The sequence below is a fragment of the Schistocerca americana genome, chromosome 4, assembly GCF_021461395.2.
Source record: "Schistocerca americana isolate TAMUIC-IGC-003095 chromosome 4, iqSchAmer2.1, whole genome shotgun sequence".
NCBI classification, from domain to species: domain Eukaryota; kingdom Metazoa; phylum Arthropoda; class Insecta; order Orthoptera; family Acrididae; genus Schistocerca; species Schistocerca americana.
The window spans coordinates 200,806,308-200,878,396 of record NC_060122.1 but is presented as its reverse complement, the minus strand read 5'-3'; positions in this window follow the sequence as shown (position 1 = coordinate 200,878,396).

The following is a 72,089-nucleotide window of genomic DNA, read 5'->3' as shown; positions in this document are numbered from 1 at the left end:
ACTGCATGGGGGCTTAATTATATAAATATGAAAATAATTTTAATTTTTTGATTTAATAGCTGTATGTCCGATTACGTAGTCTCGTAAACGGCTGGCCCTGACTAGTTTTAGTACGCAATCTGACTGCATAGAACAACAACAAAGAATGAAATGAAAGTTTCCGTTAATACAATCAATTAATTAAGTCCCAAGCAACTATAAAATCTACGAACCCAACAAAGCACAACTGTTCTGTGTGTGGAAGTGTGATTCAACGTACACATCTGGCACGGTTCTTCTTCAATAAGACAAGAAATTTCAAATACCATTTATACTGAAGTGATAAAAAAAATTAGAAATACTATAATTGCGCAAGAAAACCAGAATTACACTCTAATACAAGAACACAAGCCAGATGCTTTGTTGACTGAACCTGTAATGACGCATTATTCAGGACATTGAAATAATGAGAAAAAAAAACGAGTTTTGTTACCTTCATATATATTGACGAAAAGCACTCTAATCATTACAACATCTCCATTAGAACAACATCTTCTGTCTAGCCCATCAAATAACTGCATAAAACATGGATCAAGCACTCACTACTACGACATCTCGACAAGAACTTTTCACTACCACATCTCAGCAAGCACTGCCTACTACGAGTCCTCGACAAGCACTGCACTCCGCTACCTCTCAATAATCACTGACTACTACGAGTTCTCAACAAGCACTGCCAGTGGAGGCGGCTGAATAATACTCTTTGGCGCAATCTCTGGCGCTGTGGCTCAGTGTAGCCACCTTTCATATGCCCCTCCTCCACGGGCCAGAATTTGACGGTATTTTTGCCAGCATTGGTGGTGAAAATACCACCAAATTCGTCCACAAAAATACAGACAAAAATAAAAGATAATATTAATACGTAAATATCACATAATTAGATAAAATTTCGGCTTTGCACTGACCTTTCAATAACCTAATATATGAAATACAGTAAGCAATACAAATTCTTTCATACATGTGACTTTACATAATAGTTTACACAATACACGAAAAATCAGTTTATACAAATGTTCACATAACATGCTTTCCATGATTAAAAAAAAACAAGTAGTTGATAGTTCCAGCAGTGGCACCCAGCAATGGTCAACAGGTGCAAATACTAACAAGTGACATTATTTTAGTAGAAGCAGTCCATCAGTGGCACCCAGCAATGTTGAACAGGTGCAGACACCAACAAGTGACATTATTTCAATAGATGCAGTCCATCAGTGGCACCCAGCAATGTTGAGCAGGTGCAGACACCAACAAGTGACATTATTTCAATAGATGCAGTCCATCAGTGGCACCCAGTAATGTTGAACAGGTGCAGACACCAACAAGTGACAATATTTCAGTAGAAGCAGTTCATCAGTGGCACCCAGCAATGTTGACAGGTGCAGACACCAACAAGTGACATTATTTCAGTAGAAGCAGTTCATCAGTGGCACCCAGTAATGTTGAGCAGGTGCAGACACCAACAAGTGACATTATCTCAGAAGAAGCAGTTCCATTAGTGACACCCAGCAATGTTGAACAGGTGCAGACACCAACAAGTGACATTATTTCAATAGATGCAGTCCATCAGTGGCACCCAGCAATGTTGAACAGTTGCAGACACCTACAAGTGACATTATGTCAGTAGAAGCAGTCCATCAGTGGCACACAGCAATGTTGAGCAGGTGCAGACAGCAACAAGAGACATTATTTCAGTAGAAGCAGTTCCATCTGTGGCACCCAGCAATGTTGAACAGGTACACACAGCAACAAGTCACATTTCTCAGCAGAAGCAGTTCCATTAGTGACACCCAGCATTGTTGAACAGGTGCAGACACCAACAAGTGACATCATTTCAATAGAAGCAGTTCCATCAGTGGCACCCAGTAATGTTAAGTAGGTGCAGACACCAATAAGTGACATTATGTCAGTAGAAGCAGTTCATCAGTGGCACCCAGTAATGTTGAGCAGGTGCAGACACCAACAAGTGACATTTCTCAGTAGCAGCAGTCCATCAGTGGCACCCAGCAATGTTGACAGGTGCAGACACCAACAAGTGACTTCATTTCAGTAGAAGCAGTTCCATCTGTGGCACCCAGCAATGTTGAACAGGTGCAGACACCAAAAGGTGACATCATTCAGCAGAAACAGTTCCATTAGTGGCACCCAGCAATGTTGAACAGGTGCAGACAGCAGTCCATAATATTCACTATCACTAATCACGCTCTTCATCAGAGTTTATAAGCAGAAATTAAACATGTCCTAGTGGCACCAATCATGTAGAAAAAGTACAAGTTACAGTCCATAATATTCACTATCACTGATCACACAGTTCATCAGCAGAAATTAAACATTTCTAAGTGGCACGCATTATGTTGAACAAGTGCAGGTAACAGACCATAATATTCACTATCACTAATCACACAGTTCATCAGCAGAAATTAAACATTTCTAAGTGTCACACATCAATTCTGAACAGGTGCAGATGTGAACAACAGTTTGAATGCACACACAATTGCTTTTACAAAATTATTATCAATGCTCTTACACTAAACATACAAATTGTAATAAACACACAAACGATATCAGATAATTGTCATATTAACTATTACAAATACACAAATATCAGTAAACCTATAATATTTATGGGTGTCAGTGCAAGCCACAAAAAACAAGTAAAATAATATTTAGGAGATAGGTTGGTACCAATTTGGGATTGGGAAAGGAAAACACACAAAACACACTCACTCATCTTTCGTCCACATTAGTTCTACTGTGTAATTGAATAGTGTTAACTGTGTAAATGCAATTCTGTCAAAATTTGATGTTCGACTTGTGTATCAAGTAGTAGTGGCAGCAATGTATAACAGTCAATAATAGTTAAGTCAAAGTCATAGTCATCATGTCAAGACCAATGTTTGCCAATCCAGATCAAAATGTACAGTTGCTGAACAACTGTCAGTGTGCCAAGATATGCAATTACTTCCTCTCTCCAAAAAAAAATTATGTACTGCTTATTGATTTAACAAAGTGTGTGTAGACAATCTTCCTTCCACTTTAGTGTTCCAGTCTGCCATCTTCATCCTCCTTGTTCCATATAAACCAACAAAAAAAAAAAAAATGCTCCTCACTTACTTTACCTCTTATCCACCAAAACTCCAATAATCATCAGCATCACATAATCTCAATAATACCTCAATAATACCTCTTCAATACGTCGATACATATAAAGCTTATTACCAATATCATTTCACTTCCATAACAACTCTTTCCTCTAGTCAGTCTCCTCGAACAAGTACAGATAAAATCCTAATGCAAACCTCATCATCCCATACAATCCGAAGACACCATGTCCACACACAACCTCTGTGTAGTCCACCTGAGCCAAATCTTCTACTCATTATGAATGATAAAATACATTTTGGTTACCTTGTCCATCATTAAACAAAAGAAATGCATACATGACCTCTAACAGTCTTTAGTTCGAATAACTCTCAGTAATTAAGTACGATTACGGAGTGTGAATGATCATAATATTTCACAGTGTGTACACCACTTCAAGAATCATGGCAGAAGCAAACATGTGGAGTATTTTTTGTGTCAAGTGTCACTTGCTATTTCAATTGCTCACGAAGAATGCAGTGTAATGACTGTCAATGGTCTAAACCTAGTGTTGGTATGTCATGTCGTTAGCTTCCTTTCTATTAGCACTAATTTATACAGCTTCCATAAAACCTCAGCTCATGTGACGTCTATGAAGTTTCTTGTACTAATGTCGTTCGTCGAATTATAGCAGTTCATTTTCTTATCTTAAAAATATAAGGCACTGAGCGTAAGCAAAACATGCTATAGCGAGTAAATATACCAGTGGAGAACAGAATAGCAACAAGTGGATGCAGCACAATTCTTACAAGGAGGCTCTGCCAAGCGAACAATCTATAATTAATACAATAGTGTGACCTACACTCTATGTTCGTACACAGTATATCAGCATTTCTATATACCAAATTAAAGAGTAGCTTTGACAACAAAACAGAAATATGTAAATATGCAATCCATAAGCAAAACAGCAAATATATATTTTACATAATAAACAAGTCATTAGCATCATATCAGCATAAGCAAATAAATGTGCATATGTCATCTTAATAAGTAAACATGAAGACGCAAGCAGATAAATCACAAAGTATAACTTACATACATAACCACAGTCAGCACAATGAATCAGGTGACAATTATAACTTAAATAAATAAGCACAGCAGGCACATAATAAAAAAAAATATGACATCAGTGAAAAAGCAGTGCAGCCAAGCGATGCATAATATACACAAGTAACACCCCTGTTCAATCATCAATCATTGTCAAAATCAGTTAATGTACGCAAGCACGTCGCTTCACACGTAAATTCATAGAACATGAAATTAGCACAAAGTATGAATCACGTAATCGCGAGCAGCAAATTACGTCTAAAGTACGTACCTAAGTGGAAATATGTTACCTGAAAAATGAACTCAATTAATAGTTACCTTTTTAGTTTATTACTTCCTTCTTCGAAATGACATTCTTCCTGAAATTTTCTCGATAGCAAGTCCTCTTAACGTCGGACACACACAGAATTTACCTGAAGTTCTTAAATATTTTACACAACCGTATCCTGAAAAATACTGAACGTTAATAACATAATTTATCAAGTCACTATAGCTTTATACTAGATTTATTCGAAGAATTTAGACTGTGTATTTGTTTACGTCTGTCAGTGCATTCGCACTGAGCGCTCGATCAGCTGTAGGCGCGTGTCGTAGGAAGTAATTGTTAGCGGTCAACGACTGCCTTGTGCGGCGTGCAGACTTGCCTGTTGCTTTGAGTATGTGCCGCAGCCAAAACACAGCGCGGTATCCTTGTACTCTCCGCATGTTTATATGTAGCTGTTAGTTTCTCTGAAGTATGTCATTCCACGAAAATTTTAACGTTTGATATATGATGTATTCCCTTAGAGCGCCGAGATTTAAGAGTTTCTACTTCAACAGTGTTATCATGAATAATTTTGCGAATTCTATATGGACCGTTATAAAGCAGAAAAAATTTGCGACACAAGCCTATTCCTATGTGGGACAAACGATGAGACTTAATTAACACCTTCTGACCAACTGCCAAGGTTTTTTTAAACGACCAGGACGCTTAGCTGATCTCTCTCTTCTAGCAGCCGCAGATGCAATATTTTGTAGAGCCAGATTGACAACTTCAGAATTCCGCAGTTTCCGTGTAGGCGGAAAGGGAACAATTTCAGAAATGCGATTTGTCGCTGCTTTGTTTTATAATATCAGTAAATGCGGTAAAGAAGTTGAGTCATTAGGAAGTTCATTCAGGATGTTTTGAAAAATATGAATGTACTGATCCCACGTTCTGTGATTCTGATGACAATAAAGACGACACAATTTACTGATTTCCTTCATCCATCTCTCTGAAGCGTTAGATTGAGGGTGAAAAAGTGAAATGAAGATTGGTTTAATCTTACGACGCCGTAGAGTACGAAGCCAAATTTTAGAACGAAACTGTGATCCATTATCTGATATAACCTTATCAACATGACCAACTTCTTTAAGAAAATGTTTAATGAAAGCATTAGATACTGAACGAGCTGTTGCTTTGCGTAAAGGTGTAAAACACACATATTTTGATGTCAATTCCACTGCTACCAAAATGTACGCAAAACCATTAGTAGAACGAACCACTGGACCGAACAAATCGACTGCAGCCATGTCCTTTAATTTCGCTGGAATGATAGGAAACAACGGTGCTCTATGAGAAATAGTTGGCGGCTTAGCCTTTTGACATAATTTGCATTTGGCAGAATAGATCGAATACGTTTTTCCATATTACTGGAGTAGCAATTTTCTCGTAATTTATGGAAGCATTTTCTGGGACCAAAGTGTGCATAACTTAAACGTGTGTAACAAATCAATTTATTGACCCACTCATCAGGAATACAAACTAACCAAACGGAGTTGTCGACCGATTTTCGTTAAAAAAAAGAACTTTCCAGATAGATCGCAAAGACGAGGTGTGGCCAAATCATCCAATCTAACAAAGTGTCTAAGAAAATTACAGACACCAAGGAAACTACGAACATCACGTTTTGTGGTAGGAACAGCATAATTACGAATAGCGTCTAATTTCTCTGGATCAGGAAGAATACCTTCTGTAGAAATAATGTGACCGAGAAATTTCACCTGAGAACGACCAAATTCAGATTTTTCTAAGTTCACTGTAATGCCAACTCTTGCAAAAATACGTAATAATGAATCGAAAATTTAGTTGTGCTCACTCCAAGAATGTTTAGCAATAAGAATATCGTCAACATATGAAGTAATATTGTCACGAAGATAAACAGGTAAGATTTCGTTTAAACTACGAATGAATGCTGCTGAAGATACAGTAAGTCCAAATGGTAATTTCCGAAATCACTTTTGGGTAAAATAGTCATATCCGGTGATTGTTTACTTACTCTCTAGATAGATTGATAGTCGAAGAGGAGTTTTGACAGATGCAAAGAATAGTAAAAGAGTAGGCAGCGGTGCAGAAAACTAAAAGGGAAATAGCACCACTACAGCTCGGGGCCCTATGCACGCTACGGCACATATTCACTTAGTGTAGTGAATCCCCTGAGGACTTTAATAGCCGCACATAATTTCCAGTTTGTGACTTAGTGGCAAATTTGGCGGAAGTGCGTACGCAAATTGACCTGACCATGAACATGGATGTATGTCCTTCTTAGAATTGCAAAAGATCTTAAATTTCCGAACAGTTAAGAAGTGTTTATAGTCAAAGTTTTCTCCTCGTGGCGACCAAGACCTACCGCGACTGTTCCAGTCCGAATGTTGATTATTGTCAAGTTCACGCGCCTGGCGCTCTCTTGTTGCTTCTCGTAAATGAGATAGATCATTTTCTTCAAACCCCTCTGCTATTTGTGATTCTAAATTTCTTCTACTGTCTTTTCCTACAATTTCGCCTTCGATTTGTTTGACTTGCTTTCGTAATGTCTCAACTTCCCTTTTAACGCGTTCATTAAATTTTCCTTGATTTTCAACATGTTTATTTATGTTCTGATACTCTTCGGTTTCTGCAAATGGCAATGGTGCTGTATCATCTAAATCTCTGTCCCCATTTAAACTAAGGCTTGTCAATTTGTCTGAAATCTCCTCAACTCTTTCCGATAAGTCACCTATTTTTTCTTTCTGTTTATTTACGTCTTCCATAAGTGTCGCGACTCGGGTTTCAGTATTGACACATTTGGTAGTTAACTGTTCATATTGTTGTGTTAGGTTATTTAATCTGTCATTTGGTACGGATTTCTCGATTCTCTCAAATATTTCCTCCTTATCGTGTGCACGTTGTAAATTTAACTCTGAAAATTTTTGTACTATCACGCGATCTCTTTCTTCCTGTTCTCTATCCTGTTCCTTTTGTCTAATCTCTACTGCAATTAATCTATTATTGTGAGCATTCAAAATCGGTTGTACTTCTTCTCTGATTTCTTTCTTTAATTCATCTTTCATATTTTTGAAACATGTCCCTATTCGTGAGTCTAACCGTGTTTCCATTGTTTCCATCTCTATTTCTAAACGTGTTGCCACTGTTTTTAATTCAGATCCTAACCGTGTTTCCATTGTCCCCATCTGTGTTTTTAATTCAGATCTAAACTGTGTTTCCATTGTTCCCATATCAGTTTTTAATTCAGATCCCAAAGTTCCCATCTCGGTTTTAATTGTTCCTATCTCTGTTTCAATTGTTCCTATTTGTGATCCCAGTGAGTCTAACCGTGTTTCCATTGTTCCCCTATCTGTTTTTAATTCAGATCGTAAATTTAATATTGCACTCATCAACTGCTCCATATTAACTTGTTCGAAATTCTTTTCGCCCCTAGCATTCCCGCAAAACCAGTTTCCTTCGTCATAGCTGTAAAGCTATCTGTGTTCGATACTATTCCAGAATCTTCTATCGTTAATCTCGTATTCTGTGAATTTTCTGATTGAGAAAAATTTTGAAATGGTTCCGGACTATCTTCCCGACTTATTAAATTGTTTTCCACTTCATTATTCATGATACTGTTTTCCTCTGTTGGCGAGTTCGCCGTGTTAAGAATTTCGTCATTCTCACTATCCATCATTTTTGCCTTTTTCATCGATCGCGTAATCATTTACAAAACATACAAAACTCGTCACTATATGAAAATTACACACAATGACACTATATCTCCAACAATATCATTCACACGAAATGCTTCCCTCAACCACGATTAACGAACAATTGAAATCTTCCTAATTGCACAAAATTGTCAAACCCGTATACAAGATAACAAAATTAAATTCTGCAAAAAAAAAAAAACCATTAGAAGAATGACAATTACCAAATCTACACATGCAAAATATACTACAATTACTAAACTACAAATTACAACAATACTACTGTCTACTATTTTTACAATCAGAAGAATTCCAAGGGACGATCCGAAGCAGCGGTCGCCACGTGCATGGGGGCTTAATTATATAAATATGAAAATAATTTTAATTTTTTGATTTAATAGCTGTATGTCCGATTACGTAGTCTCGTAAACGGTTGGCCCTGATTAGTTTTAGTACGCAATCTGACTGCATAGAACAACAACAGAGAATGAAATGAAAGTTTCCGTTAATACAATCAATTAATTAAGTCCCCAGCAACTATAAAACCTACGAACCCATCAAAGCACAACTGTTCTGTGTGTGGAAGTGTGATTCAACGTACACATCTGGCACGGTTCTTCTTCAATAAGACAAGAAATTTCAAATACCATTTATACTGAAGTGATAAAAAAATTAGAAATACTATAATTGCGCAAGAAAACCAGAATTACACTCTAATACAAGAACACAAGCCAGATGCTTTGTTGACTGAACCTGTAATGACGCATTATTCAGGACATTGAAATAATGAGAAAAAAAACGAGTTTTGTTACCTTCATATATATTGACGAAAAGCACTCTAATCATTACAACATCTCCATTAGAACAACATCTGCTGTCTAGCCCATCAAATAACTGCATAAAACATGGAACAAGCACTCACTACTACGACATCTCGACAAGAACTTTTCACTTCCACATCTCAGCAAGCACTGCCTACTACGAGTCCTCGACAAGCACTACACTCCGCTACCTCTCAATAACCACTGACTACTACGAGTTCTCAACAAGCACTGCCAGTGGAGGCGGCTGAATAATACTCTTTGGCGCAATCTCTGGCGCTGTGGCTCAGTGTAGCCACCTTTCAACACTTTAGCTATTGCGGGAAATTGTATAAAAAAAACTGAAAATAGTGAAGTGGCCTATGGGCTTATGTTTAAAATGGTGGGCGAATCTGAAAACATTCGAGTTACAATGGTGCGGATTTTATCTTTTCAGACGTAGGAAGGATGGGAAACAGCTCTAGATAGATTAAATAGTTACCTATAAAGCTTATTTGACACTTAACAACAATTCAGCTATTTCATATCCAAATTTTAGCTATTTCAATAATTTTTAGTTACTTTGCTCTGTTATGGACGTAGCATAATACAAATGAACCAATTTCTGGAATTGTCTGCGAACAACTGAAATACACAATATTACGCCTGGTTTTTTGCAACAGTTACTTTTTTTTGTAGGATTGATTTCACTGCCTAGACTGCTGTTCCTGCTTTTTCTAGAATTTTTTTCGCATACTTCATGCTAATCACGCTCTTTCCCCCACACAGAACGATGTTCCTAATTCAACAAATTATAAAACTTGTCCATTACTCCTGTAATTTTGCAAGCACGAGTTGATTTGCTCTGATTTAGGTCCTCACTGTGTGCTGTACTCGGAAGTAATAATTCCGTTTCAAAAAAAATTCAGTTAATTTCGTATAACATTCTTCACATTTCCTTTCTTACTAAAGTTATTGTATTATATTCGTATGAAGATTTTTGTCTAAACAGCTGTGCTAAAGGAGACTATCCCCTGCTGGTGAGCAGACGTGTTTGGTATAGTATGTGCAGTCTATAAAAAATCTAAAATTTGTTTTCTCGTCTGCTGTTCAGACTACTTAGAACCTTTCGTTTATCTCATTCGTTTGGTCGGGTCCTTTAACCCATTACAGACGCAGTTTTTGTTCTGAAGAAAGACAAAAATTGCACCATGGAAGTGCTACTATGAAAATACTATCAGTAAAGAATTGCACTGGTGTTCCGTCTTCTGCGATAAAATATTCCTGTTACCAGTGTACTTATCATTTATGTTGTTTCTATAAGGAGAGCCTCAAAGAGCAGTGTAAGTGTTCCATATTTTTATGCCACTGAGAGTTACTTAATGCTATTTTTGTTATGAACAGCAAAATTTCTAAAAAGGGTAATTAGAGAGACATTGATTTCTTACACAACGTAACAGATGTGATGCAACTCTCGTGGTTTTTTCGCAGTTTTATTTTACTACTGGTCGATGTATATGTCAGTCTCGACGTATGCTGCTTAGTCAGTACAAGCTAGGAATACAAGGAAACTTTACGAAACGGAATCTTTGTTTTACGTCTGACGTTTGCTTTAAGTATCGTGAAGAGAGAATAAACAGTAACTGAATCCAGATGTAGTTTCGATATCGAGATCAAGACATTTGGTTGAAAATACTTAATACCTTAAGTTCGAAGTATCTTGGGATCGTTAGAAAGATGTGTTTTGTTCAGATTAAATATAAGGATTGTTATTTCTTGGTTTCAGGTCATTCCTGATTCTCTGAAAATTTGATCTGCTGCGGATCTCAAATGACAAGCCGCAATCAAAAATTATATAAGAGACGCCTGTTCTACTCGAAATGGAAGAGACATATTTTGAGTGTGTTATACAGCTTCGCGCCGTAGGAACATCGTCAGACAAACTACACAACACTCTGATATACTAACCCAGACAACTGCAGTGTACGACATCATACGAAACGGAAATAGGCGTTTATCAAGGCATAAATAACATAAACAGAAGAAAGCTTGTAGGATCTTATGTATGGTATGCCGAGACTTCAAGTCTGCTATATGTTTCTCGATATGAGTAACTTTTACGTGTTCTTTATTGAAACTATCTACATTTTTGGCGAGAATGCGTCAGCAAAGAAAAATTCGAATGGTAATCAACAGTTAGTCCATATACGTGAACGAGAGATCATTGCTTCTTCAGAAATCCACACTATGGTGACCCAAAATGTGCAATCATTTCATCAGACATTGTTCTCTCTTTACCCTGGAATTTTACGTGTACAGTTAACTTTGGAAGCTTTTGAGAGGTCACAGATAAACTTCGAAGGAATTACAAGCTGGCCCAAATAGAAAGATTCCTATGGTCGTGAGAGAGTTTTCTCTTGGCCTTAAGTTGGTAAATATTATAGGAGTCTCTGGCAAAATGTACCTTCAGACAGAGAAATGCAGTTGATGGTACCATGGATGAAGAAATGAGAATGCTAAATAATATCAACTAATCTGCACCAAATTGCTGACTGGTAAAAATCGCTATATATGGAGTTACTTTGAACCTGTAAAAACGTTTGGTGAACCATCCCACAGGACAAAAAACGTAGTTTTAGCGTCCAGCAGGAAACGGACGGTAGCAATCATTTACGTAAACTTTTGAACTTCTTGAATTGGTAATAGCGGTTCACAGGGATTGACAAAAATAAACATTCTAGTGTGGAGAGTAATAGTGGAAATGGTTGTTTCGCCGAAGGAGAATTTGTTGTAATCTGTCCACTGTTGAAGTTAATATTTGTGGACAGTGTTGTTAAATACTATAGGTAAATAAGCATAGTGTCAAAGAAATGGAAACGGCGAAGTTTATTACAGTGAAAATAAACTGTGTTGCACTCAGCTCTGTGTGAGTGTTTGACTTACCTGCTTTTGAACATTTATACCTGAACTTTTGTCTTCTGGAATTACACCTACATTGCAAGCAACATGTTTTGAGGTTATATGAAGACTTTTCGTGGTGTGCTGCTTCAGATTCAGTACTCAGTGCTTTTAACATAGGACTCTGGCTGCACTCCTTTAATCAAAAACAATATAGTTCAAAGACGATGCAATTTTTAGAAGCTACAAAACTCCCCACCAAGGGCTAAAAATGACATTTCTGGTACGCAACTACTGCTCTGTTCCCTAAAAGCTAAACGATTACTGTTTCTGAGTAGTAAAATATTCCGAAAGTAAAGCTCTGTTTTCTTCGGAAACCAACATTCTGCTTCCACCAGACCACTCTTCGCCACCTCCTGATCGTGTGATGAATAAAGAGGGTAATACCTTCAGGTCAAGTGCGTTTTTGCCTTATATGGGTGCTCTTTCCTCGAAGACAAGCCATATTCTCGAGAAACACCGTTTTAAGATGACCTTCCGGCCTCCTATGAATATTGCGGCCTTACTCGGTTCTATGAAGGATGATTTATTGCTACGTAAATTGCGTGTATGTGTATCATATTTCCTGCGAAAATTGTGGTAAATCATTTACAGGCCAGACAACGCGCACCGTTCATGAGAAGTGCGTGGAACACCGAAGAGACACAGGCTTCCTACAGCCAGACAAGTTAGCTGTGGCAGAACATTGTGTTGAAACGGATCGTTCGATGGAACTACAGTGACGTGAAGATGTTGACATCCACCTCTTCCTTCTGGGATTCTATTTTCAAGGAAGTATTAGAAATTAGATTAACCAATAATTTAATAAATAGAGATAATGGTTTTAATTTGGATAAGCCATGGAATAAAATTGCAGAGTTGCACAGTTGTCAAGGTGTCTCCGCCGCCGAATATACATCGACAAGCGAATCGAATGTCTGAACGCTTTCACCACTGGTGGTGCTTGTGTAATTGTATCTCTTTGCCGCCGAACAGCATCTGTGACCCGCATGTGCAGGACCGTCGCTATAGAGCATATGAGGTCACGCTTGGAACTTTATCGTCAGTATTATGACTCATTCTGAGGACGCCCGAACGATACGCGACCGAAATATCAGTTGAAGTAGTATTTTCGTGGTTACATGCCCATAAAATGAGGGATTATCCATTACTCCGCGAGACGTTATAGATGCACATGACTTTTGTGTGTGTGTTTACACATTTCCAACAACCTGCATTGTTCTTAAAATAACACTGATTGCTTTTCTCATTTTCTAAAATACCCAACATTTCAAAGCAATGGAATTTTTATCCATATACTTGACATAATAAAAATGTTTTCTTTAAAAATCAAAAAAATTGGCACCGCTGACATGGCATAAACCAGTTATTAGTAGAAATTAACCTGTTATAGACGAGCCGAAACAAATACTGAAATACATCGTTTATTCACAAGTAATATATGGGTGTTGGTTTTAACCAGTCGGTTTTCCCTTGGTGACACCAAAAGGAATTGATGGTTATAGACTCAGTATTTCTTATAGGTGGATTTCGTAACGAATGAAAACATAGTACTCAATGTTCAAAGTGGGTGTAGAGGGTCGAAGTGCCTCCCTCCTTTGCAGATGCTAGTGCACTACGAAATATTTATTAATGAATGGCACTTCTCCATTTACCGTTCACTTATTAGTGTGTAGAAACCCTTGTTACTGAATCTGTACTCCGATCGGCAATAAAGAAAACGAAGGAGAAATTCGGAAAATATATTACTGTTTAGGCATTTGTCGAAAATGTGGTAATTCCGTCACAGACGGCAACGGAGTTGAAAGAGCAGTTGAAAAATAGATACTGAAGGTAATAAAGTCTTCTATCTTGTTAGGCTGCGTCACGTTCCTCTTCAATTGGAACCTTCTAAGGGATCTTCTAGTGTTCACGATCAGCTGACCACGCGACCTCCAGACTGACGCAAGACAGATGAAAGACGTTATGAGGTGAAGACAACAAAATAAAATAACGGTAATAAAGGTGAGTTAAATTACATCAGATATTAAGTTAGGAAATGAGAGGAGAGGTATAGAGGACATAAAACGAACAGTGGCAACAGTAAATAAAGAAAAATTTGTTAATGTTCAATAAAAATTGGAGTGTTTGGCAGTATTTTTCTTAAAGTATTTCTTCTTGTGTGTAGCGTATACAAGGAATATAAAACCTGTGGCAGAATCTTTAGGGATTTATTGTTGACGTCATAACATTAAGAAAAGTTCGTATGAGCATAGGTCCGAAAATTGTTCGTGAGGATGTATAGGGATTTTTTATTCCTGACAAAACGTCTTTTGCCGCACGTTGCCGAAACCTCTTGCTCTGTTCCGAATTTGATGATATCGACTTTTGATATGCTCCCTCAGAATATCGATTTTACGTAAGGGAATTCAGTAGACTATGGACTTCAAATCCCCTCCCAACCCTCCCCCAAATTAAAATAAAATAAAATCCTATTTGACTGAAATCTGGTGACTGGGCAGTGCATACAGTGCACCCCATCCCATCGACCAGTCCACCTGCTCGGAAATTGATTATCGTGATACTGGAGAAGTATTCGTGAAAAGCGGACGACGACTGAAGGTACATCATCAAGTAAATGAAGCAACTCATGCCTGAGAAACTCTGCATTGTTGTGGTGTGTTGTGCTGCTAGCTATTTTGAAAGAGAAGAAACAAGAATGAGACAAAACAAAATAAATGCCACGACCAGCTGTAAATAACGACATGAACAAATTTACGTTTTAGGAAAATTATAGAACCAAGATCCCCTAAAGGGAGTTCCCTTCATATGTCTCCAATTTATTTTCGGACCTTGTTCATACGAACTTTTGTTAATGTTTCGATGTCAAGAATATATCCTCAAAGTTTGTGACACGTTTTTGTACATCTTGTATGGGATTGAACCGCATAATATAAAAATGCTTCAAATGGCTCTGAGCACTATGGGACTCAACATCTGAGGTCATCAGTCCCCTAGAACTTAGAACTACTTAAACCTAACTAACCTAAGGACATCACATACATCCATGCCCGAGGCAGGATGCGAACCTGCGCGGGTTTCCGGACTGAAGCGCCTATAAACGCTCGGCCACAGCGGCCGGCCGCAAACTATAAACAGCACCGATGAGAAGAGAATTCTTTTGAAATGTGGTGTTACAGAAGGATGTTGGAAATTAGATGTATAAATTGGACAGCTAATGAGGAGTTTCTGAGTTATTTGCGGCGGAAATATCCTTATTGTTCAACTTGGATACAGGCCGTGCGGGATTAGCCGAGCGGTCTTGGGCGCTGCAGTCATTGACTGTGCGGCTGGTCCCGGCGGAGGTTCGAGTCCTCCCTCGGGCATGTGTGTGTGTGTTTGTCCTTAGGATAATTTAGGTTAAGTAGTGTGTAAGCTTAGGGACTGATGACCATAGCAGTAAAGTCCCATAAGATTTCACACACATTTGAACATTTTTTGAACTTGAGTACAAAATCGGATAGGTTCATAGTGTATATTACGGACTAGTCAGTGGAAGGAACTGTGGGGCAGTGGGAGGTTTTGCGGCAACAAGCATGCGGAAGCCCCCATGTCGCCGTAGTTATGCAGAGATGAAGAACTGGCAAGGGCTAGGAGTTCCATCAAAACAGTCTTCAGAGTGATGCCCACCAGAATAACATTAGAGCCATCCGTCTGTAGTAATTTTTCACGTACACATTACTAGCACGACAGAGATCACTCTCCACCGCGGCCACCTACCCTCCTTGCCCCTCACAGCGCCTCACCAGAAGAGTGTTTTGCGGCTCACACAGCGGCCGTAGGATCCCAGGTGCGATGCGGCGCCCCTGCTGATGCGTGCTTATGTTTAATCCCGCGAGGCGGCACTATCCATCACGGGCGCATCAAATTTATGTGACCGTGAGCGAGGCTTTTTAAGAACCATTAATTTAATTGGCACTTTTTGTGCCTCCGGAAGCGAGCCGCGTGCACAAACAACCACCGCAGGGCGGGCGAGCGGGCCTTGTCACAATAACTCGGCGCGCTTTATTTCCGGCCAAAGCTGCCGGCATTAGGGTGGCTGCTGCTGCGTCATAAAAATGTTCATCCTTCACGGCTACCGGCCGTCCCAGCCCGGCCTGGCATGGCGCGTAACTCTTCCACGAGCACACATCACTGACCAAAGGCGTCGTCTTCTAACGCATGGACACCTCGTCGGCCATTAATACCAACTACCCCCTATCCAGTCCACCGCAGTGTTTAGTTACTTCCCCATGATTGATCAGAACAGTACTCAGAAAAAAATATGAGGTGGAATCCAAAATTTTCGGAACTGATGCTGCCATCTGGAAAGTACACATTATAAGCAAGACGCAGATCACTCTCCACCGCGGCCCCCTACCTTCCTGGCCCCTCGCAGCGTCTCACCAGAACCGTTAGGTGGCGAGAGCTGCATATCTGATGAGTCAGTGTGCGGAGTGGCATTCGGCTTTGTGCGTGTCCACAGTGATTTTCATAATATTCTTGAAACGTCCCCTTAGAGAAATTATACAAGACTGTGCTTAAACTGACACACAATATTTTTAGCGCAACGCAATCTGACCTTCAGAAATCCCTACAAAAGAATGGCCATTACCAACATTAACCTGTACCTTTCACAAATCACTTACCTCACAAAAATCGTGGTTACTCAAGCTACTGCAATACAGCGAGCGCCACTACTGCCAGATAAATGAAAGATTCAAACTACGGAAGGCACTAACTACTGATAGGCATAGTTAGCAAATGAAAGATTTTAATAGAGAACAAACAATGTATTTACCTTAATAGTCATAATATATATATCAGTTCATGACAAATTACAAAACTCCGCCATCTCTCTCCCCACATCCACCACTGCTGGGCGCTCATCTCCAACTGCGCAACGCTACGCGCTGTTCACATCCAGCTGCCGCTGCCCAACACTACAATGGCAGACAACAATGCAAACCAGCCACAGACTGCACACAGCACAGCCAGTGATTCTCACACAGAGCGCTACGTGGCGTTACCAATAAGAAAACATAAACAGACTACTTACATTCTGTGTTTGGCGTGTGGCAATTTTACGATGGATCTGCGAACAGAACAGCGCATGTGTATCAAATTCTGTGCGAATCTCGGGGAAAGTGCTACAGAGGCCCTTGCAATGATTCAACAAATGTTTGGGGGCAGAGCATGAGCCGTACGCGTGTATTTGAGTGGCTCTCCAAGACCCAAAAAAGCGAGACAGGTGAAGCGCAAAGTGAAGATGAAACGTCACACGTTTACGCTTCATTTAACTAGCTGATTAATTTCTACATGTTTAATAATTCATTTTACGCCGAGAGCGTCCTTTCAATGTTTCATCTAGTTCATTAACCTCAGGATTCAAGAATGCTTCTGTGTATATTTTTTCTTCTGTTGGTATCACACCTCCTCTCTCATCCTTTGATCCTGTGATGTATGTGGATGGATAAACGTAATTATGCATGGAATACATAATAACCTGGGTTAGTCAAAGATGGTAGCAGTAGGGTAGTTTAGCACGAACATAACAACGTCAGCAGATTCAGCAGAGAGTTCGTGATTCCAAAGATAGTGGGGATGAGCAGGGCCGAGTTTGTGAGGTTGGTTCTCTCTGAGGTCCTACCCCCACCACCAGTTTTTTTGAACGGTTGGCGGTTGGTCCTGGAACGCGCCATGTTAGGAAACTCTGGGGCCGCCGATTGAACGAGACGGACGCAGGGGTGCGGCGCTCGTCATGGATGGTGAGTAAAGCTATTCATAATGTAGGTCTATTGGGGTAACATTGATTACGAAACATGTTCAGGTGTGAATTAATACCGGGGAACGTTCAGCGATAATTTGTAGAAATTTTTCAGATTAATCTGTTTCAACTAGCGGACTTGGGCGCGAGGTGATTGAGGGCATGAACCAACGGTTCTTGTTCTTAGGTCAATAGCAGATAGGTTCATTAATGTTTCATTTGTTGCATAGTTTAGTTCCAGATACAAGCAATATAAATTTTCCATGATTCAACGATTTATTTTACTCGTTTCTTTGTTGTCGAACTTGGCCACGTGTTGCCAGCATTCATAACGGTAGTCACTAGATTTGCCTTTCGTTAATCACAGCATGAATAATGTGGAGTCATGAAGCCTCGGCTGGTTTGCTCACGTTGCATTGCGGTTGCATAATACGCGGTTTCAACATGAACTTATCCGCATGGTACTGCATGTGAAGTAACACAAGTAATGTTTGAGAGAGTGAAAGGTGGTATCCTTCCCTTCTCCGCGCGTTAAATAGGTGTGACAATAACTAAATGTTGTTAAGAGGCCACCATTCACTAACATTCATTTTTACCCATTTTAATCATTAGTGGATGTAATTGACAACGAAGTGTTGTCTATGTTTCCGGTATGACGAGATGCAAGAGATAGTGAGTGCTTCATGAAGGTTTTGTCACCGAGAGTGGTAGTTTTCTTAAATATATAAGACTTCATGTATGTTCTGTCACAGAGAGTAATAGTTTTATTAAATATTATCGAAATAAATCAGAATGATAATTGAAATTTTCTCTTAGCGTTATTTAGTATCCTTCATCCATACCACTGAGATATTGACTATATTCTATGAATTTTCAATCCAGGCATATCCATTGTATGCATTATGCACTTCATGCAACTAACTAAATTCATAGTATAAAAAGAAAAGAAAGTCTTACAGTTCCTAATGTGCACGTATTGTTCCATGGCAATTCACCTACGTTGCGTTATCCGTTGCTTCATTTTTAAATTAGAATACTATCTTTTCTAAGGGGTTTGATTACCCACTTCTCAATTTATCGGGCCTAATTGAAAGAATTAGATACATAGCGGTAGAAATGGGAACCATGGAGCACTGCGTCCGCTTGTATTAAAGGGAGATACTTCTCACATGAAAATTAATCAGCTTAACAAGCGAGGGGTAAACTTTCAAAGAGCATGATCATCATTTTCTTTGATACCGAGGGAATTGTACACAAAGAATTCGTCCCACCTAAACAAATAGCGAATTCCGCGTACTACTGTGACGTTTTGCGACGGCTCCATGAAAACGTGCGTCGTCGACGGCCCGAACTTTGACGTCAAGGCAACTGGCTGCTTCTCCACGACAACGCTCCCTGTCACACATCCTTGCTCACCATGACGTTTTTGGCAAAAAACAACCATGCGGTTGTACCCCACTCACCGTACTCGCCAGATATGGCACCTTGCGACTTTGCGCTAGTCCCAAAACTAAAACTCAAGTTAAAAGTCCGTCAGTTCGACACTGTAGAGAGGATTCAAGAAGCATCGCTGGTTGTGATAAAAACCCTCAAAGAACAGGACTTCCAGAAAACGCATGACCAGTGTCAGAAGTTCTGGCACCGGTGCGTAAGTGCGTATGGGAACTACTTAGGGTGATGACCATTAGTCGAAAGGTAAGGTTTTCAACAGATAGTAGCACCAGTCCCGAAAATTTTGGATAGCACTCGTAAATACAGTATGGCGCTGTTGGTTAGTCTTGTGTCCCGGTACAGGTCCTGTCAATAGGTTGGGTCAAATTGTGACCAGCGCAGCGAAATCCGGACGTTGAGGACAATGTTTTTATCGTGAGATGAGATCCAAGTAACGTGTAATGAAGTGGGACGGACAGAGTCTTCTAGGTTGCTTAACGAAAGCCATTCTGGAACGGATGGGAGTGATCCTAATTCGTGCATTCACTTGAGAACTGAATGAAAAACAATTCTTTAGTTCAACATCATTCAGAGACATGTTATAAAGTGGCTTTACATCCTTTCGAATTACTGAGTACACTCTAGCTCTGTACTGTAGGCTATCCAAACAACTCTTTGTTCACGCGTCCTATCTTTCACTATCAGAGACTCGAGCCCTGCTGCAACTCAGTCCAACAATACACAATCACTTGTTATCCACAAGCGGAGTCAAATCCAAGACAGCGCTTGTTCCTCCCTACACAGGCTGAAAATAACTTGTCATTGCGACTAGAAAAACTCACTGGTGTTAGTCCGTCTCTAAAAGTTAGACACTCGAGACAATAACGATTGTCCATTATAATTATCCGGACTGTTATGGCGTGGTCGGTTGAAGAATTCTGTGTCAATTCCCAACGTTTCGTCCCCGTCTACGGAGGACATCTTCAAGGGGGTCTGTAGCTCGATGGAAGGTCCAACACACCCACTGGGTCGCTACCGACTGCCGCTAAATTCCGTGTCCGCGGGCTCCCGCGCCGAGGCGTGAGGTCACGTGGTTTGAAAACGTCATTGCAATTGGGCGCTCTCCGCTGTCGTCGATCGCCGTTGCCATCACCCAGTAGTGGACGGGTGGTACACATCTTCTTTAACACCGGCAACCCTATGCCGCTTAATTTCACGCCCTCCTCCTTTCGATTGAAATTATTAGGGTGTTTAGCGGCAGTCAGTTGCGAGCCGGTGGGTGTGTTGGACCTTCCATCGAGCTACAGACACCCTTGTACATGTCCTCCGCAGACGGGGACGAAACGTTGGGAATTGACACAGAATTCATCAAACGACCACGACATAACAGCCGGGAAAATTATAATGGACATGACATTTTCGGCCGTGAAAGTCTATATTTTAGTATAATAACGATTGCTGGATATTTATAGAAAATTCATGGCCCTTGCTCGACTGTGTACAGACTTAGCGGAGTGTTACTGCCGCTGCATTGACGTGTTACTCCAGAGTGACTTCGAAGCCGTGGCACTCCTTCGGACGTCTCGGCAACGAGCACTCGTACTGCAGCGACTGACTCCTCTGTTCGCTAGCTGCTCGAATGGTGATTTTTCAGGGACTCTTGGGTGAATTTCTCCCATAGCATCGCTTTCCTCTCTCTCTCTCTCTCTCTCTCTCTCTCTCTCTCTCTCTCTCTTTCTCTCTCTGTCTTCCGAAGCCCTTCATAAGGACTAAAAGTTTACCAGACCCGCTGTGGCTAATCTGGATGTATTTGATGTTGCTGCTTACGATCATCCAGAGACGCCTGCAAGCTCCGCGTCGTTATCTGACTTCATTTCAGCAGGTGTGGCGAGGCCACTTCCTCTGCCGGCCGTCAATATCTCTTACCTCATACATAGCTCTAGCAACACGTTTCCGTAAGACCTCTTGAAAGGTATCTAAATAAACAAAAATAGTGAAACTTCTCTAAATAGATAAAAATATAGACTAAAACACTGTGTTTCTGGGTGTAAGCTCTGAACTGTAATAATAAATGAACTATCATATTGTGAAAGCAAAGCTGCACTCTAATAATAATTAATTATAGTAATAAAAAGGGCAGTCTTTCATACTGTAAAAGTTATCATCCTGATTGCAAGAATTTTGAACAGTATAATCCGCCTGAATAATGAACTTTGACATGAAACCTAGAGTAATTGGTGATGTAAAATTTATCACAAAAACTGTCTCTGAAGAATACAAATTGACCCTGCTTGAACAAATAAAAAAATCAAAGTATTTTCTTCTTACCTGTACTTTGCGCAAATCTGGATAACTCGTTGGAGTACTGCTCTCTCTTGCGCGCCGCTATGCCTAAGCTGCAAATTACTGTATCTACACAGAGACACTCGAGAGGTGCAATGAGTTCTCTGTTAATTACAGATCGACATGTTTTTCGAACGCATTTGGATACACGATCCATTAAAGTTTTAAGAGAAGAATTGGTAAAAAAAATATATGTGCGCATGAATGACAACACTAAGTATTTTATATACAGTGAAAAAATGCTCACGACAGATTTTAAATTTAATGAACTTTTTAACACCCAAACAACACACTTTCCTATCTCTCAAATCTAGCAACTTTCAGTAGAATAACCAAGTTAGTCCGATGGCACAGCAATAGTGAAAAAAAAGGTAACATCATTACAACTATTACCTGATATTCCATTAGACTTCCTCCTTCATAAAAAATCATTGATAAATTGAGAATTTAAATTTGAAATATAATATTGTCATTGCTTCCTCACTCTAACACAACTTAACATTGTCAGCTACCTCACACTAACACAGCTAAACATTATCTGCATTACTCCAATACAGCTAAACTTTGACTGCACTCCCTACCAAAGCTAAACGTTGTCTGCTCCATTGCGCCTTCGCGCAGCTCGGAGACGTTAGCTTAACTTCTGCGAGACAGCTTACAACATGGCTGCTCGCTCACAATCCATATAGATACCAAAATTATACATGATACCTATCACTCTGGTACTACGCCTGTGCGTTCTCTATCACTACTATTTAAGAAAGTTTCTAGTAGCAGAAGTGACATGGAATACCCCACAGGATTCAGTCACATATCAGGAAGGGTGTTATTCATCTGCGCCCATTGAATCCTTTCTCTACGATACATGAGAGTTGTCATATCATAACAGTATACTTCAGCGGAACAAATACTCCTGCTAACGTAAAAGCCACGTATAACATTGTTATACAAGGAATTCGGCATATACTTTAATATAATGTTACCTCTTTTACAGGATTTGATCATGCTGAATGACTAAAGGATATGGAAACCAGACTGTTAGTTCCTTTTTCCTAAGAGTTTTCTAGCAGTTAGAAGGAAACGCAAAAAAATGGAATGATACCGAATCTAGTACCTTTCTGTACCAAGTTCATTAAGTGGTTTTCTAATTAACTTACAGTCGCCTTCCTATATACGTTGAGAAATTTTTAAGTTCCTGGAAAGCAGAAGAAGTAAATTTGGCCTATTTCCCTGCTGCACCCTAAATAACTCCACAAGTAAATATAACTTTTGAGGATAAATTACTGAGAGATTCATAGCAGTCTTTTAGCTACTACACCCTCACACATATATAATTTTCATCTAGAAAGACCACGAATTTTTAATCAGTGCTATGTGCTGAAGAAATCTGGCCGGGGGGGGGGGGGGGGGGGGGGGGGGGGGGAATGGGGGGACTTCTATGTTTGCATTTTGTGTAACCGACAAATTAAATACTTAAATAGAAAAAAACACACATTTAAATTTATTTAGATACTTTGTTTATATCTTTCACTTAACAAATTATCTGTCAAATGCCAAAGGTAGGGAGAGTGTCGTCACTCTACATTGTCATTCGGTATTTACATAAAAACACTATTTCAGTGTCAGTGAGCCACTTAAGCAATTTTCTTTTCATAACTCTTTGTGCTTTACTGAACTTCGTGTATAATTGAAAGAATTTTATCTGCACTTTACTCAAAACTTATTTACTCATTTTTACTTTAAAAATTAGTTCACAAAAGTTATTTCCAGCCGATTACCTGCAGATGAAATTTAGTGCTTCTAGACACTAAATAAAGCACTCCAAATGTTTGTTATAACAGGTTTACTCGGAATAATCAAACCCCAGGAAAGGACCCTGAGTAAGAGAATGATTAGGAATAAATAACAGGATGTCCGCCCTCGGTAGCTGAGTGGTCAGTGCGACAGAATGTTAATCTTAAGGTCACGTGATCGATTCCCGGCTGGGCCGGAGATTTTCTCCGCTCAGGGACTGGGTGTTGTGTTGTCCTAGTCATCGTCATCATCTCATTCCCATCGACGCACAAGTCGCCGAAGTGGCGTCAAATGGAAAGATTTACACCCGGCAAACGGTCTACCCGACGGGAGGCCCTGGTCACACGACATTTTCATTTACAGGATGAACCGCATTTCATGTTTTCACACAATATAATTATTAAAGAAAAGTTAATTTTTGAACTAATGATTCACTCTTCTGCGATTCGTATTACAAAGTTCGAAACCTGTTGGCGTTGTGAGTGTCGAATAGTAATGGCGGCTACACTGCCCATGGTACGACGTACAAGCTTCTTGATGTATGGGATAATTAATTCTTCTTCGCGTCGTTTAAACGCCTATTACATATCCCAAGAACTTGCACCAAGGCCGTTATAATTCAGCAATCGCCATCCGAAGCTATTCTGCAAAAAGTTTCAGGCAAGGCATCGCCTGTCTCTATCCATGCTGGCTCTTCTCGTTCCCGGTCGCTCTACTGGTATCGCGCCAAAAACCCAAACCACCATTTACGCTTCCCACAGTAACTTCTGTACAGTACAAAAGCACCCCAGCCTTTATATAACGCATATCGTACACATTGTCACCAAGCGTGTACCATTTTATACAAATAACAACTTGCACAAATATATAAAATTACACACGCAAACATTTTCATTTTATTAATCCATGACAAAACATTGTCTAGTAAATTATTCATTTCACACAATTTTTCATACTTACAATGTACATCAGCAAAGCACTCCAACATCACATATGTCATACTTTTCAAATAGGTTTTACGAATCATAGTTACATTACGAGAAATTTTAGAGACAATTTTTTTTTATCAATTTAGATGAATGATTGAGTGATGTTATAATATGATGGGTATTCGTAGATTGTAGGTAAGTGTACTGAATGTCAGTATAATGCAGTGTTATGTTTCTGTTGTATGATGACGATGATGAAACCCGGTGCCAGCACGTAACCTACTCCTTCCGAAAATCACCAAAGGGACCACAGAGCTCGGTGTCCATGCGACAGACGAATCACCATTAACAAAGTCACATGACGTCAATTCATGAGACACCACGGAGGATCAGGAAAGTCTTCTCTCCCCTCGACGGCCAAATACTGACAGCGAAAATTTTGTCCAGGATTCGGACCTGCTTACCTTAGAGTTCAGCGCCGTGGCACAGTCATGCTTTAGCAACCTGATTTTTTTTTCACTCTACGTTCCGCGACGCGTACCTCTGTTTGGTGAAGGAAGCAGCACAACTGTCTTCAGTGAGTGGGGGGGGGGGGGGGGGGGGGGGGGCAAGTGGACAGCGGTCGCAACCTGAGACCTGGTCACAGCGTCCCCGTCATCCGTGCCGACCACTGTGTCAACTTCGGAACTTAGGAAACGTATAGATGTGGTCTAGAATGGAAACCACGAATTTTTTATTATTATTTAATTCTTTATTTTATTTAACTATTGAATTTGTTGTTAGTTAATTTTTATGTGTTTATTTGTTCCGGATATTGAATTACCCCCTCTGTTTTTTGATTGGATAGCCACTGAATTGCTATTTATTTATTTAATGGGATAATAATAATTATTAAAAGGTGGCAATTTTATTTAAGCAACGCTTTCTTTTACTCTTTCGATTGTTGCGAGTCAGTGATAGTGCAACGCTGCTCGCTTTGGAGAATACACATTTTATAAGAATTATTTGGTCCAGGAAACACTTTTGCGATCACGGTTCCGATTTAGACGGTATTCGCATAGTTGTACTGATTAAAAGTTATCGTTTCCGAAAGACGAAGGTTCGATTCAAGCTGTGTGCACTTTTGCGCGGAAAATGAAAATATTCATAAGACGTCGCGTAACAAAAAGAAACATGCGAATCACAACCGTGATCAAACGAAGAAATTATATGATAACATAAATGTTCTTCGCTGTTATTCAGGACAGGCTCAGATTAGACCTTGCAATTTTTAGTTATAGGAAATCACAAAGCGTTACCTTCGAGATATTTGTTTTGAATAAAATGTATTTACCTTCTCTCTCTTTCCTTTTTTACAGCCTTTATACCCTCACATCGATTAAGGAACTTTTCCTTCTCTACCGAACAGTACGAGAACAAAATTCGGACTCCACAAAATGTCTTACATCGAATTATTACATGCTTAACCCTTAATAATCAATATAGTTTCGTAGTACAAACAATGCTAATTTATTCCGTGCACTAGAAAGTCTTTGATACACTGAGCGCAAAAATGAAAATAATAAAATTATAATTACATTTTTAATATCATGAATACTTCTTTAAATCATGAAAATAAGGTTTGACATCGTCGTAATATTCATTTTCATCGTTGTAGCACTACATTGCCCCCTTTGGATGTACAGTCACATTTGTTTGACTGGACATCCAAGCAGGCTTATTTTCCTTGTCTGGTCTGTTTAAAGTTCACTGTGTTCTTTCACTTGGAAGCATGTGCTTTGTTTACTTTTAAGTCTCAGGGATTTTGAGTTACGCTCCCCCATTCGGGCAAAGGCCCATGGGAAAAACCCCGGAAAAAAACCACGGCGGAGCGAGCACATCTTCCATACCCTCTTTTTTAATTTTCAACATTTGAATATTCACTTCGTATGACATTTAATAATGGTACAATTTCGTGATAGTGCTGCTGGTGACGACGGCTGGCGACTTGGTGTACTGCAACACCGATGTCTCGCCCCATCAGGTAAGTCTGCGATGGACTGCGATGACGTGGCAGGGTGCGGCAAGGGATGACGGATGATGTCGCTGCAGTATGCTGCCCTCACCCACACGTGTGCTCAGCAACCCAGCATACAGTCACATGAAATTTAAACAGCAGTATCAGTTCCTTAAATTAACATCTAAATTACATCATATATCATGCACTCTTTCACTCAACACGAAGAACGTGTGGTTTTTTTTTTGTGAGGTGTTCGACTGTTTGTGAGTTTCTTTATCATGATGCAACTCCATTCGTCCTTCCGACGTACCTGGCTATCTGCGATTAAAGGTTCATGTAATTACGTTCCAACATTGATACAGTTCTGCAACGGGTTTAATGATATAGTCAGTAGCAGTTCCCAACACTGTTACGACTCACCACTGTTGCTGACTGATCGATAAAAACACTTGCTCTTGAGTTTTAGTTTGCCTGGAATGTTACGTCCACACATGTGGTCCCAATAACACTCTGAATACTTGGCATAACTAAACACTCGTAGCACAAAATTTGAAAACGAAAGCATGGTAACACAACGCACTCATTGAGCGTCCACTCTTGTGTTAAATTCCACTCTTTCGCCAGGGAAATAAAGTTCGTACGCGTAGAGGATAATGTTCACAGGAAGTCTTTGTTCATAGGTCATCTGTGACATGTTCACCACGTAGTCACATGATCACAGTTATCAAGTCTGAGAAGGTAAAGTCCTTGTGCTACCCAGAAGAATATCTTTACACAGTCTAGTTATATAATGATGAATAACTGAATGACTGTACATATCAATGAAGTACATAATTGTAGTCATTTACAGTATAAAAGCAAATCCTAAGTCATATATTTTCTCGAAAAGGTGCTCCTGGACTTACAAAGAATTGTGCAGTGATAAACACAAGTCTGTATATGTTTGTCAGTGTAATGATCTGTTCAGTCATGGACAACATCTTGTTCGACCTGGTTTATAGCTCATGCAAGTTCGAGCTCTAACTTACGACGGAAAATTTGTTAAACCTATAAGTAACTCGCGTAAACTTTGCATGTTTTAAGTGTATCCTGTACACAGTCTGAAAGAAAAAAAAAAGGACATAACCTGCTCACCCTAGTGAGTTCAAAATAGTTAACAATCAACAAAATGAAACGTTTATTTCCTAAAGTCACTATATCCTACTGTTGTGTGAAATATGCAGTTCTGTTCACTGTTCGTAGTTTCACACGCATAAGTTCCTGAAAGTTTACTAAATCTCAACAAGTTTGTATTATGTTTGATTAAGTGTCTTAGGGTGGAATCATCTTGAAGCAATTCTTCTTCTCCTTGCTGCAGCTCGGCATCCTCTTCTCCGTCGAACTGGAGCTGAAATTTTCTTACAACTAATTGGTATTCTGAGAGTCTCTTCCTCCAAGCAGTACTGATGCTTCCAATGTTGTATGTTCCTATTCTCCCACACGCCACATCGCAGTCTAATTTCTCTTGTTACAGCTTCCCTTTTCGCGCTGGGTATTGAGTACGTTTGATGACAGTAAATTTAATGGGGAAATACTTGCATGTCGTACACGTAACCTTTAATTAGTCCAGGTTTTTTCAAAAATACTTTACGATAATTAGTAAGTGAGTCTAATAATTGCTTTTGTTGCAGACTGTCAAGACCAGAGGATTGTTGTACTTTCTCTACTATTTCAGAGAGGTCCTTCACATCTTCCATTACCGGGAATGTACTGCAATTGAAACTATCTTGAAGCCGCCATAAATGTGCACGAATCAGTTCTATCTTTAAAATTTGACATTATTTGCCATGCAATTCTTTGGTCTTTACCAAGTCTGACCTGACTCTCGTGTCACCGAAAGACATGCTGCATTCAGTCCAACGGGTATCTTGGAGGAGTTACCCCAACTTATTGCGGAAGGTGCGTAGCAGAAACAACTTGCAGAAGTCTTTCACTCGCGGTACGTACGTTGTCGGAAGGGCATTACGTACATAACTGAGTTTGACAGAATAGGTCGAAATGAATGTTAGTGTTCCGGCACTGTAGGCCAATGACTGGTGTAGTTTTACACATACAAACAGTTTGTTCAACCTGCTTCTCGTACGAGTGTGGTGTACAGCGTCGCGCAGATTTGTTGTTGCTTTTAGCACCAATATTATTTTTCATGTTGCTTTGTGCATATCAATGCATGATGATTATTATTGGTACTTCCAGTTTGTTTTCAACAAGTATTTAATATATACACAATTAGAGGATGGTTGTTACAACCAAAACCAGCTAGTCAACATATCTGTATTGTCTTATGCAAATTAAAAGATTTTTGTAAAGACATTGTTTCTAAATTTTACGAAATCCTCTCATGTCTCAACCACTTCAACTCAGTAGCTTTTTATATATTCCAACTTCTGTCTTCCTCTGGAAGTATGGTCCCCTGTGGCTCCACGTAGTACCGTGGAAGTTATTTCCTCGTGTCTCAACATATCTGTCATCTAGTCAGTATTTTCAACATACTCCTTTCATCACCGATTCTATAGGCAGTCACCTCATTTCTAGAAGCTACTTAATTTTCGTCGTTATTCTGTAACACTACGTCCCAGGCGCATCTATTGTATACCGATTATGCCACAAACTACAACTCACTTCCATAGAACGCTGTTCTCCAAACGTATATCCTCAGAAATTTCTTTCTACAATTACGTCCGATGTCTGACACCAGTTGACTTCTTTTAGCCAGGAGTGCCCTCTGTTCCTTTGCTACTTGTTATATCCTCCTTGCTTCGTCCGTAAAGCGTTAGATTTGCTTCCGAGTTAGCAGAATTCCTTCACTTCGTCTAGTACTCGGTCCCGTAATTTTTTCATCGGTAATCTCATTTCTGCTATGGTCTCATTACATTCCTGTTTGTTGGGTTTACACTCAATCCATAATTTGTGCTGAGCAGAGTGTTCATTTCATTCAACACGACCTGTAGCTTTTTCTCAGTTTTATTGGGTGCAGCAGTGCCATGTCTTGCCTTGAATTAAATTAAATTGAGGTGATAAAAGTAATGTGGTGTCAAGCCTCCTTTTGCCGGCGTAGTGCAGCAACTTGACGTATCATGGACTCAACAAGTCTTTAGAAGTACCCTACGGACATATTGAACCCTGCTGCCCCTAAAGCCGCACGTAATTGGGGAAAGGGTTGCAGGTTCAGGATTCCGTGCACGCATTGATTATGTCCCATTAATGTTCGATGGGATTTATACCGGGCGAAATGGGTGGCCAAGTCATTTGCTCGAGCTGTCCAGAATGTTCTTCAAATCAGTCACGAACCATTCTGCCTCGGCGACATGGCACGTTGTCATCCATAAAAATTCCAACGTCGCTTGGGAACACCAAGTCCACGAATGGCAGCAAATTTTCTCCAAGTAGCCGAAAATAACAATTCCAATGATCGGTTCAGTTGGACCAGAAGACCTATTCCACTGCATGTAAACACAGTCCACACCATTTTGGAGCCACCACCAGCTTGGACAGTACCTTGTTGACAACTGGGGTCTATAGCTTCGTGGGACCTGCACCACACTAGAAACCTACCGTCAGCTCTCATCAACTAAAATCGGGACTCATCTGACTAGGACGCTTAGCCGAGCGGTTCAGGCGCTGCAGTCATAGACTGTGCGGTTTTTGACCAGGACGCGGTTTTCCAGCACTCTTGGTTCCAACTGATAGGGTGACGAGCCTAGAAGAGGCGCTGGAGGCGGTGACGTGCTGTTAGCAAAGCGACTCGCGTCGGTCATCTGTTGCCATAGCCCATTAACGCCAAATTCTGGCCCACTGTCCTTACGGGTCTGTTCGTTGTACGTCCCATATTGATTTCTGCGGTTATTGTCTGTTAGCAACGGCAGTTCTAGATAAACGCAGCTACTCTCGGCCGTTAAGTGAAAGCTATAGCCCACTGCGTCGTCCGGTGTGAGAGGTAATGCCTGAAATTTGGTATTCTTGCCACATTCTTGACACCGTGGATCTCAGAATGTTGAGTCCCTGACTATTTTTCAAATGGAATGCTCCATGCGTCTAGCTCCAGCTATCATTCCGCGTTGAAAGTCTGTTACTTCCCATCGTGCGGCCGTAATCCGGTCGGAAATATGGACAACACACACAGACCCATGCCCGAGTGAGGACTCGAACCTCCGACGTGGGGAGCCACACGGAACGTGACAAGACGCCCCAGACCGTGCGGCTACCCCGCGCGTCTGAGTACAAATGAAAGCTCCACAAATGCACCGCCCATTTATACTTCGTGTACGCAGTACTACCGCCATCTGTATGTGTGCATATCGCTATCCTTAGACTATTGGCACCTGTGTATAATCCCACAACTGAATCTTTGTTATTTTCGTCATTGCTTCTTCGATATGCAAGTTGGACATGGAGGGAAGACAGATTTGACTTCATCCCCATCTTGGGTCATTTTTACTCGAAGACACCTTTGTCTTCCATTCATACTGCTCCATCTTGTCTCTCCTGTAAATCGTATACTCGTCTTTGTCTTTCCAAGAATTTTTAACAATTTGAGCCGTTTAACACCGTTGACCACTTTTTCCAGGTCGACAAATCCTATACAGGTTTCTTGATTTTTGTAATTTTTGGTTTCATTATCAGGTGCCACATCAGAACAACGTCATGAGCAGTGTATCTGATTTTCCATTTAACTGGCGTTGATATCTTTGGGGTTGTATGTATGATATTTTCCAGAAAATATTTGTATCATCTGAGAGAAAATTCTACATATGCCAAGAGATTGTTTATGTTAAGATATTATTAATGACAAAATTTTGTATATCAGAGCCATAGTCCAAAATTGTGGCCGTTCTTTGTCTATTTCCACATCCAAATAAGGCAGAGCAGAAAAGAGACAATTTTGTTACAAAGACTAGAGTACAGCTACAACGTGCAGTTGCTTATTTAATCAGGTGACGTTATCCCTCTGTCTAAATCGAAGTAAATTTTAAGAAAGTGGTAAATTCAACGAGAAATTTGATTAACTTCAGAATTTTCGTTCTTTAACAACTGGAAAAATATTGTAGCAGCGCAGGGCTTGACACAATTATGTCTACTCCAGCTTGGATAGAAGATAAGGGAAAAAAGATGTAACATTGAGCTTCAGTAAGCGAACAATACTTTCTTTACACTGTATCGTTTCTCTATACTCAAGATACGTACCTTTTACTTTTATCAATGCGTATTGATTTCCATAATCGTCTGTTCATCCATAGTATCCCGTTTTTATTTTTTGTAGAAAGACTTCGGTAACAATCTTGACTCTTCATTTTCAGTTCCATCCTAATATTTTTGTATCTGATTTTCTTTCTTCACCCACATCCATTACCTATTCAAGAACTCATTTTCTGGTGCATGATTGTTCGTTAGTACCACCAGTCCTCTTTTACACATAGTACCATAAGGTCAGTCTATGGCATAAAATTTGACCGTGTTTCTTAAGCTCCTCAACTGTCGTTCCTCCGACTTTATCTATGACTTTATCATATTCATAGCTATGCCACAACTAAATCAAGTGATTGATTTGTTCTGTTTATTATAGTGTTCACAATTAACGGGTGCTTCCGAAAGTTTTAGATGTGCCCCACTCTCTGCTGGTCCCGGCGGAGGTTCGAGCCCTCCCTCGGGCAGGGGTGTCTGTGTTTGTCCTTAGGACAATTTAGGTTAAGTAGTGTGTAAGCTTGGGGACTGATGACCTCAGCAGTTAAGTCCCATAAGATTTCACACACATCTCCATCTCGTATGAGGAATAGTACCACTCTCTAGGAGGATACCATGCATACTGTAACTGTGGCAGCATGGTACAACGCGTACTAGGCTTCAATCTCTGTAACAATGTATGATTGAATAAATGGTCTCTAGGATGGAAACCATGTATTTCCGGACATACGTTCATTAGACCTTTTTTTCCCATATCAACTCATCGATCAGTCCGTAGCGTTTGTACACGGTTGAAAAAATCACTTTGCATTAACTCAAAACTGCGTTAGGAACTGTGCCATGACCGGAAAGCATGGAAAGCCGATGAACGGCTTCGCATTGTGTTAAGTGCTGATCACAGTTCTGCACTACCTCAGATGATCACTGTAAGCGAGTATGCTGGCGATCTGGGGAGAGGATCCATTCTGCTTTGAGATCAGGTCGAGACTGGTAATGATAACTCTGACCACACAACACTACGTCACAGATATCTTGCGTCTTCTCGTGTTACCGGGCATGCGACAGTGCCACGGCACCATTTTTAAATAAGCCAATGCAAGTGTTTCTGAGAAACGTCTGCATGATACTGATTTACTCCCGTGGCAGCTCTGTCCCTGATTGAACGTGTTTGCGACCAGCCCGGAAGCTACTGGACCCATTGTCAGTTTCCAGCATACCAACAACCGGTTACAATAGTTTTGTGTCGGCTTGTCTCAGGAGAGATCAAACGAGTTGATGATTCCTTTCCCAGCTGAGTCGATACTTGAATTCAGGCCATAAGGGTGGGGTGGGGCGTGGGAGACCTGATAAGTGGGCTCATACATTCAAGTTCTTTGTAAATTTAAATCCAATTTGTAATCACTAAAATAATATCACATACTCTCCCAATCCGTGGAGTTCCTTATATAATCTATTTTCACCTTGATGAGCAGTCTCAGGTTCAAAATATAAATACCATCATTTTTTTAACACTACGATCCACAATTAGACAGGCATCAAATTTATTTACAAAAGAACAGTGCTTCAATTTCGGGCCAGAAAAACTCCTTAAGTCCGAAGCTGTGAACACAGTGACGATTTTCAGAACCCGTACGTCAGCTCGTCAAGGATAAAATAAGTTATGTATATGTTTTATGAACTAAAGTATATCTGACGTCAGAAGATTCTCTTAGGAGAGGGCGAGAAAAATGGTACGCCATTCGCTCTATTTTTTTCATATTTCAAAGATAGTTGAAATGTAGAAAGAAAATCCTTTGATAGGTTTCAGTCATTATTAATAATGCACTGGGTTGCAGGATTCCTCAAGTTGCGAACAAGTATTGTCGATTTAATTTCATGTGAAGTGTTAAACTTTTTCCTTCAGACGAGCTTTGAGTAATGCATATAGTTATCTATTTCCCATATTTTTAAGAGAAATTGAAGTATCTTAATAATGGCAGCTAAAGCAAAGGTAGAAAGCTCATTGTCAAGCTAAATTGTGAGTATACGAATTTTTTTAATGAGTAGTTTCTTCAAAGTCACAAAGGTTGAGCAGTAGCACGTATTCTCAGAACTTGTATTCCCACAATAATCAAATCGTGCGTTTCCGGCAACGCCGGAGTTCTCCAACTGCAATATTTGAGAGTTTGTGCAAGTGTTTTGATAGCCATATGTGTTTTCGCAGATTATATTATAAAATGGTTGATACTGGAATTTTAATTGCATTTGTTTTTGAGGAACCAGCAATATGGGATTAAGAGGGAGAGGAGTGACTCCATTGTTGAAAAACATTGGGCTGAAATAAGAAGCGTGATGAAAGTTGAAGGTTAATATAAATCTCTTATGTTTTGTTCTGTGTGAATATTTGGAACAGAGAGTTCAAAATATTTAGCTGATGTATCGTTCAACCGGTCATTCACTTCTTCACGATCGAACTTAATTGTGAAGTGTAAAGTTATCGTTCCAGTCTCTCAACATCGATTTCCTTATCATGTCCTCTGGCGTCTTGTCGTAAGCATCAGCGTCAGACTGAAGGGCTATGCTAAAGAACTTCTTGTATTGGGAAAGCATGAATCCTTCATTATTAGGGTGTCGATATGTTTTCTATCTGTAACGCCAATATTACTAAGAAAGTTTTATGTCTTATAAAACGAATCTGCATTCTCTCTGAAAGACTCCTTTGTTAGGACATGCACAACGAAACAACCTTTTTCATCTACACTATAACCAACTTTGATGGACCTAATCTAAAATTATTTGTAAGAATGTTGTAAGGTAACCCAGTGGTAAGAGTCCTAAAATGAGACCATGAAAGAGATACAGGTTTTAGACGTAACTTACTTTAATCACCTGCAATATTTTCTACGATGTTGGGTTATCGGAATATGGAAAACAATTCATTTTCAGAGAGCATGTTGTGATACAAGTATCTGACAGTTTCAAACTGAGGAGATGCTGCAGATGGCACCATAGTTACGAAATCGCCTTATTTCAATTTTAGGGTATTTTTTAAGAACGTTGTGAAAGTTAGAACGTTATCAGGAAATTTATGCCAAGTGCTAGTAGCAGAAGCCAACGAAGCTTTTGAATCCAATTCTGAGGTGCTACCACTGGATGATTGCCAAATGTGTGGCACATGTACACGACCATGTGAGCCCAGTGCGTTGGCTGCAGTATTGCAAAGAACACATCACATTTCGCAATAGGATGAACAAACATGCTCACATAATAATCTAATCACACTCACCGAAGTAGTTGTCCAATCGAGGCAAGAACGAAAAGAGGAGGAACCGCGAAAAACAGGCTATAGTGAAAGTATGTTGGAGTTAAAGTGGCAAAAAATTCATTATTTATTGGAAAAATGTAATAGGAAACGATATGCAGATGACCTTGATGAGCACGAATTGTTTCTCAAAAGATTAATTTCCAAGTAAAAAATCCAGACTGTAAGAAAAACTGTCTTTTGGGAATTTCATTGAGGAAGTAGTGCAGGAGTTAGATAATCAGGGATTAAAATTCAGCGTAATTGGCTCGTATACCTCATCTTACGTCCCACAATTTGAGAAGTGATGCATAATTACACTTTTTTGTCGCCTTTACAGTTTTTCTGATGACTTTGAACTTCCTGAAAAATTTTAAATAACTATTTTAACAACTATTGGACTTAAATTCGATATATCGGTTATTGTGTTATACCAGAAACAACATGTTAAATAAGGAACAACTATAGAATTATTTCGGTAATGATTTCACTTGCGTTATAGTTAAATATTACTAACCCTTCTTCTGGTAAAATAGGCTGACTGTTCGAATTAGATCACGTTTTCATCAGCGTACGTTCTACCAACAGTGAAGTGGAATTTAATGTTTCTAACATCATCCTCATAATTGAGAAACAGCCTCGTATATCTCTTTATCTGATTGAAAGGTAGTGATATCCGCCATAATCTTGTCATCAACGGACAGTTTCATGTATTCCTTTCCTCTTTCTTTCAAGTTTAGGATACTCACTGTCTAGCAAGTAAAATTCGTCTTCGGTAGGCTACGTGGATCACTTTAAACGGGAAATTGTTCTCGTACTGGCAGCGTTACACTGGTCAGTTAAGAGGATATATTGCTCTTCGATCCGCCACGAACACGGCTTGCTCGACTGATATCTGACGATAAAACGATTCGAACTAAGAGAAATACCAGACACATTATTCATGCATGGAAACAGACAGCAGTTCTAAATTCCCACGAAGGCGTCCATGCGTAGAAGGGCGACATTGGGTCTACTTTCTGCATGTTAATGTTTATGGTGAGGAGTTAGTGAACTTCAGGTTTTTAAAATGGAATTTTTGTGCTCATTTTTCAGGGTGAAATTTTAGTACATTCAGTAATTGAACCAAAGTAATACTTTTTCCGGCGGGTCCCCTTTTACATAAGTCGCCGATGGAAAGTATGCTTTGTACTGACAATGTGGTATTCTAGGAAATTAAACAAATGAGCACTGAGCGTCGTAATCCAGGCACTTCTGTTTATATTTTACTCACGACTCGCTGCATTCTAATAAGGTACGTCAGTAGTCTATTATTTCTGAGTGATTTTGCATGTAACTTTACAAGTGCAATTTTCTATTTGTGTATATAGCACCTTAATTGACGAAAGTTAATGTTTGATTTGACTCCATCTTTTGCTTAGCTTTATTTCAGCATGCCAGGAAGTTTTCGTCCCCAAAGATGTTGCAAAGTTAGTGCAAGCATCCACAGACCCGAAATGGTGTTCTGTGATATACTACGGCTAAAAGCTAGACTCAAGTTTCCAGTTGCCAGAGAACGCGATGTGATAACTGGTCCGCAGTGTAACAGGAGATGTCTGGGGTAATACAGCGCCGGGCGGGATTAGCCGAGCGGTCTTGGGCGCTGCAGTCATTGACTGTGCGCCGGGTTCCGGCGGAGGTTCTAGTCTTCCCTCGGGCATGGGTGTGTTTGTCTTTAGGATAATTTAGGTTAAGAAGTGAGTAAGTTTAGGGACTGATGACCTTAGCATTTAAGTCCCATAAGATTTCACACATATTTGAACATTTTTTGGTAGTGCAGCTACAAAACGTAGGCTACTAACAAATGGTTTAAATCCTACTTTCGAAGAAGTGAAATTTCTCTCTTTAGCGTGCCACTTGAGCGAATGTCATCCTCGAAGACAGCAGGTTGTCAGAACAAGCAACGTCGATTCTCATAAAGTTAAAAACTCCTGCTGCTCTTTGAGCCTCAACTTCCTTTTTAATACGCGATATGTGATCCTGCCTTCAGCCGCTCTTCCAGGCATGTTCGATTCAAACAACGCCCACCTTTTGCCGTCCTTGTCAATCTACCCAAATCTCATGGTCTACAGGCGCTGTCAGGGCAATAGCTCCAAAAACTACTACATCATCCATTTGCAAAATCCTGTATAAACATATATTTAAATAAACAGCTGCTTGTGCATACAAGTCTCACAATATAAAAGGAAGAGCTAAGTCTATAATTCAGGAGGAGAGAGGAAGAGATTAGCGTTTAACCTCCCGTCGACAACGAGGTCATTAGTGATGGAGCACAAGCTCGGATTAGGGACGGACGGAGAAGGAAATCGGCCATACCCTTTCAAAGGAATCTTAAACGATTTTGGAAAATCACGGAAAACGTACACTGATAAGCGAAAACATCATGACTACCTGCTTAACAGCGTTTTTGGTTCGTCTTTGGAATTAAATACATCACTGACTGATTTTGCGTATAAAGGATCCGATAGTTTGTTGGTAGGTTTGTGGAGGTACGTATGTGGCGGTAGATATTTACGCACAAGTCATGTAAATAACGGGCCGCTAATTTGCAAACGCGGTGATGGCGCCCGATAGCGATCCAGATGATTTCCATAAGATTTACATCACGTGAACCTGATCGCCGAAACATCAATAGACATTTATACTGGTGAAAGATGTCGTCGCAGTCGGGAAAGACATAAAGCATGAACGGATTAATGTGGTTCGCAGCTGTTGATGCGTCGTCAAAAAAAATGGCTCTGAGCACTATGCGACTCAACTTCTGAGGTCATCAGTCGCCTAGAACTTAGAACTAATTAAACCTAACTAAGGACATCACACACATCCATGCCCGAGGCAGGATTCGAACCTGCGACCGTAGCGGTCACGCGATTCTAGACTGAAGCGCCTTTAACCGCACGGCCACACTGAAAGGCGATGCGTCTTCGATTACTACCACAGGTCCCAGGCAAGCGCAGGAGAATGTCTCCCATAACATAATACTGCTCCCATCAGTCTGCGTCCGTAGCGCCATGCACGTTTCGAGTCGCCGTTCACCTCGATGACGGCGTTTTTGGAGACGGCCAAAATGTGATTCACCCAAAGAGCCGACATGTTTCCCGTTGATCGACGGTCGAATCCAGATGGTTCTGGGCCCACTGCAATCTTCGTTAAGTCACATGTGAACACGTAGGGGTGGTATGCTGCGGAGCTCCATGTTCAACAATGTACGACGAACGGGGACCATTGAAACACTTGTGCGTGCACAAGCATTGTGTTCTTTCGGCAGAGATGCCACAGATCATCATCTTCCCTACTTTGGTGAGCAGATAAGCCTCCGAACCCCACTTTCTGTGAAGCGTTGCGGACGTCCACTGTTTAGCACCTGGTGGTAGTGTTGTCCTACCTATTTCCGTAGATGCTCACGACAGTAGCACACGCTCATTCGACCAACTTTGCCGTTTTCGAGATACTCGTTCACAGCCTCTGCCATTTGTCAAACTCGCTCATTTTTCAATGGATTTCCCCATTTTCAGCCCATTTCTTCGTTAGGGTGATTCCCTGTCCGTGTCTGCTCCGTATACATACCTTTATTATCGCATCACTTCCCCGCAAAGCCATCAGGCGCCATCAGTGGCTCATCAGTGTAAGTCTGGATGGCCAGATAGCCCCGGATCTACGATATTTCCGAACCGAGGCAGAAAGTTGATAGTGGCGCCAAGCCTCCGCCCCCACTCTCAAGCGTTTGAGATAGGACTTAAAATCAGCGATTTTTCAAAAACATTTTCATTTTGTAGCGCACATCTTTCGGGAGAGATTGGTATATGAAACATATATGTTCGAGGAAGTGTAAGATATGCCATTTGATCGTAAGTGTGCCAAAGTGCAGAGCCACGCGTCTTCACACAGCACTCGTCTCCCGCACGTAACTGTACTTCGTTCTGTTGAATTCGAATGTGTATATTTTGTAATGGAAGCCATCAAACCTGTATTCAGGTCAGCGGAAATTAAGATGTCCTGTCGTGCCTCTCCTGCTTCCAGTCGGCCGGTTTCACATCCTAACCTCCCCCCTTAAAAAAACTCACAGTTATTGCTGTGTAGGATTGTTTCTGAGCGGAAGAATAAGAACTCTACAGAAAATTTGCACTCTTTATTGCCTATTAGCTAATAACTTTTTCTTTTCTGTAACACAAAATTAAATGTAGGATACATAAAACCAGCAAAGACGAGAGGCAAGCAGGACGGTACACATTTCTTCAGTCCTTCGGTCCCAGCATTTTTTTTCTCTCTCTAATCTTGCTACAGCTTTACACGACGTCTTTTCCTTTCTGCGAAAGAATCTATTACCTCATCAAAGTTTGTAAGGTAGCAGTATTTTGCACCTTTCTGTAATATAATAATTGTGGCAAAGACGAGTTATATATCTGTTATTATGTTACTTATCAGGCAATCAGCCTACTGAAATTAATATAGGGAGTATCAGACGACATAAAATGCGTATTAACTTTAAGAAATTCGCATGTTGCATGAAGTCGGGGTTCAGGTGATATTTTCACGAAGTTTGGCTGGGGCGGACGAGCGGCACAGCTCAAAGGTAGGGCAGAGGGGTGCGGAAGTTTACAACCGACCACTACGAGTCGGCATGCGAAAGCGTCCCACTGGGGGAGACGCGCCGCCGGAGCAGGTAGGCACCCATTGCGCGGGGCCTTTGAGGGACGGCTCCTCGTTGGCGCTGGACGTTACGCCGACACCACAATATCGAGATGTGCTGGCGCCTAAGGGAGTCTTCCCACGAATCTTAACGTTTTCTGGGGCGTCCTAAGAAACGCTGTTAAGGGGCTCCGGAAAGGCTCAAAATCATGAAAAGTTCAATTTTTACTTTTTTGCGTTTTCTGAATCTGCAGACTATTACCTTTTAATAGATATATAATTTATTCAATTCCGAAGACTACAACTATTTTTAAATTTTTTTTGAAATGTGTTCTACATGGGCGTGACCCACTGTGGCGCTGTTAAACTGCTGTCAAATGGTGTTATTATTAACGTCCGTGTTCATCAGGTACATTTTAGTGATGTGAGATAAAGTATGTGTTGTGGCTAACCTGTGATGGTTCAATATATATCGCTGGTGTGTTGTCGATTGTTTCATGTTTATTTACTCTGTCGTTATCTCGAAAATATTCGTAATTAATTCTGTTTCTTGAGTCTCTGTTTTGTTGTAGTATAATAACGAGTAAAAGTAAAGTTATTAGAAATCCTCTGAAGGCATTTAAGAAAAGGAGAAATGTTGGAAAGCCAAAGGTATGTGTTATTACTGTAAACAATAAAGACGACAACCAAGTGAGTGAACCTAACCTCTAACTGCCCATAGCAGTCAAAGTGGGAAAGAAAATACTTCACAGAAGAAGCTTGGTTCAATGAGTGAAAACTATGAATGTTTTATGGGCGAATCGGATGTGAATGAAATATTTGATATGTCGGTTCTCAAAGGAATTTTTTCAAACTGTGTGAGATGTATTCATTGTAGTGAAGTTGGTCTGGAACTCTCCATAATAAAGCACGTAGGACTTGCTAGTGAAATACAACTGAAATGTGATAAGTGTTCATACACGACCACCTTTTGGAACAGTGTTGCAGTAACTGCAACTGAAGAAAATGGTAGCAAAATCTACGAACACAACAACGAGCGATGCTTGCTTTAGACAAGGAACGCCTTCGGGCTGCAGACAGGGCTGTAAAGAGTCTAGAAATACAAGCAAGAGTAAACAGGAGGAGGAACAAGAGGAAACTGGAGGAGAAGTTTGCAGAGGATGAAGATAATCCATCCTATGGACCTGGAATGCACTAAAAAGTTAATCCAATCTTTGTCGCTCGATTCCCAAAACTTTTATTTTTCATACTAATTACATGTTTTCTAAGGATCTTCCAAACATATTTGTTTCAAACTTTCAGTAAATGTTACACAGTACCTTCTGCATAATTTAACACAGCCTTTTTCCAAAAAACTGTATATTTTTGAATATATAAATAAAAAATTGCAAGAAAATGTTGTGAATTTTCATTACAATTGAAAAAAAAATCATCTTTAATAACTGAACTAAAATTTTGTAAAATCCCTGTGTTAAGTTGTAGCCCATATTCCAATAAATAATCTGTAAAAAGTTCAACTTCCTACCTCAAATACTTTGTGAGGAAAGATGTAATTTATAAGCGTTATTTTAACATTGCAAGTATAGGGCGTTCCGGAGCCCCTTAAGCTAGTGCAATGATCTTTTCCCGCGCGAGGGTGAACAGAGAGACACGATTGGTGGGATCAATTTTGAATGGCGTTTCAGTTTGTTCCAGAACATTCTAGGCGCAGTAAGGGGCAGAATGTTTTAATTGGCTGGAAGAAGCCAGGAAATAATGGTGGGAGCGAACTGCGCTGGTCTAGAGCCACGGGATTGGCCAGTTCGAAACATAGCGTGGGGGTGCTGATTTTTGCAGAGGGGAGCTTTTGGAGCTGTTATCGAGAGAAGCGTCTTAGCTCCTGTAGCGAGCGGACGTCGTGCTTTCGGCTCTGCTGTAGGAGAGTAAATTCTTCTCAGTGTGCTGTGCAGAACTTTGAATAAGTCTGCCAGCAGCAACTGAAACTAGTATTCAGTTAGGGGTACTGTCATGTTTTACTGTCAGAGACCGGCTGATTCCGCTAATTACGGTTGGGAATACTGTCTCACAGGAAGTGTACAGGAGCAGAACAATTTCCTTGAGCCACACTTTATTAAAGACGTTACTGGATTCCGCCTTTGCGCTGTTGAGTCCCATCTTAACGAGTGCGAGACGATTGGAAAGAAATCAGAATTAGCTTTTGAATAGGAGTTTATGAACAGGAAGCCTGTTCGAGGAAATAAATTCATTTTTGTTGCAATTGAGGCTCCTCGACGACGCAGACGCGATCGGCAGCTTGCTGACCTGTCCACGACGCTGCATTTGGTAACGTGATGCTCAGTTTTGGCATTTAATCCGATATTACGCACGCCTGTGATTACCAGAGCTCAGTTTTCCAGCCACGCTCTTATTGGTTGGTTGTTTTGGGGGAAGGAGACCAGACAGCGCGGTCATCGGTCTAATCGGATTAGGGAAGGATGGGGAAGGAAGTCGACCGTGCCCTTTCAGAGGAACCATACCGGCATTTGCCAGGAGTGATTTAGGGAAATCACGGAAAACCTAAATCAGAATGGCCGGACGCGGGATTGAACCGTCGTCCTCCCGAATGACGCTCTTATTGAGAATTTGTTAATTGCAGTAGGTTTGTCTGACGGATTTTATGCCGTCTGACAAGGGGAGAGAGAGTAGAAAATAACAAGTACAGATGCGTTATCCGACCCTAAGAGTTAGTTTTCGAATTTAAGGGCCATTGCCATTACTAGCTTAATTTTATCACTTATAAATGTATGTCATTGTTCAGTTTGATGTTAGGAAGATTGTTGTTGAATAAATGTGTTCAATGCTATCCTTGTTTGTTTAGCAGAGATCAGTTCCCTGAACACTATTTAGTTATTAAATATTAATCAAAATTAGTGAAGGGGCAGTTATAATTAACAGGTTGGGTCTCATAACAGGCCTTCAGCCAGAGCCAACGACCCGATCCAGTAGGCAAAGTGAACAAGTAAATGCATTCTTGTTAAAACCCCCCGACATTTGGCCGACCGCCTAGGGTCCCTAATCACCATTTATTGACAGAAACCCCTTCCAAGTTCTTCAGACGTTTTGCTGCATGAAAAATCAAAATGTCGTTGCCTAATATTGAAAAAGCTTTTGATAGGAATTATCCAGGACGGGCATGGTTTTACGATTTGATTACGTCTGTTTTGTCAGTGTCTGCTATATAAATTGAAACAGGTCTTTCTAATATTGCAGAAATTATGACGAATGCCAAATAGGCGAGACAGCTTTAGCACAGATGGTTGTGAACGTCATTTGCCTAAATAACACAACAGAATATAATTCACCATGTACCAATATAAAATGCCTATTAGGCCTACTACAAGCACAAAGTTTTATATTAGGAAATCATTTCACATTTCATTCATACGAAACAGTTTCTCAAGCATGAGATTCTTCCATATTATCTGTGTGAAATTCCCGTTCCTTCTCCTTCCTTGTTCCAACAATCAATCTTGTCGTCACTAGTTCTATAACTCTTCCTGCCACTGTCAAAACTTATTCTCCGGTTAACTTCACTGATCCTGCCGGAATCACCGGTTCAGTTATCCGCCGTTTATTCTCCGGTTAGATGGTATCATGTTTTCGTACAACTCGTTTTCCGCGCTATGCCGAGAATAGCGGCTGCTAACCGAGAACTGCACAACCGGGCCTTAGTAGTGTACCGTTCGGGCAAAAACTTTCTATCAAAATTTCATTTTCTTGGGTACACCGAGATGAAAATATGTAATGTTTCTTGCGTGTTATTCCTGTTAGTCGTTTATTTCCACTCTGGTAATCTGAATTTAAGCACTTCGCTAATAGTTATAACAACACTGATCATTCGCACAATCAGTCAACCACGAAAACAGCGATTGGCATTTACCCGTTCGAATTTATTCGGTTCAGCTCATACAGCCCTGTCCCCTTTCGTCTGCGCTAGTTTTTTATTTCTAGATGCGAGGGTATTCCCCTGGCAGAGACATCTCTTACACTGTCGACTTATGATTCGTTCATAAATCAACTTAGAATGTGTTCAAAAATGTTCGAAAATGAATTGGGATACATTTCAAAATTCTATTAATAATCTCGTGCTCTAGGTGTAGCGTCTTAGAATAGTAATCAAAACGTCGTTGGTCCTGGGTTCGGAACCCGCCACCGCTTAAATTTTGATTAATAATCAGCATTGGCATTAGCGGCCGAAGATTTCCGCCATAAGAAGTCACCCTCATTCTGCTGACAGCCCTTTCAAAGAAGGCGGAGGAGTGAATAAATTCAAGGCACTCTCTTGTCCTCGGGTTTGGAAAATGCCCCAAAAGCCGGAAGAATCAGCAAAGATCAACGGCCTGAAGATGCACATGGCAATGGAAACCACTGCATTATAGACACATAACGTGTATCCACAGGATATGTGGCCTGTAATTGAAAAAATTGTCATAATGATCTCTCCATTGGCAAAAGACTTGAATGACCGACGAAAGGATAACGTTCTACGAGTTGGGACGTGGAATGTCAGAAGCTTGAACGTGATAGGGCAGCTAGGAAATCTGAAGAGGGAAATGCACAATGTAGATATACTAGGCGATCAGTGAAGTGAAATGGAAAGAAGACAAGAATTTCTGGTAAGATGAGCGTAGGGTAATATCAACAGTAGCAGAAAATGGTACAATAGGCGTACGATTCGTTATGAATGGGAAGGTAGGGCAGGGAGTGTATTACGGTGAACAGTTCAGTTATAGGGTTCTTCCTAACTGAATCGACACCAAACCAACATCGACAGCTGTAGTTCAGGTATACATGCCGACGTCACAAGCTGAAAATAGAGAGATAGAAAAAGGGTATGAGGTTATTGAAAGGGTAATACAGTATGTAAAGGGAGATGAAAATCTAATAGTCATGGAGGATTGGAATTCAGTTGCAGGGGATGGAGTAGAAGATAATGTCACAGGAGAAATGTACTTGGGTCAAGGAATGAGAGAGGAGAAATACTAATTTATTTCTGTAATAAATTTCAACTATTAATGGCGAATACTGTGTTCAAGAAACACAAGAGGGAGGAGGTATACTTGGAGCAGACCGGGTGACACGGGAAGATTTCAGTTAAATTACGTCATGGTCAGACACAGATTCTGAAGTCACATGCTGGCTTTCAAGGTGACATATTAGCAGATACAGAATCAGATTGAAATGTGATAGTGATGAAGAGTAGGCTGAAGTTTAAGTGATTAGTCAGGAAGAATGAGTGCGCAAAGAAGTGGGATACGGAAGTACTAAGAAATGACGAGATACGCTTGAAGTTCTCTAAGGCTATAGATATAGCAGTAAGGAATAGCTCAGTAGGTAGTACAGTTGAAGAGGAATGGACAGCTCTAACAAGCGCAATCACAGAATTTGGAAAGGATAACATAGGAACAAAGGATGTAACTGAGAAGGAATCATGGTGGTGGTGGTAAGTTCCTATTAGACCAAACTGCTGAGGTCATCGGTCCCTATGCTTACACACTACTTAATCTAACTTAAAATAACTTACACTCAGGACAACACACACATACCCATGCCCGAGGGAGGACTCGAACCTCCAACTGTGTATCAGCTCACGACAGACTTTGAAAGTGATCTCATTGTGACTCTCCATTTGGCCAGCTGATCTGATTCTGTATGGAAATTTACAGTGCATCCTGATGTGAGAGCGCCCAAAAATTGGACTGCATGGGATCGTGAGGGCAGGCATACCTGTTGTCAAGGTTCTATTCGACCACATCTGAGCGCCAAAATTAAGGATCGATGTACTGTGCATCAAACACATCGAAATCCATTGTTAGATGCAGACTTCGCATCCGAGAACAAGTAGTGGACTCCATTCCACATTCTGTGTCTTCCGATGTTAGCGTTTGAAAGCCAGATTTTTAATTCTTTGTAGCAGAGCTACAAGCAGGCAGATACAAGCTCAATGAGGGAATCGTAAGACAACGCTCGAGCAAAATTCGTCTTGCTACTTTTAGTACCTCTTAGTGTCAGAGCGAAAACCTTACGGTACTGCAAAATTCATAATGCCACTTATGTTTTCTGCCGACATATTTTTTGTTGTTGTGAATACGTAATTTTATCTATTAACTGCCACATTTTCGTAATACTTGCGAATGATACAGGACATGAAGTAAATACAGACCGTTTCTAAGCCAAAGTCGCTAATATCCTACTAATTCTTGTTAAAATAGGCTCAACCGTCTTACAGATACTTAATGGTTTATTAAGACAGACTGCCATCGTCATGTTTCCGTAGTAAGCTGAATTTAGTTTGTATTAGTACAGTGAATATTTTAATTGCTTTGTCCATTAGTTTACTGAACACAACAGTAATCAGCAAAGAGAAATGAATCAGCAGCAGAATTTCCTTTCACGATATCTAAAACAATCTGACAATGCTAAAGTAGTTTACAAATTCTACTCCTGAAGAAATCTACTAGTTCTAACGATGTTATTAAACCAGTGTAGTTTGAAGAGTATATTCGTCTAGAAATGAATTGCCTTGACGGTTGATCCATCAAGAGCGGGAAAGGTAAAATTTTACGAGTATATGACGAAAGGGACAAGTGCTTGAGAGAAGACTTCCCTATCAATACAAATGCCTGAGAGACGACTCACCTATCAATCTCCTGGATAGTTTTGTTTCTCAGATCAACGGAGTGCGTTATCATGCAGTAGCACAAGTGATGTAGTTTTGTCGGTCGATTTTCTTACACTGCGACCGAAAGGTGTCTCAGTTGTTGGCAGCAAATTCCAGCTGTGATGCACACACCCTTTGGGGCAGAATTCGTAGCCTAAAACACATTTTTGGAGCTATCAGATGTAAAATATTATGTTCACACTCCCCTTTTCTCGAATTTTCGTCTTTTAGTGGGGCTCAGCCTTTCATTTCTTCTTAGGAAGTTAACTATAAAGGCATCATAACTCGTCACCAGTAACAATACTGCATAGGAATGCTCAATGAGCGACCTGATGACGTTAAATAATAGTCACTCCGTTGAATTTTGTTGTTTCGAATTAGAACATGCAATACTCCTCCACCAGTCTTCTGAACTTTGCCTGTTGAATGCAAATGTCGCATGATGGTTAAATGATAATCTATCACATAGATCAGTAGTCGAGATTTCCTTAATGTGGAAAATCATTCATGCCAGAACGATCTTTGTTGAAACAAGAATATCTTTTACTGGCGTATTTTTCCCAAAAGCACTCGCTCCACACACAGTTCAAATCTTTCTTGCTGCCTCCTGTGCATTCACCCCTCTGTTATACCAAAAGCAAATATTGCGTTGCAGATTTTAAACTTTTTTCCACTTGCGACTCAATTTTACAACGTTTAACCGTAGTTCATGGTTTTCAGGTATGCAAAATCCAATGCTTAACTGTAAGATGGTAACTAGAACTTCAAATTCGAAAATGAAAGTTGATACATACACTGACAGCGTTGCGCCGCGTTCACCTGGGTGGCGCCGGATTTCAGGCGGTGGGTGGCGTCTGGCAGGTGGCCGGTAGCCGCTGCAGCGCGAGGTAAAGCTAGAGCGTAAGCTGTTCTGATCGCGACGCAGCCACGAGCTGTCATGCGGAATTATTTCTTGTTATTGATGGTGGGTAGAATGTGAAGCGAATTATCTTCGATGTTCAGTCAGACTCATGACTCTACATGAGGGCCGATATGTGATTTAAAAAAAAAAAAAAAAAAAAAAAAGAGTTGGACGCGAACAGGCGACCATAAGTTTAGAATGCACAACGATTAGCACTAGACCACGGGCTCACACATTCCGACAACATCTTGGAAGTAGACAAGACTTCCTCCTGACACTTCCGCATCTTACAGTGTTGCCAGATTATGCAGATGGCCGGACATAGGAGTTGTCAGGGGCGGTCAGTTTTATTGGCCACCTTAAGTGAACGACTCGGACTTAGTCTCTGTGGCGGCCGGCCGGCGGTCAGTTTTCATGTCTAAGACTGTACATAGCTGTAGAGGTAAGCGTAGAACCAGTTCGAGTGGTAGCAGGTAGTGCAGTTGTGGCTCGGCCACGCAGCTGCAGAATGAAGGGAAACAAAGTGTCGCAGTACAGAGCGCGGCGTATAAGTCAATACGGGCGCGGAGCGGGAACCTCATCAGAGTGGCGGGATGGCCGGTGGCTCGGCTGGTGACGGGCGCTCATCACGGCGCGCCGGCAGTAATCCGCACCCCGTAATGACGCCTGCGCCACCGCCGCGCCGAGCCGCTTGCGGCCGTTTTAATTCCGTGCCAGCAGAGTGACGTCAAGTGCTGCAAGCGATAGACACAAGACGGGCACCAAACAAAACTCAGCTCACTCCGAAATGACCCTGCTAAGCTTTAGGACTATTTCCGTAAATTGATGGTGGCGGTGTGAGAAAGGAAAGGATAGGGAAGGAACTATTGATGTCAGTTGCATCAGGACTTAATGTGGAATCAGCGGCGACGAGTGAAAATGTGTGCCGGACTGGGATTCTAAACCGGGATCTCCCGCTTACTAGGCAGTTGCGTCAACCTCTGCACCACCCGGACACAATTTTTGTCGCAGTTGCACGACTACCTCATCACGCCTCCTGGCCGGCGCCCTTTTCGACCTAACGCCACCTGTCCGCATTCCCCATCCATGTGTTCCACGCCGGCTACTGTGAGGTGCCTGCAGGAGGTCTAACGAAATTGTGCATTCGCACTGTAAATGTAAATGTCGTGTGACTAGGGCCTCCCGTCGGGTAGACCGTTCGCCGGGTGCAAGTTCTTCGATTTGACGCCACTTGGGCGACTTGCGCGTCGATGGGAATGAGATGATGATGATTAGGACAACACAGCACCTAGTCCCTGAGCGGAGAAAATTTCCGACCCAGCCGGGATCGAACCCTGGCGCTTAGAATTGACAGTCTGTCGCGCTGACCACCCGGCTACTGGGGGCGGACTGCATTCGCAATGAAGATGGTGTGTCCGCAGCTCGTGGTCGTGCGGTAGCGTTCTCGCTTCCCACGCCCGGGTTCCCGGGTTCGATTCCCGGCGGGGTCAGGGATTTTCTCTGCCTCGTGATGACTGGGTGTTGTGTGATGTCCTTAGGTTAGTTAGGTTTAAGTAGTTCTAAGTTCTAGGGGACTGATGATCATAGATGTTAAGTCCCATAGTGCTCAGAGCCATTTGAAGATGGTGTATTCGTTGGCCATCGAGTCGATAAAGAACAGGCACGAAGCATTCATATAACTGATTCGCCTCGCTGGGCAATGAATCCACCATCTTTAGTGCGTGAGCACAATTGCTTTGGACCTCCAAGGCAATTTACAAGTAGCGGGTGTTCAGGACGTGGACGAGGGCTACAGACAGATGACGCTAGATGGCAATGGTGTCAGCCGGGGGAGTATGTCGAGACAGTCAGAGCAAGTGCGATAAACGCACTGTCCAGGTGGCGCACTGATTAACGCAAGTGCGTAGTAAGCAGGAGATCCTATGATCGAATTCTGGTCTGCTACACCGCGCCGCAGCCGATTCCGCACAAAGTCTAGATGCAGCTTACATCTGTTATTTCCTTCCATTTCTTTTACTTTCTCCCTCGACCATCTTCTTTTTACATAATGTAATTATTGCAAGTAGGCTGTTTAGGATTTTATGTTGGTAATCACGTAGTGCTCTGTACGAAAATCACCGACTGTGCTGTGTGCAGTCTGTGGCTGATTGGACTCACTGTTTGAATATTCGCTTGTGTAGTTTTGGGCAGTTGGATGTGAACAGCGCGTAGCGTAGGGCAGTTGGAGGTAAGCCGCCAGCAGTCGTGGATGTGGAGAGAGAGATGCCAGAGTTTTGAGAGGCTGCTCGTATAAGCGGACGATCTGGACGTGTGTCCGCCAGAAAAAGGAAATTAGTAAAGATCGATGTCATGAATTGATATATATATATATATATATATATATATATATATATATATATATATATATATATATATATATGACGACTTTTGAGCATTATTAAGGTAAATACAGTGTTTGTTCTCTACTAAAACCTTTCATTTGCTAGCTATGCCTATCAGTAGTTAGTGCTACACCGCGCCGCAGCCGATTCCGCACAAAGTCTAGATGCAGTTTACATCTGTTATTTCCTTCCATTTCTTTTACTTTCTCCCTCGACCATCTTCTTTTTACATAATGTATTGGCGCTCGCTGTATTGCAGTAGTTCGAGTAACGAATGTTTTTGCGAGATAAGTGATTCATGAAAGGAATAGGTTATTGTTAATCAGGGCCATTCTTTTGAAGGGATCATTGAAAGTCAGATGGCGTTGCGCTACAAATATTGTGTGTCAGTTTAGTGATGATCAGATTAATTAAAGATAAAACTGCCAGAGTACGTTCAGTTTGTTCAGCTGTTTGAAAATCAAATAATGTAAGAGTTTTTCCAGCACTGTCATTCATAATTTTTCTAAGGGGATGTTACACATTGAAAGTCATATTGCGTTGCGCTAAAAATATTGTGTGTCAGTTTAGTGTTGATCAGAATAAGTAAAGAGAGAAATGTCTGAGTACGTTCAGTTTTGCTCATCTGTTTGAAAATCATATAACGTAGAGGTTTACCAGCAGAGTCATTCATAAATTTTTCTGATGGGATGTTACAACCTCACTCTCTATTAAAAACAAAACTCGCGCTAAATAAAGACAGCTAAATCGTAACTTTTCTCCGTTGTTCTGTCTACTCGGATTTTGTAAGTGATTCAGGCAAAACATTAGTCACCCCAGTACAACAGCTCACTTGTAGCTGTGCAGCTCTGTATTTTATGTTGAGGTGAACAGCAGTGAAGTGGTTTGTGCACTATGTAATGAACAGTATCCACACACCTGTTAGTGAACGTTAGTGTGGGGTGTGTCCATCTTCCGCCTTTATGGCAACTTGACCTCCGCTGGGACACGTTCAGTTAGGTGTCTGAACGTCTTGGATGAATAGCAGGAACTTTTCCTCAATAGTCGAAACCGGATGAGGTTGTGATGTTGGACAGTGGGGTCTGGAGAGAAGGCGACATTCTGAATCATCGCAAAAATGTTCTATTGCTTTCAGATTGGGATTCTGGACAGGCCAGTCCATTTCAGGAATGTTATTGTACACAAACGAATGTCTCACAGATGCTGCTTATATCAAGGCGCGATGTCATACTACTACGAACAGTCACGGTCTCAGAACACGAGGCTATAAACGTGTTCATATCCTTCCGCACTTACGTTTTCTTGAGTGCAGTAAGGTGACCTCATCCTAACTACGAAAAACACCACTACACATATGAGAAGTAACGTGATTCACATATCCCCAAATCCAATCCTCTCCATCGGATTGCCAAAGGGTACAGCGTGATTGATTACTCCAAATCACTCGTTTCACCTATCTATTGTAAAGTGGGGTCACACTTTTAAAATTTTTTCGTACTCTTCTGCATTTACCGTTTTCGTAAGTACAGTAAACGGACCACAGCCTAATTGCGAAAACCACCCCTATACCATAACACCCCCTATAGGCCTACCATAACACAACCCCCTCAGTACTCCACTATTGTTACTACATATGATGATAAGTAACGTAACCCAGGCATTCCCCATCCCGCACTCTCCCTCGCATTTCCAAATCACTCTTTCCATTTATCCACTGACCAGTGCTGTGGCACACCTCACATATCTCTAGCATTAGTAATAGCAGTGTGCGGCTTATGACGAACAAAATGGTTCAAATGGCTCTAAGCACTATGGGACTTAATTTGAGGTCATCAGTCCCCTAGACTTAGAACTACTTAAACTTAACTATCCTAAGGACATCACACACTTCCATGCCCGAGGCAGGATTCGAACTTGCGACCGTAGCAGCCACGTGACTCCGCACTGAAGCGCCTACAGCCACTCGACCACAGCGGCCGGCTTTATGAGGAACCGCTCGGCCATTATACGCCATTATTTTTAACTTCCTGTCCACAGCCAATGTGCTGGCTGAACTGCTGTTAGCACTGCAGAAGTCACTAGTAATTGCTTCCAGTTACTGTATGCAAGATTTTACAACTACCCCCCCCGCGAAGCTCGGCATTTCATCTCCGTCAGTATGTGAGGTCTGCCACTTCTTGGTTCAGTTGTGCTTGTTCCTCTGCATTTTCGCCTCACACTCGCATCATCAACAGTGAACTTGGGCAGCTTTAGAAGGGGTGAAATGTTCCTGAAGGATTTGTAACATCCAAAAGTTTGCCTACATTCGAAGTTATAGAGCCCTCCTGTCTGTCCCTGTTCAGCTGTTACAGTTTCTCTTCTGAGAACACAGTTCTCACCATCTCCTTTTATACTGTCAGGTTAGTTCTCGTGACATCTATTGCTCAATTCCGCGTAACATAGCGGTGTACGTTAGTTCAAACGGCTCTGAGCACTATGGGACTTAACATCTGTGGTCATCAGTCCCCTAGAACTCAGAACTACTTAAACCTAACTAACCTAAGGACATCACACACATCCATGCCCGAGGCAGGATTCGAACCTGCGACCGTAGCGGTCACGCGGTTCCAGACTGAAGCGCCTAGAACCGCACGGCCACACCGGCCGGCTGTACGTTAGTCGTTTGTAGGAATAAGTGTAGTAGCATTGCCCGAAGTGTAGATGCAATGACAGAAACAATCTGTCGGTTTGGATGTGACAATGGCCACACTGTGAATGGAGTTGTCAAACTCGCTGTTCTTATAACGTGGACTATGCAGCTGCTTAAAACGATGGGTGTAGCACTCTCAGACATGAAAACGGTGTGTAATGGTGGCTTTAAAAAGATCGTAACAGAAGGGATGTGAGTTTAATTTCAGCTCTTGTCGGTGACGCTACGATTCATACCTAACAAGAAATGCTGCTGTCACTGAATAAAGGTCCATCTCAACAGTTTCTAAGGGATGCTGAGAAGGGAACTACATGGAGTCGGGTATCGCGCGCCGGCACGTAAAACGGAATGTCTTCAGTGAGCTAAGCAGTATAGCAACTATACAGTAGCTGACTGCAGGAAAGTAGTGTAGTCCGATAAGTTCACGACTTTTCAAATAATACAATGCGTACAACCGATGGTTTAGCGAGGCGCTAATTGGAAGTTTATGGTGGTGAGATTCAAGCTGAGCTAATTCTGTGACTTTTGATGGTGTTATGCATACGATGACTAAGGCCTACTCATTCAAGTTACCTTGATCATGAAGCGCTATGTTTATTCCAGAACTCTCGGAGATGAAATGTTGCCCTTTCATCTCGCCTACGGAAATGAAGTGGCAACTTGGTGCGAGCGCTGGGCCACCGTGGCCAGCAGCTGAGAAAACTTCGTTTCGTCGCAAGGTCCACGTAAAATGTGACAACTGGGCTTGTTTGGATACTGGCGTAGCTGACTCAAGAAGCGTCGGTGTCAGCGCGGTTGTGTGTACACCGGTGTGTACACGCGGGTGTGTGGACGTGTAACCATGGCGGAGCAAGAGGAGTGACTGCGGGAACATGCAGCAAGCTGGAGCTTGAAATCAGGTGTCTGTAGATGGAGCTGGAAGTGTGGCACGGCAGTAAGGCTGTTGGACTGGCGAATGACCAAGCCTGGTAACGGGTGGCTGTGGACGTAAGGTAGCATATATTTTGGCCACTCCCGTCCTCCATGATGACAACAGCCGAGTCTACAACCGAGTATACATTCCCGGTTGCATGAACACTCAGGCACACTATCACATGTAGACGGGTCCGCTAAGTCACCCGATCTTAATCCTGAACAAAATACTTAAAAGTATTCGGATCTCTTGGTGGAACGTAGAATCAACATAGCCGCAGTCTGGTAGCTGTATAGGATCTAACCAATAATGAGCGACTTCAGCTGGATGTACCACACCTGAAGTAAGGGTGTCTCGCCGAATCAAGGCTATAGGCGGCGTTACACAGTGTTAGCGCCATGTCTTCTGAGGATGGCTAACTTTTCGTCCTGTGAGCTCATTTTGTATTGAAGGATTTGTTAAACCTTCACTGTTGACGAAGGCGTCTTCGCACTGAACCGCGATCGCAGTTCGCAAGAACCCCCCCCCCCCCCCACTCGTACTAAACAACCAGAAATATCTCAATTTAGCCGGTGTGTCCTTAGATGGTGGTATAAGCGGCGTACATTATAACTGGCCACACTTTCCACCTGAGTTTTGCGGCAGTTAAGCCAGTGCGTCCTTGAACTGACTTACAAGGAGACGGCACGACCGTGGGGTCGGGGATTTGTCCGAAATTTTGTGTGGTGGAACTCCTCACCTCACGTGGTCAAAATATTAGGACGCACTATCCGGAAAATCTCGGGAAATATCGATCCAAAGTTTCTTAGGTGCCTTATGAGTATAAAATGCTAATCCATTGCCGAGCAGCCATCTGTCCTGTGCCGCCACGGTAGCTCAGCGTGTTCGGTCAGAGGGTTAGTTGCTCTCTGCAATAAAAAAAACTGAGTTAACCGATCAACAACGAACTTAAACGGAAATCTCACGACGTCCGCCCAGGGCAGATGCAACGAACAAAGCAGAACAAAATGAGATTAAAAAAAAGTAAAGTAAAATTTTTAGGCCTCGGAATCTTACTCCAGAGGTCTCGAGTTCGATTCCTCCTCCGGCACTTTTTTTCATCTGTTTCATTTTCTTTTGTTATTCTACCAATTATTCAGAAAGTTTCCCAAACCTACATTATCTTTAACAAATTAGTTACATTATTGAATAAAAATTATTTTCTTTTTGTCCAACAACATAATTCATGGCGGCGGGTTTTTCATTTTTAATTGTAACTTATATGAGGGGAAACATTGTATTTTTAATCAGAATAAGAAAGTCGATTGGGAAACATTTAGTTTTTATACATATAATAATTATAAACAAGAACCGCAGTGGTAATTATCGTAAAAACAAACAAAGCAATCATTTTTGAGACATCTTGCGTAACATACCAAAGCGGATTTTTTTTCAATCACAGGGCGTTTGCAATAAATCTGTACAAAAATATGCCCCATTAACATTTACGAAAATGTTTTGAGTTACTGATAATTTTGAGGCAAACCAGGCATATTGAATCATGTCTCGGAATATTGGTGACGATAATTGACGGTGAATTATAGATTCAAATTTTATAAAATCTTCCCGGGAATTAATTTCACGATACTTCTGTAACAATGCGCTGCAATTTTCCAAGCAACAGAAGGAAAAAAAAGTGCCTAAGGAGGAATCGAACCCCAGACCTCTGGCGTAAGTGTCCTAGCGCTAACCATGTAGGCCAGACGACGGGTCGGCAATAGACTAACATTTTATACTCATAAGGCACCTAAGAAACTTTGGATTGATTTTTCCCGGGATTTTCCGAGTAGTGCGTCCTAATATTTTAACCAGTTGAGGTGTTAGGGGTCCTCTTTCACCACACAAAATTTCGGACAAATCCCCGACCCCACGGTCGTGCCGCCTCCTTGTTAGTGAGCTGCCGCGTAGCAATTCTTCCTGCCTGTTATGTGGAGACGCTCTCGTAGTTTTATGTCCCCTTGCAGTGCCATCGGATTCTGTCTATGTTTTACGTAATGAAGCGGGAAGAAGTATTGTTGTGTGCAAATAATTTTTACACGGGTGCCATTATGGTAAATTTATTTAAGGAACACTGCAAAATGAACTTGTTCACACTTATTATTAGGTAATTATTAACAGGATGAGAGCATAATTGGACTGAAAGGCACCCTATCGGTGACTTCCGACTATGGAGCACAGTCTCTAACTAGTGCATACAATCGATGTAGTTCGTATAAGATCACTATGCCAAAGTTTTTATTAATTAATGTCAACGTTTCCTGGCATTGTAAAATTACTGAAAGTATTTATTATCTGCACCCTCCTCTTAGTGTGTGAGTGGCAAAAGGCAACTTTTGTTGGCAAATATTTATTAATAAAAATTACTCGATTCGCGCCAGAATAAATGTACTTTCCCTACGTATCTGTTTGCTGACGTCATGTGTGATTTCTGCATCGGCAGTTCATCCCACTAGCTCCGAAAGCGCCAGATGGCAAACCGCCTCTGTTAGCCAGTGTGGGAACCTATCGCTCGCTCCTTACTGCTGGAACATACACGTGGACATCCATGTGTCCAGAGGAACTTGTGCAAGGCACCGTGACGACGAAGGCGTGTCTTACACCGGTTGCAGGACACGTACACCCCCTCATGACGATCATGTTTCCCGACGGCAGTGGCACTTATCAGCAAGATAATGCGTCAAATCACAAGGCCACGAATGTGATGGAGTGGTTCGAGGAATACAGTGGCGAATTCCAACTGACGTGTTTGCCCACAACACGCCAGATCTGAATCCGAACACATCTTTGACATGATTTGAACGTGGACTCCTCCCCGGAATTTACGTGAATTAGGTGACTTTGACACGTTCGTAAGGTTTGTCGAGCTGGGAAAAACCTTCGACAGTGTAAAATTGTGCAGGAAGTTCCAAAATCTGAGAAAAATAGCAGTAAAGTATAGGGAGAGCCGGGTAATATACAACATGTACAAGAGCCATGAGGGAATAATAAGAGTGGAAGACCAACTTCGAAGGCACTGATGTAGTCCCTCGCCCCTATTGTTGAATCTGCACATCGAAGAAGCAATAATCTAAGTGGAATTAGAATTCAAGCCGACAGGATGTCAATGATACGATTCGCTGATGACATTGCTATCCTGGGAGAAAATATGAACTGCGAGTAAATCGAAGAAAGATAAAAGCAATGAGAAGTAGAACTGAGAACAGCGAGAAATTTAACACCAAGATTGATGCTCATGAAGTAGATGAAGTTAAGCTCAAATGATTCAAATGGCTCTGAGCACTATGTGACTTAACATCTATGCTCGTCCCCTAGAACTTAGAACTACTTAAACCTAACTAACCGAAGGACAGCACACAACACCCAGATGAAGTTAAGTAAATCTACTACCTAGGCAGCTAAATAACCCGTGACGGACGAACCAAAGACATTAAAAACAGACTAGCACTGGCAAAAAGGGCATTCCTGGCCAAGAGAAGTCTACTAGTATCAAACATAGATCTTAATTTGAGGAAGAAGTTTCTGAGAATGTACGTTTAGAGCACAGCATTGTATGGTTGTGAAACATGGACTGTGTAAAACTAGAACAGAAGAGAATCGAAGCGTCTGAGATGTAGTGCTACAGATGAATGTTGAAAATTAGGTGGACTAATAAGGTAAGCCCCCCCCCCCTCCCCCCATGAACCATGGACCTTGCCGTTGGTGGGGAGGCTTGCGTGCCTCAGCGATACAGATAGCCGTACCGTAGGTGCAACCACAACGGAGGGGTATCTGTTGAGAGGCCAGACAAACGTGTGGTTCCTGAAGAGGGGCAGCAGCCTTTTCAGTAGTTGCAAGGGCAACAGTCTGGATGATTGACTGATCTGGCCTTGTAACAATAACCAAAACGGCCTTGCTGTGCTGGTACTGCGAACGGCTGAAAGCAAGGGGAAACTACAGCCGTAATTTTTCCCGAGGGCATGCAGCTTTACTGTATGATTACATGATGATGGCGTCCTCTTGGGTAAAATATTCCGGAGGTAAAATAGTCCCCCATTCGGATCTCCGGGCGGGGACTACTCAAGAGGATGTCGTTATCAGGAGAAAGAAAACTGGCGTTCTACGGATCGGAGCGTGGAATGTCAGATCCCTTAATCGGGCAGGTAGGTTAGAAAATTTAAAAAGGGAAATGGATAGGTTGAAGTTAGATATAGTGGGAATTAGTAAAGTTCGGTGGCAGGAGGAACAAGACTTCTGGTCAGGTGACTACAGGGTTATAAACACAAAATCAAATAGGGGTAATGCAGGAGTAGGTTTAATAATGAATAGGAAAATAGGAATGCGGGTAAGCTACTACAAACAGCATAGTGAACGCATTATTGTGGCCAAGATAGATACGAAGCCCACGCCTACTACAGTAGTACAAGTTTATATGCCAACTAGCTCTGCAGATGACGAAGAAATTGAAGAAATGTATGATGAAATAAAAGAAATTATTCAGATTGTGAAGGGAGACGAAAATTTAATAGTCATGAGCGACTGGAATTCGAGTGTAGGAAAAGGGAGAGAAGGAAACGTAGTAGGTGAATATGGATTGGGGGACAGAAATGAAAGAGGAAGCCGCCTGGTCGAATTTTGCACAGAGCACAACATAATCATAACTAACACTTGGTTTAAGAATCATGAAAGAAGGTTGTATACATGGAAGAACCCTGGAGATACTAAAAGGTATCAGATAGATTATATAATGGTAAGACAGAGATTTAGGAACCAGGTTTTAAATTGTAAGACATTTCCAGCGGCAGATGTGGACTCTGACCACAATCTATTGGTTATGAACTGTAGATTAAAACTGAAGAAACTGCAAAAAGGTGGGAATTTAAGGAGATGGGACCTGGATAAACTAAAAGAACCAGAGGTTGTACAGAGATTCAGGGAGAGCATAAGGGAGCAATTGACAGGGAGGGGGGAAGTAAATACAGTAGAAGAAGAATGGGTAGCTTTGAGGGATGAAGTAGTGAAGGCAGCAGAGGATCAAGTAGGTAAAAAGACTAGGGCTAGTAGAAATCCTTGGGTAACAGAAGAAATATTGAATTTAATTGATGAAAGGAGAAAATATAAAAATGCAGTCAGTGAAACAGGCAAAAAGGAATACAAACGTCTCAAAAATGAGATCGACAGGAAGTGCAAAATGGCTAAGCAGGGATGGCTAGAGGACAAATGTAAGGATGTAGAGGCCTATCTCACTAGGGGTAAGATAGATACCGCCTACAGGAAAATTAAAGAGACCTTTGGAGATAAGAGAACGACTTGTATGAATATCAAGAGCTCAGATGGAAACCCAGTTCTAAGCAAAGAAGGGAAAGCAGAAAGGTGGAAGGAGTATATAGAGGGTCTATACAAGGGCGATGTACTTGAGGACAATATTATGGAAATGGAAGAGGATGTAGATGAAGATGAAATGGGGGATACGATACTGCGTGAAGAGTTTGACAGAGCACTGAAAGACCTGAGTCGAAACAAGGCCCCCGGAGTAGACAATATTCCATTGGAACTACTGACGGCCGTGGGAGAGCCAGTCCTGACAAAACTCTACCATCTGGTGAGCAAGATGTATGAAACAGGCGAAATACCCTCAGACTTCAAGAAGAATATAATAATTCCAATCCCAAAGAAAGCAGGTGTTGACAGATGTGAAAATTACCGAACTATCAGCTTAATAAGTCACAGCTGCAAAATACTAACACGAATTCTTTACAGACGAATGGAAAAACTAGTAGAAGCCAACCTCGGGGAAGATCAGTTTGGATTCCGTAGAAACACTGGAACACGTGAGGCAATACTGACCGTACGACTTATCTTAGAAGAAAGATTAAGGAAAGGCAAACCTACGTTTCTAGCATTTGTAGACTTAGAGAAAGCTTTTGACAATGTTGACTGGAATACTCTCTTTCAAATTCTAAAGGTGGCAGGGGTAAAATACAGGGAGCGAAAGGCTATTTACAATTTGTACAGAAACCAGATGGCAGTTATAAGAGTCGAGGGACATGAAAGGGAAGCAGTGGTTGGGAAGGGAGTAAGACAGGGTTGTAGCCTCTCCCCGATGTTGTTCAATCTGTATATTGAGCAAGCAGTAAAGGAAACAAAAGAAAAATTCGGAGTAGGTATTAAAATTCATGGAGAAGAAATAAAAACTTTGAGGTTCGCCGATGACATTGTAATTCTGTCAGAGACAGCAAAGGACTTGGAAGAGCAGTTGAACGGAATGGACAGTGTCTTGAAAGGAGGATATAAGATGAACATCAACAAAAGCAAAACAAGGATAATGGAATGTAGTCTAATTAAGTCGGGTGATGCTGAGGGAATTAGATTAGGAAATGAGGCACTTAAAGTAGTAAAGGAGTTTTGCTATTTGGGGAGCAAAATAACTGATGATGATCGAAGTAGAGAGGATATAAAATGTAGGCTGGCAATGGCAAGGAAAACGTTTCTGAAGAAGAGAAATTTGTTAACATCGAGTATAGATTTAAGTGTCAGGAAGTCATTTCTGAAAGTATACGTATGGAGTGTAGCCATGTATGGAAGTGAAACATGGACGATAAATAGTTTGGACAAGAAGAGAATAGAAGCTTTCGAAATGTGGTGCTACAGAAGAATGCTGAAGATTAGATGGGTAGATCACATAACTAATGAGGAAGTATTGAATAGGATTGGGGAGAAGAGAAGTTTGTGGCACAACTTGACCAGAAGAAGGGATCGGTTGGTAGGACATGTTCTGAGGCATCAAGGGATCACAAATTTAGTATTGGAGGGCAGCGTGGAGGGTAAAAATCTTAGAGGGAGACCAAGAGATGAATACACTAAGCAGATTCAGAAGGATGTAGGTTGCAGTAGGTACTGGGAGATGAAAAAGCTTGCACAGGATAGAGTAGCATGGAGAGCTGCATCAAACCAGTCTCAGGACTGAAGACCACAACAACAACAATAAGGTAAGGAATGAAGAAGCTCTGCGCAGAATTGGGGAGGAGAGGAATACGTGGAAAACACTGACAAGGAGAAGGGACAAGATGACAGGACATCTGTTAAGACATCGGGGTATGATTTCCATCGTATTAGAGGGAGCTGTAGAGGGCAAAAACTTTAGAGGTAGCCAGAGATTAGAATACTTCCAGCAAATAATTGAGGACTTAGTTTGCAGATTCTACGCTGAGATGACGAGGTTGGCACAGGAGAGGAATTCGTGGTATGCCGCATCAAACCAGTCAGAAAACAGACAACTCAAAAATAAATAAATAAATCGACTTGTGTGTTCAGAAGTGGTGCCAATTCCTTCAGGCAACCTAGCAAGACCTCATTGCTTGGATGCCACGAGCGTTGCCGCTGTTATCCGTGCCAAAGGTGGACATACCGGCTGTTGGCTACATGGTGATGATGTTCTGAATGGTCAGTGTGTAGACAACGATGACAAGAAGAAGTGTTAAGACATCACGGAATAACTATTACGGTACTTTAGGGTGTAATTGAGGATGCTGTTGCAAGTATTTTTCTGAGATGAAGACGAAATCGTGACGTATCCTATCAGATAAGTCGCAAGAATGGTGACTAAAAAATAAAAAAGTTCACGACAGCCATACTCGACCCATGCAGGATCTTTGCAGCATTAGAAGACTAATGTTCGAGAGAACAGATGTATTATTCGCTCGGCCGAACAGTATCGTACAACCGTGTTACACACGTTGAGTGAGGAAATGGGTTGTCAGCAGCAAGACAAGTACGTACACAGAATGTATGATGACGTTGTGATTGCGACAGAATGTTTTCGCAGTGCCAGTTGTTGTAGCTTCTGTTGACGAAGCAGCAGGTAAATGTGCACAGACGGTGGCGCGCTCAATGACAACGCTGTAATGACTCTAGATCAGATTATAATTACAGCATCACAAAGGATGTATCGGCGAGTGGAGCCTCTGAGGAGGACGAGGAACGTCGCTATATTGCAGTCATCATCGTCATACCGGTCCATCACTTATTGTGATTGGGGGCAATTGAGTACACAGTACGATCATTTCTAGTTCGCATGACCAGTAATGTTCTGAGCTGCCTCGATACACAGAATTTTCGATTGCTGCTTTGACTAGCTCATCCTCCAGATCTCTTAGCCACTGAAATCACTTTGTCATGGATTGCCACCACTCGCCAGCCACTACAATTGATTTACTCTGCCACAGAGTTGAAGTAGCACTGATTGACGTCCCCAGATCTGCCATCCACGCTCTGTTCTACTCGATACCCAACGAGGTTAGAGCTGTTGTTACTGCATGAAATGACAGCGTTGTGTGGCCACATTCCGCATCTCCAGATCACTTACAAATTTAATCATGTACTCATCTAACCGAGCTATACCAGCACAAAAGCGGGTCATTCTTGTAGTTTGGAATTTTAACGTGCAGCAGCGTACGTATAGCTCGGATAGCCTAGAAAATTATAATGAAGGAAGCACAAACATATATACAGGCTGTCCAAGAAATGTTCCGACAAACTTCGAGGGGCTGTAGTGGACGTATTAAGGAGGAAATTTACAACATTTTATTGCCGTGAGGCTTAAGAAAAAACAATTGATGACTCACTTGTCACACTGACACAAGAAAATTAATATACTGTCAGTAAAATCATGAAAACTACAACCAGGAGCCAGCCATTGTCAGTAAGACGACGCATATTCCACCTGGCAAATCTGAGATAGTGGCACGGTAAACTGCCTACTCTACAACACTCAAGAGATAATTTAATTAAGATGTGTCAAGAAACAAGATTTCCCAACAAAAGTATCAAAAAGCGTCATAAACATTTAGGCCTGAAATATTTCAGAATACTGAGTGTTAATTTTTTAAAACGTATTAAATGACAGAACTATTAAACGTAAAAGAACATAGAATATGCCATAGAGAAAGCCAAGATCCATAGTCAATGGCAGTAGTTTTAGAGTTTTACAAGTAACATTAAACACTACAAGAGCTAGACCACACTGCCATAATGATGCGAAACCGACGAAGTCTGGCATCAAAAGTAATTTATTTGAAGTTCGTCTTGTACCAAACACGCGTCACTGCCTTTGGAACCACGAAGGGCTGGAGGTCAATATTCTGAGAGCCTTCTCACCAAATTTGTTCTGTGGGTTAATGGAAGAACAATTAACGCCACTTTTTCAAGAATTTCAAGTGTGTTATGTTACTGGCTAAGGACTTTACCAAGTATTGTATGTAAGAATAACCTAACTTTAACTGGAACGACAGTGCATGGCTTCCAGAACACTAGTGTCATACCACAGACATGGAAGTACTTCATGAAACAATAACCAATGATTATCCTTGACATTGACAAATAGAGCGATCTGTTGTTTTAAAATGCATCGGTTGAAAATCCTTGTAGAAGATCGCAAAAAACATCTTTATTGATAACTAGTTTCAACTCACTGACGAGCCATTTTCAGCGAATTATTAAAACTGAACTGAAGACGGCTCGTCGAAGACTGAAACTAGTTATCAGTAAAGATGTTTTTGTGATTTTATCCTAGGATTATTACTCCCCACCATGTAACCGATTTACACAAAGGGGAATGATCTTCCATAGTTGTCACCGCTAGAACAGCCATTTTAATAATGAGGAAGAAAAAACGAAAACAGAAGAAAAGAGAAAGATCGTTTGAATATAGCCAATGTAACTGTGAACAGAAGAACAGCGACAAAGAGAGTAGTAGGGAAAGTCAAAGCATTTATTTATTACGCTTTGTTTACTAAGAGTGTTTACCAATACCCCTTTTTGTATAGTGGAATATCTTTCTGTAAACGGTTGCTGTTGACTCTCGTTTCAACTGTGTACACAGTAAGAAACAAGCACACATCTGCTCATTGTTATAAGTGAGATGACAGTATTACTGGCTTCGGAGAAAATGAAATAGCTATTTTGTGTTTGCAATGTTGTCATTTCCTGATGACGTTGTTGATATCAGTATGTTTAATGACTGCTACAGTTACCAGAACGAGAATATTAGTTTCCCAGTCATGTTCATGAATGTATTTCACAGGAAGAAACACTGTAGTAGTAAGTTCGAGGTTATTAATCGGACGTACCTTGAATCTAGTAACCCCCACAAGAGGGCTGGTTCCATTCATGCAGCTATAGAAATAACGAAAAAAGAAAATACAAACATTGACAAATAGGGATTGGCCTCATTTGATTGGATTAGTTCCTAGGAAATCACGTATAAAGGTAGTCTAACTTGACATGAACGGTTTTCTTAATTTCAGTGGACTTCTTTGTCGATATTCATCGGAAACAAAAGATTCTGCAAGAAGCAGTTTCTTGGCTACAGTTAAAATTATTGTAATAGAGTCGTAATTCACTTTGGAAAGTATACCAGAAATTTTACTTCAGTCCACAAAAGGCGTTCAAGAAATTAAATTTAACAAGAAGAACTAAGTTATATCTTAAACCACTTCCTAAATACAATTTCTAGTACATATACTATGTTACACCTTATGTAAATTGAAGCTACCTTATAAAAACTTTTAGATAGAATAAAATATCTGGTGGATAACGACTTGCAACCCATTGAAACGACACCTGTACGATTATCCGCAGAAAATGTCAAGGACCTACAGTTGTTACCAGCCCTTATATATCCTTAAAGCAGGGTATTTTACCAGGAACTGCTATCAAACCATCCAGAAGACTGTGTAAAGTATTTACCAAATGAAAGTAATGGTGAATCATGTTACATTTTAATTGACTTTTAAAGAGTTGTTTCATCGTGCTCTGCCAAACATTATAACATACAGCATATCTAATAGTGTTTCTCTTTGTAATAATGTGCAGTAATAAGAGTGAAATATAGAATACTGTCAAATTTCAATCACACAAATTCTTGATTTTATGGAATTGCCTAAAATGGCAAAAAAGGGCGTGTTTCGTTAATAAAGAAAGTCATAAAACAACCAGTCTTAAAGTTACTGCAACCAATTAAATTCAAAAACAACCAAAATCAGAATTAAGAAAAGTAATATGTAATATCAGATACCATAAATAATAGCATTTATAATCAGATTTTTAGTACCAAATATGAAACTGCACAATAAACCATTAATAGTGTTAACGGCATTGACGCATCTCTCTAGATTTCAACGCTAGATTCGCAAAATTTAGTTTTTGGTTGTTCTTGCATTAAGCCACATACAGGGTGTGACAGGTAGAAGTAGAGATATTTCTATATGTGGTACCTTAATACGAGTATGTACACACATCAGTGTGTTGGTTGTTTTTGCTTTGTGCCAAACAGTCTTTCAGAAAACGCATCACATAATTTGCTACCCAATGTATTCTGCACGGTCGTGTCAGCACCACTAAGTGAACTATGCCTGCAGCACAGACTGACCGTTTTACTTCCACGAGTCCACGCATTATCATCTGATGTGTTGCCCAGGGGGAAATAGGTATTGTGGATCGCCGTTTCCACATGTACTGGGAGGTAATAACCAACATAAAAACATAGTATACATAATAGGTTGCAAAATATTAGTCTGCAAATAAAATAAATACTGAAGTAATGTTATTTAGTACACTGTACTAATAGTCTAAGAATTTCTGCAGTTGGTGATCCGCTCACAGTGCATGGGATGAAGTCGCCAACGGCTGGTTGCTTAGAGAATGGTGGCCTCTCAGACTTTCCGCAGATACTTCAGATTGTAACACGGTTCTTCAAGCGCAGTTCAGCGCGTGCGTCGCCTCCAGTGTCCAGTGTCGACAGCGGATGGACCGCGCAGGCTCGGCGGGTGCCCTCTGCACACATCAGCTGGGAGCGAGCCTGCGCGAAGAGGGCTCAAAAAGCCAGGACAAGTGGGGTAGATCGCGCTCTCTAATAGGATTCAGCCGGGCTTGTTGCTTGGTTTCAGTCACAGATATTGACAGAGGGGAGCATCTCTTTGGATGTGAGGCTATACATGGCTCAATCGCATCCTCTGAAAGACGACAGGAACAGCTCGAAATATGTATACCATGAAGCGCCAAAGAAACTTGTAGAGGCATCCGTATTCAAATACAGAGACGTGTAAACAGGCAGAATACGGCGCTGCGGTCGGCAACGCCTATATAACACAACAAGTGTATGGTGCAGTTGTTAGATCGGCTACAATGGCAGGTCAACCAGATTTAAGTGAGTCTGAAAGTGATGCTACTGTCGGCGCACGAGCGATGGGATACATCACCGAGGTAGCGATGAAGTGAGGATTTTCCAGTACGACCATTTCTCGAGTGTGCCGTGAATATCAGGAATGCGGTAAAGCATCAAATATTCGACATCGCTGCGGCCGGAAAAAGATGCTGGAAGAACGGGACCAACGACGGCTGAAGAGAATCGTTCAACATGACAAAAGTGCAACCCTTCCGCAAATTGCTGCAGATTTCAGTGCTGGGCCATCAACAAGTGTCAGCCTGTGAATGATTCAACGACACATCATCGATGTGGGTTTTCGGAACCGAAGGCCTACTCGTGTACCGTTGATGACTGCACGACACAAGGCGTTACGCCTCGCCTGAGGCCGTCAACACCGATAGTGAACTGTTGATGACTGGTAGCATGTTGTCTGGTCGGACGAGTCTCGTTTCAAATTGTATCGAGCGGATGGAGGTATGGATACAATCATGAATCCATGGACCCTGCATGTCAGAAGGAGGCTGTTGAAGATAGTGAAGGCTCTGTAATGGCGTAGGGCGAGTGGAGTTAGACTGATCTGATACGTCTAGATCCGACTCTGACGTGTCACACATACGTAAGCATCCCGTCTGATCACCTGCACCCATTCATGTGCATTGTCTATTCCGACTGAGTTGGACATTTCCAAGGACAATGCGCCGTCCCACATATCCAGAATTGCTACAGAGTGGCTCCAGTAACACTATTCTGAGTTTAAACACTTCCGCTGGCTACCAGAGTCCGCGGAGATGAACATCATTGAGCATATCTGGAATGCCTTACAAATGTCGTTCAGAAGAGATATCCACCTCCTGGTACTCTAACGAGTTTATATACAGCCCTGCAGGATTCATGGTGTCAGTTCCATCCGGCAGTACGTCAGACATCAGTCGAGTCCATGCGACCTCGTGATGCGCACTTCTGCATGCTCGCGGAGGCCCTACACGATATTAGGTAGGTGCATCAGTTTCCTTTGCTCTTCAGTTTATTTTGGCAGTCACTGTCTAATGCTAGAAGACTATTTCCGAATGTTCGATACTACAGCTGCCTACTCTCTGAAGAATATTGTCATTGAATTGGTTTCCTCCATGACATTCGTTAGATAAATGAGAATGAGCGCTGAATTACTTAGCAAAATAAACTTGCACTGAACCTGACTACTTTGTGTTGACGTGAGCACATCAGTTTAGTAGCAGTATTGTTACAGATGGTCAAATGGTAGTAAGTAAGTAACAAACAGACAGTGCCATTTGTGCCAGAGTCACTACCTGGGAATGAAAAGCTATGTAGCAGAACGTTATTAGTTTGGTTAATGATAAGCAGCTGTAAACATTACAGAGCAATGAAAATCAATTAGCGCGTAGCTTCAAGGTAATTTAATTAAAAATAAATTCATCTATTATTAGATGAAATATTTCGTTTCGCTAGAGGCATATTGTTTTTACTTACACACTACCGATCTATTCAGACTAGGACAGAGTAATTAGCAATGTCTTTAGTTAAATTATATTTAATTTGTGTGTTCATAATGAAAATACTCCCGTAAAATTAATTTAATCAGAATTAAATTGCTATAATTAATACTAGTGAGAACGCATATAATATCAGCAAAACGTTAAATTAAACTCGTGAGAGTTCCACGTAATGGCGTAAGTAAAATATCTGCAACAGTTCAAATACGGTGAGGGAGACGAACTCGGGGTTAACATATGTATCGGAAAACATTTCCAGTTTTGAGTTTATTTCAAGTTATGATGTCACGATATTCGAGAGGTTCAAAACTGTTGATATTTTAGATTTTAATATATGCCATTAAATTTCATTTTAAAAGCAATGAGAAATCTTTCAATATTATTTCGCTCTTATCATGACGCAAAAGGTTAATACGAATCAGATAATCTAAAATTGTTTGGAACAATAGTATATGTGTGAAAATACTCCATATAATCGTATCTCGGTTATTCCGTGAAGAAATGGGTGGTATTGAACGCCTCTCAGATATCTGAGAGTAGGGAGTCTAACCTGCACCTGTACCTTGTGTCTCCATGACATCGTATGAAGCAAGCCGTATTTAACACTGGTACTTTTTTTCGGAACCCATACGTTACCCAAAGTGATATGTAAATCTGTACATCCGTTGTTTTATCTTCGTAAATAAGATGTGTTCATAAATATGAGGTGTATAGTTGTCTCATTCAGGATCCTAGTTAGTCTAAAATGCAACGTGAGTTTTGCCTGCGTCAGGAGCCCTTGTCGCTTTTCCAATACCGATGGCTCTTATTTCAATATCTAGTTGAGGGTGTGCGGCGGTCAAACATTAGTGTGCTAATGTCCTTATTTGTGACAACATCTGCAAATGTCGAATTTAGTATTTCAGTGTTCTTTAGTATTATTGTTGTCCTCAGTTGCGGCACTATAGTGACTGACGAGAGATTAGATAAAAAAGTTTGGAATAGTTTATTCCCTTGCTCACAACCGCACGAGTTTTTGACACATCTTTCGACTGAATATCTAAATTATTGTAGGTATCAGTCGTAGTCTTTGTTATGGTTGCACAGGTTGTCATTACGTGTGCTCTGTCGGTTTTTCTGGATTGAGTTCCGTAGGGCCTAGTAGTCTGTGTTATCTCAGCATTGACCAATTACTACCAGCATACTTAGGTGATTCTTTTACTGTCGTTGGTACCATGTCTATACAGCGGTTGAGGTCTGAGCTTCAATCACATTTTGAACTGAATATTCTCGGTTTATTACCAACCAGGTTGTAAAACATAATCTCCCAAGACACAGGTAATAACGAAGGAAAGCGCCCAGTTATATAAATAAAAACCTCATAGAATGTGCAGTTACACATAACGAGCATTTGATGCAATTTTTGCTTATGAAACTCTTCCTTATTGCCTGCATCTTGCGAGATTATAGTTTACAATCTGGCTCGCTCTCCCAGTCTTGTTGGCCCATAATACGAATGCATGCCACTGCATGAATGTTGCTAATGGTGATATTTTTCAAAGCGTATTCAACTCGTTTCTACAGTTGAAGGATCTGAAGGTGGTAGTTGAAAGCCACTGAAACCAGTCATCATGCGTTAATTGCATAAAATTAATTACGGTCTACGCAATAAACGTTTTTTATATTGAATTTGCTTAATCAATAATTAATTTTTTGGTAGTATTTATTTTTTTAGAGTACTGGGTATGTACACTGAAAGGCCATAACTTTTATCTTATGTTATGAAATTGGTACCGGCATTGTATTGTGTGCATATTACTTGTTCACCTTATTGTATTATTACTTCATCATTTGCTGACAGTAATGTATTCATATGAGTATGCCTATCTGATTTAATTCCTAGACAGTTATTTTATCTCTAATTTACGTTGGCACACCTGAAGGTGGCAGCTCACTAGCTAACTACTTCAGCTACAGAGTTGTGATCTATACTGTAGTGAAACCTTTTACACATTCACAAGCTTCACAAAGTAAAACCAGATGTTTCTATACGAAAACGAACTAGGCTTAACACGAAATCCGTAAATACAGTTACAAAATGTTACAAATATACTGCAGCATCTAACTTCGTTGGAATACGACCAGCTTCCTTATATAATATATTCTCCTCTTCGCTTCTACCTCCATATATATATATATATATCTCTCTCTCTCCCCTTCTCCCTTCTCTGTCTCTCTCTCTCTCTCTCTCTCACACACACACACACACACACACACACACGTGCGACGTGGCGGGCAGCGAGACTGCAACACCTCTTCTCTTTCCCTTACTGGATCGATGTGCGTTTGACTGTAGGCGCTGGGCGATATATGTCGGACAACAGCGCACAGTGCGGATTACAAAAGCAGCGCTATATATACACACTGAAAGGAAGGCAGAACGGGCAAAAAATACGGGGGAAGTCTCGGGCCAGAGAGGGACTTTTTCTCGGAGCGGCCGTTAGGCGGCGGTATCGAGGTGGCGATCGGGCTGCCCACACCTTCCACCGCCCTTATTTACCGCGGTGCTGACCTGTGCTTCGCCCGCGGGGATGCAAACGCCGCCGAAGGCGCAAGCCCGCTGCTCGCACACCGCCATGGCGCAGCACCCAAGTCCTGACTCTTTCCTGTCTGCTCCAGCTGCGACGTAACACCTGGCATCGCACACAGAACCGAGCTGTCGTGGCTAACTTCGTTGAAAACTAAAGCGAAACCGGGTAGGTGCCAGAACATCTCTCTTCACGCGCCCACGTCATTCCACCTGAGTACTACACCTTTGTTGCATCTTGTCATAGAAAGGCTCTGTGAGAAGTTGCGTAATATAATTTTCGTGTGTGTGTTTGTGTGTGTGTGTGTGTGTGTGTGTGTGTGTGTGTGTCTGTAGGACGGGGGAGAGATATGAGTTAAGACGGTAGGGACAAAGAGAATATTAATGAAAGAAGCTAGTACGTTATATTTCAGTCAATAAGCCCGATGGAAATGAGAAAAGAAGGTGTTTGTGTTTGTTCACTCAGACGGGTGTATAAATTTGTTCTCTGACTTTCGGTCGATGTTTTTATTTCGAACTTACTAGTTTTGGATAATGTGGCTCATATTCACACGATATATCGTAGTTCCCAGTTCCAGTCTTAACGGATCTATTAGTTCTTTAAGATGGACACTCTGTAACTAATAGATAGCGTCTGAAGATGGGGCACACTGATCGAAAGCGGTCAACCTGAAATAAAAACTGCGACCGACAGACAAAAAGCAAGCCTATTCTGTACAAATAAGAATCGAGGACAGCTCGCTGTGATAAGTAAGTTCACTTAAGAAATTTCGATCGAACTACAAATGATACCTGGAACTGTAGATGCTCCTATGCAATACCTCAGACCAGACATTTAAAGTAACTTCCATAATATGAATTTGATCCTCACTACCCCATCAGAAAAAATGTCCATCATAAAATCTTTAAAATCAAAATCATCTAGTGGGTATGATGGAATATCAAAAAAGTTAATTAAAGAATGTGATTCTGAGTTAAGTAACATATTAAGCTATCGATGTAATCAGTCGTTTATTAGTGGAATATTTCTGAGATGGCTGAAATATGCTGAAGTTAAGCCACTATTTAAGAAGGGAGATAAAGAAATAGCATCAAATATCTGTCCAATTTCACTTTTGCCAGCATTCTCAAAAATTTTAGAAAAAGTAATGTACAATCGGCTTTATAACTACCTTATCTCAAATAACATACTGTCAAAGTCGCAGTTCGGATTTCTAAAGGGTTCTGATATTGACAAGGCTATCTACACTTACAGTGAAAACGTGCTTAATTGATTTGGCAAAAAATTGCAGGCAACTGGTATATTTTGTGATCTGTCAAAGACATTTGACTGTGTAAATCACAATATCCTTTTAAGTAAATTAGAATATTATGAAGTAACAGGAAATACTGCAAAATGTTTCAAATCTTATATCTCTGACAGGCAACAAAGGGTGTTATTAGGAAAGAGACATGTATTAAGCTATCAGGCATCATCCAACTGGGAAATAATTACATGTGGGGTCCCACAAGGTTCCATTTTAGGGCCCTTAGTTTTTCTTGTATATATCAATGACATTTCATCAGTAACATTATCAGATGCCAAGTTCGTTTTGTTTGCCGATGATACAAACATTCCAATAAATAGAAAATCAAGTGTAGTCTTCGAAAACACACTACTTGCAGTTCAGAACTTGTAAGGGGTGTCCCACGAGTATATGCTTAACATACGATGACAAGCAGATAGAAGTGGACAGTGTTAAATTCTTGGGATTACAGCTTGATAATAAATTCAACTGAGAGGAGCACACCACAGAACTGATGAAGCGTCTTAACAAATCTCTATTTCCAATGCGAATTGTATCAGACATAGGGGATTCAAAAATGAAAAAGCTAGCAAACTATGCTTACTTTCATTCCATAATATCATATGGGATTATTTTTTGAGATAATTGATCAAGCCAAGCAAAAGTTTTCCAAGCACAAAATCGCGCAGTAAGAGTTACATGTGGTATGAACTCAAGAACATTCTGCAGAAGCCTGTTTAGGGAATTAGGGATACTAGCTACTGCTTCCCAATATATTTATTCCTTAATTATATTTGTCATTAAAAATATATCACGTTTTGAAACCAACAGCTCAATTCATGGAATCAATACTAGAAATAAGAATAATCTTCACAAGGATTTAAAGTCACTTACTCTTGTACAAAAAGGTGTGCATTATTCAGGAACACACGTTTTCAATAACTTGCCAGCAGCCATAAAATGCTTAACAACCAATGAAATTCAGTTTAAGAGAAGCCCAAAGGATTTATTGGTGGCCAACTCCTTCTACTCCATTGATGAATTTCTCAGTAGGACCAACTGATTTTATATATATATATATATATATATATATATATATATATATATATATATATATATATAATATAACTTCTGTACCCTTTCAGTGCAGTAATGTGTTCATTGTAAATAAGTATTGTAGCACTTCTATTACATATTTATTAACTCACAAATAAAAAAAACCTTTTTTATTTTAAATTCAGGCATTAGTGTTTGTAAAATGATTCTTTCATATAGTGTTCATTAAAAAAATGACGATCATTCCACTTGAGACCTGTGGAAGGTACATTTGCATATTTGTTTCAGCTGTAAATATTTGCCATGTATTATTGTTTTTCTGACATGTTCCACATCCTGGAGGACCTCCTCACAATGGATCAATTGAATGAAAGTAAATCTAATCTATATTTATTGATAGTCTGTAATTCTGTGCTGATGTCTTGGCTATCGTCTTGCCGTAGTGTTTGCTATTACTTTGAGT